Consider the following 71,746-nt stretch of genomic DNA (forward strand, 5'->3'; position numbering starts at 1 on the left):
ATAAGTTGGGGCATAAAAGAAGTGTTGTTAGAGCACTCACAATGGTTTATATAAATTTTTATGCAAAATGGCTAACCAAAACTCACTTTTGCTAACTTAGCTAACCACCTTTCAAGACCCTACTCAAACAGCTTATCTAAACTCATTCTCTATTTTATTTTTAGAATATTTTATTCATTTTAATTAAAAACTCATCTCTACAAAAAAAAAAACACCAAATAAAATTCTCATCTCTGGCAGTATAATCATCGCCCTATTTTCCATCATCAACAACACAATATCACCAAAAAAATCATCACAAGAAACTAAATAACGATCGTGAATCACATGATTTAAGAAGCATAGGTTATTTTTTAGGAGTAAAGAAGTTATTAGCCAAATATCACTCCAAACTGAAAAAACTCTGTAAAACAAGTTGTATTTTGCTTGATGAAATAAACCAGCAGTACATTGACTTTATATACAAGAGATGAACCCCTCCCTTTTTCCTTACAGTACATTGTATTTTTTTTACTGTCATTTTTTTCAAACATTCTTTTTTTTTTTTTTTTAATACAGACATTTTTCTTACGGTTATATTTTACAATGGTCGTTTCGTTAAAACAGTCATTTTTCTAATTGTCATTAAAGTTCACTAGTATTCTGCACCTTGCTATAGAAAGAATTACAATCTTTGAACTGTTTATACTGTAGTGACCAAGTTCCATTAAAACTAATATCATCAATGAAATTGAAGAAAGCTGTAAATGGTAATACGATTTTTTTTTTTTGGTGAAGAAGTACAAAATAACTACTAATTAATTATAATCACGAGCAATCGTGAAAAAAGAAAAAAAAAAAAAAGGAAAAAAAAAAGGATAAGAAGGGAAAGAGAGAGAAGGAGAGAAGCCCAAAAGAAATATTAAAAAAGAAGAAGATGCATTTGTGAATAGTGTTACACTATTCACAAATCCAAGAAAAATCTATTTTGCATTTGAATAGATAATGGGATGGAAGGCTATTTTATGATTTTGCTTAGCTATTCTAGCTAAAAGTGAGAGATGTATAATTCATTGTGAATGCTCTTAGCCACACATTTAGTAAGAAGGGAATTTTTTTTTTTTTAAAAAAAAAAAAACAAAAAATCATTTAGCCTTTAGTATCAAATAATCCACCATTTTTTGTAACATAAAATGCATTTAAAATTTTAATTTATCACATAACGGCCTTTATATGACTTGTCCACGTTTCAAATTATACAAATTGATAACGGAGAGATGCATTAACTTTCAAAAAGAGGAGAAAGAAAGGGTATAAGGAGAGGGATGGGTTGGGAAGGAAATGGCTGGGAGGGTACAAGGAGCACCACCTTCTCTTCTACAAAAAATAAAAATAAAATAAAATAATGACGCTCTCTCTCTCTCTCTCTCTCTCTCTCTCTCTCTCTCTCTCTCTCTCTCTCTCTCTCTCTCTCTCTCTCTCTCTCTCTCTCTCTCTCTCTCTCTCTCTCTCTCAATAGTTTAGTTACCTTTCTAATTTTCCCACACTTTTTCCCTTTCCAAACAAGAAACTAGTATTCTCCGAAAAATTACTTCTCTCTCACATGGTGTTTTACTCTCACATGTAGGGGTGGAGTCACCTTATGGCTTGCCCCATATTTTTCTTAAAATATATATATATATATATATATATATATATATATATATATATATATATATATATATATATATATATATATATATATATATATATATATATTAAAAATTAAAAAATTAAAATTTTATCTTTAAATTTTTTATTTTTTATAGTTTTGCCCCCCATTTTTTTTTTTCCAATTTTGTCCCTCCAAATCCCAAATATTGGCTCCGCCCCTGCTCACATGATGTGGTTTTTCTAAAAGAAAATCTGAAGAGGTGCGAGAAGCCCAAAAGATCAATGAAGATTTTGTTTTTTTAGTAGTAGATTTGATACGATTGTGCGTTTTGGTAGCATTTGTTTTTCTTGTACCTAATTGTTCCAAACTTAGGTGTCAATTTTGCATTAAAAGGCACAAAAGGGTGGGTTTGTGTCACAACCCACAAAAGGTATTATCAATATGATAATCCCATAATGGTGATATACAAAGATAGTTATTATATATTATCTACCAAACTTTTTTTTTTTTTATACTTGTACACACATAAAAGAAAAGGAAAGAAAAAAAGAAAAGAAAAGAAAAGAAAAAAGGCCTTTCTTGGCCTCTTATCTTACTGCTATTGGTTTCAATCCTTCAAACACCACTCTGCATCTCAGTAATAATAAATTATTCCTAAAAAAACGCTCATTATTTAGGGTATGTTTGAGTTTGCAAATTTAAAAATAATGATTTTAAAATGTACGATTTGGAAAAGTGATTTTTCAAAACGCAGTTAAGCGTTAGGCAAAATCGCAGTTTGACCTTTAAAATAGCAATTTAGCGTTTAAAATTATGTGTTTTCAAAAAAGCACCTCCTAGCCTGCGAGTTGAAAAAACAGTTTTTTTGCATTTTCAAATCTCAATTTCCAAACGATTTATTTTATATAATTTTATTTAAAATCACATTTTTTTTACTATGAAATCGTATTTCTAAATCGCACTCCCAAACGCACCCTTACTGTCGAAGGACTTAGGCCACAACAACGAATTTTATGTTGAGTGGCATAAATGAAAGTATTAGCAAACTATCAGGACATAAGAGTCAATTTACATTTGAATACTTAAGCGCCCATTTACAACTAGGTTCCTAGACACTCGCCGTAATGTAGGGTTTCAAAAGACCACAGGGCGAATACAAAAGCGCCACGTCATGCAATGTCTAAGGAGAAGGATATAAAAACCTAAAGGAGATTCTCTCACTCTCCACCACTTACTCTGTTTCTTTTTTTAATCAGCTCTTACTCTCTGTTTCTTGGTTTTCTTCCAAAAAGCGATAAGAGAACGCACCACTCCAAGTTTCACAATCTCACTCTTTGCTCTCACCAACAAAAGTCTTTCACTGCCATGTCTTCCAAGACCACGACTACGAGGTACCTTTTCTTTTCCTTTCTTTGAAATTTTTCTTTGTTGTTGTGGGTTGGTTTTTTTGGGGTTTTGCGGAAGAGTGGTGATTTTGTGAGTGATATTTTTGTGTATTTTTCTGGGGTTCTGGAAAATTTCATTTTTGTCTCTTGGATTTTTTGGTTTTTCCTTGATGTTGTTTCTTTTTTTCATTTTCCTCAGTTAATTTTACCTGGGCGCACATTTTTGCTTGATCTTTGGGTTGTTTCTTGTTTGATCTTTGGGTTTTCTTGTGCAATACTGTCAAACAGTATGTGTATAGAATTTTTCTAAGATGGCTACTTGTGAGCTAAATCTGTTCTTTTGTTTTTTCAGGAAGAGGAAGTCACGAGTTGGTGAGACTCTTGCCCAGTGGAAAGAGTATCAGACTCAACTTGAATCTTGCATAGTTGACACTAATCCAATTCGTAAAGTTCAAGCAATTGGGTCGAAGAAAGGATGCATGAAAGGAAAGGGAGGGCTTGAGAACTCACAGTACAATTAGAGAGGAGTTAAGACAGAGGGCATGGGGTAAGTGGGTTGCAAAAATTTGGTAGCCAAAGGGGAGAAAGAGGCTCTGGCTTGGTAATTTTTCTAACGCAATGGAAGTTGCCCTTGCTTATGATGAAGTTGTGAGGACTATGTACGATTCTTGTACTCGCCTCAACTTTCAAGATTCTTGTTCAGCTATAACTTCATTGAGCATTTGTCCAGTAGAAACTCCTGAAGGGTTTGATTCAACAACTACATCAAACAACTCTGAGGTCTTTGCAGTTGGGGATAGCACACTTGTTTCCCCCAACTTGAGGAATGAACATAGAGAAAGCGTTGCATTTGCTTACAATGAAGATGCAAGGGCTACATTTGTTGTTGAGGACATCATGCTTGTTTCTCCTAATGTGATGAATGAGGATGGGGAAGGTGAATTGAGAGCAAATACTCAGCGTTTTGTAGTTGCTGAAACTAACATGATATAGGAGGATCAGATATGTCCTTTCATGAATGAAATGTTTGATTTGGATAACATTCTTGAGCTTTTCAACGATGATTTCTTTAGCAACGTCAAATTGCTATTTGAATTAGATTTTGATGCTGGTCAACTAGGGTTTCTTGGTGTGGACCAATGCGGGAAGCCATTAGATCTTACACACAGTTGCAAAATCCAAATGACAAGTTGCTGGGGGTCTGAATCAATAGCTAGGCACCTTCCGGAGTTAATTAATGGAGTATATGAAAGATGAGTGGATACTTTTATTTGGGATTATTATATTTTAGATTTGAGAGTATGGTAATTTTGTCTGATATGCTGATTTGTACTCTATATTGTTGATTCTTTATATATATATAAGTGACTCTCTATAGGTTTTAGATTGGGGAATTTTAACTTCTTTTTTTATTGTTCTTTATAAGTGATTCTTTCTAGGTTTTAGATTGGGGATTTTAGGGTATATAACTTCACACGTTTTTGAATGAATGACCTTTATGGGTCGGGATAATAAACAAAGCTTTAGTTGTGTATTTTTCTTATTGCTTGTCTTGTATACTACACACTTTGTTCAAGAATGATCCATTTCTCTCTTCTCTTCCTACATTGTTCATGTTTTGGGTTTGAAGTTTAATGATCTCTAAGAAAAGGTTTTGTGGTCTATCTATTTGTTCAATGAGATACATAGTTATATTAATAGTCCTCTATTTAATTGCAATCTCTTCGTTTAGCGTGATCTCCATCCGGCACATACTTAAATCTAATTCTTTTTCTCCTATACCTTGTATAGATTCTTTAATGTTTGACCCCTTCACCAAAATCACTAACTTGCAGTACATAGCAACTGTTCCACAAAGACAAAACCTCAGTGTCACATAATCTACTGCCTGACACATAGTTTCTCCTTTTATTTAACGACTTCAGTGCAAATTTAGACGTAGGCCCATTGATTTGTGATTTTAAACTAATTTGTTTCACTTAACTATATTTTTTCAAAGATGAATTTGGATTTTACTAAACCAAAAAACTTATAACAGTACAAGTTGCACTATCTAGAAATCCTTCTACCTTGAAATGAATCTCTGAGATATCTGTTTGAGGACAACTTATCCTCAATCACTCCTCTACAGTTTGCAAAACGGTTTCATCAGTTCCAACAATTGAGGGATGATTTTGAGAATTTCTCTCCAGCCAAATATGACAATAGTAGCTTGAAGCCCATTTCGCATGAAAATGCCAGTCTTTAACCTGCCTATCAAGGAAGAGTGTCTTAAGCAGTTCCCTTCAAATTCTCTTACAGAAACCCCATTGATAAAAGATGTAATTTCTACATTCCATTAGTCCTTTTGCATTTCAAGTGGTGAGCAAATTAGAAAATTGAGTTCCATATTAGAGAAAAAAACACTATTTGAAGCCTTGGGCTTCTCTTACACTATGTTCCTATATGTTGTTGTGGTAATACCATTTAAATATATATTATCCAAAATGAGGTTTGAAGTTGGGTTATTCAAGACGATATTCCTATAGATGGGTCTTCAAATTTGCATTCAACAAGTATTTCTTATCTTGTTTGATTTGATTACTTTTTAATTTTTTGAAAAAGAAGTCTCATGGTGCTTATTGCAAAAAATTGGCAAGAACTATTCCAACAAATTAAGTGGAAGGGCATGAGGCCTGTGGTTGCATTAAAGCCTAGGATGCCCATTGAAGAAGTTTATCCTCTGGTATGCCATCCTTTAATTCACATGTTCTCAGATTGTTTAGCTAGGTTTTGTATTGTGTGGAATAAGCTTGATCATGATGATATTCAATATTACCAAAATGGCCTAAGGTTTATGGTATTCTGTGAATAATTGAGTATTGGTAAATACTTTTTCAGAGAATTATAAAGTGTGATAAGATGATAGTTCTTTCCCCTAATCCACAGATTGAAGGTGAAAGCCTTGTGGAAATGGTCCTTGTAATGACTGTCGAACCTGGATTTGGTGGATAAAAGTTCATGCCAGAGACGATTGAGAAGGTTCCAATACAGTTAGTTCTTCTTGTCTAGGTCCATGTGCAGAGAAATAAGTACCCAACAGTTGATATAGAGGTGAGTTAATATCTTGTTTGCGATTTGTAACTTTCTGCTAGCAAGTCATTCTAATTGATCGTCTTATGGGATTTATCAGCGATTTCTTTTTTCAAACAGTGTTTCATGGTTATTTGCATATTTTGTTGTCTATTTGTTATGCATGCTAATAGAATCTTGTTCTAATGAGGAATTTGAAGTGACAACTAATTGAAAAGCATGCTTTATTTTCCATGTTGATGGTGGTTTAGGGCCTTCAACCATTGATGTAGCAGCTTCAGCCAGAGCAAACTATATTGTTGTAGGAAATTTAGTGTTTGGAGCTTCTTAGCCAGCCCAAGTAATATCCCTTATGAGGAAGAGTGTAGAGGAATCTCAGCAAAAATAATTGACATGGTACAGGAAAAATACATGATGTTTGGATTGTTTTTGAAAAATAAAGTGACTTCTAATTTAACGTGCGTGTGTGTAACATGTAACAAAATATTGTAAAAGTGGAATTTAAATGATACAAATATTTTGTTAACAAAGTGGAAACTCAATTAAGAAAAAAAACCACTCCAAAGCAGCCAAACCTAGGATATCCACTATTCATAAGACAAAGCTAGTTACAAAGCAGTAGCACTCATATACCCTTATGCAGTGGTCGTACCTTGAACTCTAACACGTAACCCAACATGAACGCCTCCTAACCAAGTCACCCACTTGAAGGGGTCGTCAATAGAATCATTTACCTTAGGGCTCCTCCCTAAGATAGACTTCACATGAACATAGCAACAGCACTTCGGCAATGGCTTGAGAGCAACCGGATCAGCACAACAACTCCTAAAATATACTCTCTAAGCAATACAGAATTCAATACCGAATTCTTACAAATTTCATGCCTAGAGGCCTCTATTTATAGGCTACAGAAGACCTAAATCGAGTTTGAATCGATTTTCTCTAAGCGGCGTCTGGACGGTAGTTGAAAGCGTCCGGACAGCCAACAATGCAACCGACTTTCCAAATTTGCTGAAATTCTTTCTTGAATAGAGCCGTGTCCAGATAGTGTTGCCCTAGCGTCCGGACGGTTGCATTTTTGCTGCACCCAATTTCCATAATAAGGTCTGAGCGTCCGGACAGTGTAGACAGACGTCCGGATGGTTGCACATCTTCTGCACGTCTTGCCTTATCAAGGATAGCGTTTGTACAGAATAACTACATTGTCCAGACGGTTGTAGCTGTCTTCCCATATCTGTGTTTGAAAAGGAAATCCAATTACTTGTCGAACACTGAAAAGGTGTCCGAACGTGTTGTTGAGACGTTGGAACAGATGCAACCTAGAACAGTTTGAAGCTTATGGATACAGATGGGAGTCCGGACTGAAAGATCTCGTCGTCCGGACGGATGTTGCTTGACTGATGAGCGTCCGGACGAAATACCATGTCGTCTAGATGGATGCAAGGGATTCAAACTTCTTTGTCTTGAAATCCGTATAGAATCTTCTTGAAGCACATAGCTGAAATGTAGACTCTGAATATAAATAGCATCCCTGATAAAAAAGCATCATTACATAGAAGTGATTTTGTCTAACAGAATATAGCTAATCACAAACTAAAAACTCCCCATTTGGCCATTCTGGGACAAAAATCACTTGATCGATTAAAAATACAATCCCGGTCCAATTAACTCTAGCGTGAAGTTAATCTTATTGGAGAGCGTGTTGAACAGTGTCAGATTGACATCAGGGAGTGCCTGCAGCATCATCACCCCAAGCCTGATGATGATGACTGATTTTTTTTTTTTATTACTTATTATTTTTTTTAGAACAATTTTAATTTGTGATGACATTTTGTGTATTTCTTAAACATTTATGTTTTTATTAATACTCTGTTTACCCTTTATCATTGTGTGACAAAAAGGGGGAGTATTTTTTGGTTTTTAGACTGGGAATGTATTTCCAAACCGGTCAAGTGTTTTTGCCCCAGAATGGCCAAATTGGGAGTTTGTTAGTATTTTATGTTAGCTACATTCTGGATAACAAAAAACACTTTATGTAATGGTTGCAAGTTAACAGGATGATTAGTTTTTATTCAGAGTCTTCATTTATTCGGACAGTGCTCATGTGACTGATCACAAGCTTCTAGAAGATGTCCATGAAGAGTCCTTGCATATTCTAGGCCAAATCAACCGGTTCCTGTGCAACCGTCCGAACGAGCCTTTGAAGGCATCCGGATGCCCCGTAGTGTCTAGTAGATTACGTTGAAGACATCCGGACGCTGTCCAGCATTTCAGAATATTCCAGTGTTCCGTTCGAACGTAGAAAGGAGTTATAGCGAAGACCGTCCAGACGCTCGGCCAAGCCGTCCGGACGTGGACCTGATAAGGATAGAATTGCACTGTTTCTGAAAGGCAATCGCAGAAGACCGTCCGAACGTGGCTAACTTCCGTCCGGACGCTCGACAGCCAGAGTCCGAATCTCAGCAAATTTAGGTTTTCTGTAAGCCTATAAATAGAGGGCCCTAGGCTTATCAATTGTACAGAATTCGGTATTGAATTCTCTTAGCTTTGAGAGGCTGTTTAGGGAGAATCGAAGATCCGCTAGCTCTCAAGCCGTTGCCGGTGTGTGCTCAACAGTTCGTGTGAAGTTTATCTTAGGGGTCGGCCCTAAGGTAAAGGAATCCATAAAAAACCCGTTCAGGTAGGAGATCTGGTTGGGAAGCGTTCATGATAGGCTTCGTGTCAGAGTTAAAGGTATGATTACTGCATAAAGGTATGTGAGTACGAGTGTCTTGTAACTAGCTTTGTTTTTGGATAGTGGAGTTCCTGGGTTTGGCTGCCCCGGAGTGGTTTTTCTCTTCACAGAGTTTCCACTTCGTAACAAATATCTTGTCTTATTTAAATTCCGTATTTAAGATATTTTGTTGCACACAAACACACACACTTGGATAAATTAGAAGTCAATATTTATTTTCACATATTTATTGATTTTTTAAATGCTTTTTATCACTTGGTCTTGCAACTTAGAGAGAATGCTAGAATTTTTAGGTTTTAGGTTTTAGGTTCAACTAGCGTGTTGGTCAATTTGACCATCGTACATAAAAATCTCTCTCATTAGAATTTCCAGAAACAATAAGTCAAAGAGAAAAGAAAGTACCTTAGGGGAGTCTTGGATAGTGCACAGTTTCATCGCATGAGAAAAGTAACTATCTAGCATTTAGATGAAAATGAAAACTTGGCAGATATTAGGCATAAACTCTCAATCATATATAACCATAGTTAATTAATGCACAATGAACTAAGATATTAGGCAAAAACACATGCAATATTTGACGTGCCAAGAAAAGAAAAAAATAAAATTCCTGCATCTTCTCCCCTAATTTTTTTTTTTAAAAAATAAAAATAAAAACATGTTATAAAGGTAAAAAGACACTCATAACCCTAGCATGTGGTAAGATCAAACCTGTCTTCAAAGAGAAGGGATCAAAATTACCAATACAGAAAAACAGTTGCCCGACGTGTTTTTTTTTTGTCTTCCCTAAATAGTACCTGCAAATTTTTTTCAAGAACAACAAGAGAAATAGGGGGCAAATAACAATGGTTCCTAAATTGCAAAGCAAACAAAAATATGACATGTAGAGAATCATGCAATGCAATCAAACCTGATGCTATAGGATTAGAAACCAAATCCTAGGTGAGTCCATTCCCCCTCAAGGGGTGAATGTCTGCCTCCTTTTTTACCCAAGCCTGCCTTCCTTTTAGTGGTTGTTGACAGGACTTCATCTGATGATCCATTCACTGCATCATACTTTGCATCCAAATAGGCAGCTCCCTATAAAATTGATCATCCTCCATCTTCTGCGGCTTCTTTATGAAGTGCATTGATTTGTTAATCTTGAGTTTGCCATTCTGATTGGTAGGAACAAATCTTTGTTGATGCTGCTGATGTTGAGGAGCCTGACGCCGTGGGGCCTGGTGCCTTGGAACTTGATTCCATGGAGCTTGATACTGGAGGGCCTGATGTCGTGGAGCCCGATGCTGGGCTAGAGGTTTAGCGCCAAAATTTACTTGTCTTGGCACTTCTTTCTTGACCTTTGATCTTTGAGCCTTGATAAGAGAGCACTGGGGTCCGATGTGCCCGCTTAGGCTGTAGGGATGGCATATAGAAGGTTGTCTAATGGTGGAAGGCTTCTGAGCGATTGGAATATCTCCACCAATTACGTCATTTCCTTTGTCCATGATTGTGAGTGGAGGCTCAGGGACTGTGGGCTTGACAAAAATAGTCCCAGAAGTAGAGGGAATGTTAGAGGGAGGAGTTACATACCCAAGTCCAGTCTTGTCTGTTGGGCTCTTCTGAATTGACAGCATATGGGTCAGCTTCTCATCGGTGACCCTCTTTAACTAAAGTTGTATCTCCAGTAGCTTCTCCTCTAGATCTTGTATTTTGAGCAGCAATGAGCTCTTCTCATTCTGTAGGCTATTCAGCTCATGGATGTGCTGCTTACGAGTCTCCCTCATCTTCTCGAACTCTACATGGAGGATTTATATGCCTCATTGAGTTCTTCTCCGTCTTCATCACTGTGCTCAGAGTAGTAAGAATCCTCATCTTCTTCATGTAGAGCTACAAAGGCTAGAAACTTGTCTTGATTAGGAGATTCTTCTTCTTCGGACTCATCACTGAGAGTTGCATTATAAGCCTTCCATTTTCCCTGCTTGAGGTTTCCACAATCAGCCTGTATATGCCCAAAGCTTGAGCATTCAAAGCATTTGGGGCCTCTTGGGTCTTTTTTCTCAGCTTCCTCAGGTTCAGACTCTCTGGGAGCCTTCTTCAGTTTTTCGAAGAATTTCTTCTTAAATCGATCATTTCTCATTAATCTTCCGAAATTCTTGGCCAGCATTGCTACAACATCTTCTTCTTTCTCAGAGTCTTCTTCAGATAAGACTTTGGTTTTCTTTTTAGATGCCTTGAGGGCAATAGTCTTCACCTTCTTGACTGGGGACATGGACAGCTCATAGGTTTGAAGAGATCCCACAAACTCTTCAATCTTCATCTCTTTTAAGTCTTCCCTTTTTTCAATGGTAATCACCTTGATTCTGAAACGCTCATGCAAAGATCTTAAAATTTTTCGGATGAATTTTACATCCGAGACAGACTTCCCAAGACTCACTATCGAATTTCTTAGGTCGCTCATAAAAAAAATATCATTACTTATAAAAGAAAAACTTACAAGAAGGAAAAGGGCAAAAAGAACTCATAAACGGCTCTGCCAATCCTAGAAAAAACGTGAAAAGGAGAAGACGCGCGTCTTCTTTTTGGTGCTGCCAGTTCGGCTACAGGCCTCCATCCCCCCTCTCACTTGTTCATATAAGAAAGCAATATATATATATATATATATATATATATGCGTCCTAGGTCTAGAAAAAAAGATACTTGCGCCTCCACGTGTCCAGGAAAGACAAAGATATATATTACAAGTTTTAGGTTTCAGCGCCTCCAAAACTCTCATGTCACTACAGCTTTAGGTCTACGTATTCGTGTTTTTCTGCTGCTGGACTATCCTTGGAGGAAAAAAATAAAATAAAAAACGTGATGTGCTGCTAGTTCACGTGTAGAGCTGCTGGTCCTTTTTGGTCAATTTGGTGCTGCCCTGCTATGGAAAGACTTGGTGCTGCCAGGCTTTCCTAAAGAAAAATGCTGCACCTTCCTGTTCGGTAGTGGAGGATAACGTGCGTGTGGTTCAGTCCCTTGCACTATTATGGAAAGAAAAATCTGCTCTTCAAACAATGCCGCATGGACAAGTCTTAAATGGCCTTCAAATGGTGCCTTCCACATGCTGTCTTTATTTGGAAAGAAGAGTGTAAAAAAATAAAATTGGAGTTGCACGTACAGCTCTAGGTCTCAGTGTGTGCACTTTCCTTATTAAACAATGATGCATGGCTACACGTGTTTCTTCTTCTTCACCACCTTTTGTCATATATATATATATATTCTTTCTCCACATTTGGGAGTGAGATTTTTTGAAAGAAGATCAGACTTAGAGGTACATTTATGTGATCAGTTTTTCCACTTCTTTGCAATTTCACATAAATATCGTCATTTTTCCTTAATGACATGTAAAACATCAAAACTAATTAAAAACATTAGAAAATAACAAAACTAAAAGTTTAGCAAATACAAATTAAGGAGTTCAAATATACAATATTTGACACTCATCATATTTTACTGCGTACGTGTTGCCTCAATTCAAGGCAAATATTGTCTGAACTAAAGGTGCCACAAACTCAAAGATTGACTTTCTTAAATCGTACCTTAATTTCAAGATGGGTCATCAAATTTGCATTCAACAATCATTCAACTTAGACTTACTAATCCTGCTAGGCCTATTTGACAAGTTCATATTCTCTTTGGAATTGCATTGAAAAATAACGCTTTTAACTACAGAAAAAGTCTAAAAAAAAAAAAAAAAAATGCCCTAATTGATTTGCTTTATTGTATTGCTTGCCGAGGCACAACTAAGCTTTTCAAAGCTTGGGTTCAATAGTGTTCAACTAGCTTGAATGGGCCACATTTACTTTACTGATTTGATCAAGTAAAACAAATATTAGAACATTGGGTCATTCTATTTGAAGGGGCTGCCCTTCTAGTGATTCTAGCCTTGACTTAACTCCATCTTCTTTTTTCTTTTCATTTTTTTTTTTCTTGGCATTTAGCTCCCTTTATTTCTGATATTAGACTAGGTCTCTCTTCCTTTCAAATGTCACGCCCCGGGTTTGGAAAATAAGGGAAACGTGAACTTAAGCTATTAATTAAACAAAGTAAAGATAAAACATCCACACATTCCCCTGAAATAACATAAGATAGAAAATTTTAACTTTTAATATATATTCTTTATAATATCATATCATTCTTATAGTTAAGTGATAATAGCTTAAAAGTGCATATTTTATCTATTAAAGTAAACATTATTATACTTTATTATGATTTAATTCTTGTATTTTATATTTAATTGTGGAATATTGTTCAATTATTATCTTAAGCTTAACTGATATATTAATGCAAGAGATTTTGTTACGTAGGAATTACAAAAGAAAGTAAAGAGTAAAAGCTAAGAAGTGGGTCAAAAGAAGAAGTCCATCTTATGCCCAAGTTAGAGTCCAACGCGTAACACAAGAAGAGGTGAAACTAAATTGCTGAACCCACGAATTGGAGAAACATTCTAATATTACTACATGACAAAACAAGGAAAAGAAAAAAGGAAGATTGAAATCTAGTCTATCACTAAGACTATGGGTAATACAAAACCAATAAGAAAAAGGTCTCTTTGGCCCTTATGAAAAGAAGGAGCAGAGTTTTGTTTCAAGTGAAAAGGAGAGACGTGGAACAAATACAAGACTGAGATTCCTATAGTTGTATGAATCTCAAAAGAAGAATAACTCTTATCTCTATAAGAGAAGACGCACGACACAAGAAAAAAGGAGGAGATTTTGGAGTTCTTTCCCGACAACAATAGAGGATTAGTTTTCGGCAGTCTTTCTTTCTCTTCAACTCAGTGACAAAGTGGATTTTTAGAAGGCTTCTGGAGATTTTTGACTGGCTCTAGTTATTTGTTATTTTCAATTTATTTTCTTTTAGTTGTTTATGTTTGATGTTTAGTACTTTAGTTATTGAATTTATTTATGTAGTTATGAGTGGCTAAATCTCTAGCTAAGGCAAGAGGTGAAACCTAGTATTTTTTGTTATGTGTTCTCGAGACTATTTAATTTGTTCTTCATAGATTAATGATTGAATGTTGGTAATGATTTTTATTTGAGAGTAATTTAATGTTACAAGTTTATTTTAATTCGTTATGATTTTTGTTTATATCAAATGCTTACTTTGTTTGATTTGTTATGATTCGGAAATATATTGAATGCTTAATTTATTGTAACATGTTTTTGAACTCAAATTCTCAACTAACCCATGTTTAATTTATTTTATATTTACTTTGCGCTTAATTGTTTTATTTTCTGATTGGGAGAGTTGATTCTCTACCTAGTTGAGTTAAAAATATATATCTCAGGAATACGTAATATAATGCTAGGTGGATCTTTGAAACCTTAGTGTTTCCCAATAATTTTCTCTAATTCACTTTTTATTAATTTAGTTTAGTTAATTAAATTTTAATTTACCATCTCTCAATTGTTTTACATTTTAGTGGAAAAATCAATTCAATTTACTTTTCTGCACAATAATATGAATTTTACTTAGTATCTACCATTTCCTGTGGATTGACCTCGTACTTATTGAGAATGTATTACTTGCGAAAGCTTGCACTTGAGTTTGCAATCTTTTTGACACCGCATTAAGCCAGTACAATAAAATGCCAGAGGTTAAGAAAAGGAAAACATTGTATGATGCTATATAAAAGTAAGTTTGGGTCTATAAAGAACTATTATGCTGGAAAGGTCATGGACATCCTACTTCTATGATCCAATCACACAGTGTTTACCAAAAATTATACATAGTCAAAAAGGTCATTGGCTATAAAATACTACTACTCAAAACAAACATAGGCTCGTTTATCCTCATAATTGGGCAATACTCTGGGTCATCAAATATAACGACCTCAAATGGTATCCCTACTAGTAGAAGTGTCATTTGAAAAAGCTTATAGGGATAAGGGGTGAGTTTGATTAATTTCGCACACAAGTCAAAAGAGCCCCTGACTAAACAGTAGAAGTATGAAATTAAATAAACTCAACCCTTTCCCCTATAAGCTTTTTCGGATGGCACTTTTCATTGTCATCCTACTAGCAATAAAACCCTTGGGGTCGCTATGTTTGATGACCCAGAGTATTAGTAATGATGAGGGTAAATGGGTCTATATTTGTTTTGACCAATAGTATGTTATAGCCAAGAGCCCTTTTGACTATGTATAGTTTTTGGTAAATACAATGTGATCAGATCATAGAAGTGGGGTGGCGATGGCCTCCCTACCACAACAGTTCTTCACAAACTTACTTTTGATATAGCATTGTACAGTTTTTTCTTTTTGTTAACCCCTAGCATTTTATTGTACTAGCTTAATTAAAAAAAATGTTAAAAATGATATAATATTATAAAGAACATATATTAAAAGTTAAAGATTTCTATCTTATGTTATTTTATGGGAATGTGTAAGTGTTTCATTTTACTTTGTTTAATTAATAACTTAAGTTCACGTTTCTCTTATTTCTCCAAATGGAGTGTGCGAGAGTATGTAGTGGTATCCGAGTTGTAGTCGTTTTGTAAAGCTTCCTATCATATGGGCATCAAGGCAAAATCAAATAAAACACTCAAATTCTGCAAGAGTTACAATGAAAGCATGCTGGAAGAAAAAAAATGAAACAACAACCATAACCCAAGTTGTTCAACTTAAACAGTACTTAATGGGTATGCTCAAAAGATGCTATAAAGTATAAATAATGTGGGTATCATAAAGAAAATCAAATCTAGAACAACCCAAACTATATAGAACCGTACGGTGTACACAAGGAAGAGAATACAAATTTTACAATACATGTTCTAAAATAGGTAGTACGTAAGGAAAACTCTACAAATGTGAGTCTTGGTGCCTTGAAACAACTCCAATCAAAGTGATTATCATGCAAGGAGCTAAAGAGAACCATAAATCACGTGGGCATAAACCAAAAGAAATTAGAACAACCCACCATGTTGGGTACACGTGATATAGGCCAGGGAAGGAAATTTTTTTTAATTTTTTCTTCACAAAACTCACAAACCAAAGCAAACAGATTTTTATACAAAAGCTAGGTTTAATGGGTATACCTGAAAGGCATCATAAATCATATGGTTATCAAAAGAAAAACGAATTTAGAACTAAAAATTAGCACTTTCACGCGATTTTTGCAAAGAAGAGGTATTACTGTGTTTCTTCAAAATTTTCATAACATAAAAGGTTTAATAGAATGGGTATGTTTAAAACAGGTTATTATTATAGTTAAAGAAAAATCTTACCGAATGGATGAAATTAAAAAATATTGAAAGATGGGTACAACAAATTGAAATTTTTTAAAATTTATGGAGTTATTACAAATATGGTAAAAATTTAAGGGTTAAAAGTGAAGGTTGGGTCTTTGGAAAATGAAATACAAACCGAGGAAAAGACCAAAATTGTTGGTTAGGAGCACCCCAAGTGTCCCAATTTTTGGGCTCCAACGGTCAGAAAAGGGGAGTGGAAGAAGCAAAAGTTCGAGCGCATCCATCAAAGACTGTGGAGGGCAGTACTGTCTTTTAGAATAAATCTCCGAACACTCAGTACTGTGTTTAAGAATGTTATTTGAAGCCAAAATTTTCCCTCTTGCCTGCGCTGCACATCTTTCCCAAGTTAAACCCTCGAAACGAAATCTTAACTGGGTTCTCAATTCGTCCCAAGTTTTTTTTACAGGTTTGGATCTCTCTCTCTCTCTCTCTCTCTCTCTCTCTCTCTCTTGGCGTCTGTGTGTTTTCTGATTTAGGTTTGGAATGAACTTTTGGGTGAATCAGGTTGGCGATTAATTTTGCAGGTTTTTACTTATAACTTTATCGGGTACGTTTTGGTGGGTTTTGAAGAAAATTTAACCCCTTTTGGTTAGAAAGAATTCTATTAGGGTTTAATTTGTGTATTCTTATCCTTTTCTGGGTGAGTTTGAGTCGCTGTCTGTGATAAAAGACAATGAACTGCTTAATACAATTTCGTCTGCTGGTACTGGCTTGAGAATGCAGCAAATTGCAAGATCCACATTTTATAAATTGGTATATCGGTATACGTTAAGCATTCATGTTGGCCTCTTTGCTATAATCGATGCAATGGGTTCTTTATAAGTTCAAATCAGGTTGAATTATATGTTGATATGAGATGATTTTGTACTACAGGGATTCTATATTATTGCTTCTTCCTGAACTGTAATACCGTTAAAGAATGGAGCAAAGGATATGTGAGAAAGACAGGCAATTGGATTTTAATTGTAAAACAATCCTTCCTGGAGTTGAGAAATCAACTGCTGCGCCTCCTGCTCATGTGCAAAAACCAGGAATTGTGGCAAACCAGAATTTGGAACTTAAGATTGCATGTCAGACACCAGAGAAGACCAATGAGCCTTTACACACCAAATTCAAGGATGGGGATGTAAATCTTCCAGACAAGTGGGTTCCTCAATGGATGCATCTGTTTATTTATTTACTTTTTTTTTTTTCTTTTCTTTTTTTAATTCTAATATTGGGCATCTTTCTTCGACTTTCAGATTTAAGATTATATCAGAGTTCTTTGATGGTATGAACTGTTCATTTAGGTTGCTTAGTCTATGTAAAAGGTTACCTACCTTCCAAAACATCTCTACTCAGGTGGAAGTTCTGACAAAAAGGTAATTGCCCACCTTGCTGCAATTTTGTTTTGGTTAATTTACATTTCTTTCTTTCCTTTTTTTTTTTTTTTGGGGGGGGGGGGGGGGGGGGGGGGGGGGGTTGGGGATGCAGTTTCTTATAAAATAAAGGACTACTCTGCAGAGGAGCAGTGTCAATATAGATAGGACCAATACAATTCATGGACCATTTACATGCACATGATAAATAATCAATAAAGATAAACATGTAAATTGGTTATATGCCATATGCTCAACTAAATAAATTAGGGAATAACAACTTTATTCACTATAAACTAAAATGTCTGACAAAAACATTGGAGTTTAGGGCACTATCCCTAGCCCCCCCCCCCCCCCCCCCCCCCCCCCCCCCCCCCCACCCACCCACCAAAAGGAAAAAAAAAAAAACAAAGAAAACTTATGGTTATTTGATCCCCCCAAAAAAGTAATATAAAAAATGCCTCAAACATTATTCTTGAAATAAAAAGGTTTATGATTTTTTTAATCCCAAATCCAAACGATAGACTAGCCACCAAAATTTCCAAAAAAAAAAAATTCCATACGATGGCCCAACCCCCTGAAAAAATAAAACTATACAGAATGGCCTCTCAGAACATAAGATGACACGTTTTCACACTTTTTCCGCCTACCTATTACTGTTCTTCAAAGCTTTCTTCTCTGTGGCAATTCGGCTCTTCCTTTTCATTTCCATTTTCTCTCCTCATGCCCCCACTTCCTTTCTCTCTCTCTCTCTACAAACAAAGAATGCAAAAGTGTAGAAGATGCACATTACAGAGGACTAAAGCCTGGAAGAGGTTCAGTATTTGTTAAATCCTCTTTCTCTTTTAGTTTTACTCTTCTTCTTCACTTTACTAATCTCATTGTATTGTGTTATTTTGACTGGGTTTTAGATATAGCCATAGAGATAACTACTTTAGCTGTTAGGCCCCTACATAGGCCACACCCACATTAACAGGCAACACAAAATTGCTAAATTGCTAAGTTCTTCTATTTATTTATTTATTTTCATGTGGGCAATATGATGATGATTTTTTATTTTATTTTTATTTTTATAAGTACATTATGTTAATTGTTGATGCAATGGCTTTGTTGGTTTTCTTTTTCCTTTTCTATTTACTTTTTTTTTTTTTTCCGGCAAAACAAAATTGAGGATCGGTTATTTGTTAAGTTGTTTGTCAAAGAAAAAATTATGGCGTCTAAGTTAACTTGTGTACAAATTCAGTCAGCTTAAGACAATTTACTAAGTTTTATCACTTGCATAAGATAAAACAATTTACTGAGAAAAAAAAGATTATTTATTTTATTAATTTGGCTCCCCAAGAGAAATATCCTGGCTCAGCCATGTGTAAACAGCCCCCCTCATGTTTGTCTGATGGTATTAAGCCCTGAAGTGTGGAATATATCTTAGATTTTCTCCTACGAAACTGTACATAGATTTTGTCCCAAGTAAAATGGTTGACATTTCTGGTCTTGAGGTATCTGATTCCTTGTTTCTGCTAAAACAAGTTGAGGGAAGATTTATAACTTAAAGGATCATTTATGTTATTGGTCTAGATCAAATATGTGTTCCCACCAACTTCAGTTTAATGGGTGAATCCCTAATAGGCCAGGGGGATCCTATTACTGATTCTCCCTACTTTAAAATGTTTCATATTTCTGGGTTTGAGCATCTTAAACGATGATGACCAATATTGTAAGGGTCATTCATTGTTTGATACATTTATTCCATGTTTATGTATCTGCATTTATTGTGTAATTGAGAACAGATGATGACCCTGAACTCTTATTTCCATGGAGCCCTATTTTGTATAACCAATGCAGATATCATAAAAAATGAGATTCTCTTATCCGGAAGAGACTGCTATTTATTGTGAAGTGAGAATTATATCTTGTCTGTTAGGAAAATATATCATTTGATCTTTTTTTTCATTTTTCTTTCTCTGCACATAAACCATATGTATGCAACCCTTTCCAAGGAACTTTCTCAGCTTTTGTTGGCAAAGGAGAATGTTATGCTTGCCAATTAAACTGATTTGTCATCTGGACTTGCCAACGTAAAGACATTAGTCCAAGCTTAGAAGAAAGATGTTTAGGTCTACCTGAATGTTTCTTTCTATGCATGATAAAGGTATTCAAATAAGCCCCAACAACCAGAACTATTAATACCTTTTTACTTTCTCTTTCTGTTATTGGGAGTAGGCACAACGTGATAAACTTAGGAGTATTGTATATGCTCCTGCGATGCAAATATAACCCTTAGAATTACACTTTTTAAGGGAAATATTTGTAGCAACTAGTTTGTGGATCTCATTTAATGTTTCCGTTGTTTAGCGTATACTTTATTTGATGAATAAAAGCGTCACTGTTTCTTTTTTCAGAAAATTTACGTACAGCCATCTTGCTCAGATAAAATATATTCTTCCTGAAGCCATTCAGATAGAAAAGATTCTTGTGCATGACAAGAAAACTTTATGCATGAAGCCAGACATGAAGATTGGTTTGCTATTTGATGTTGTAAAAGGTCATTGTGAACAATCTGACTTTTTAGCTCTGCTGCAACTTTTTGCTTCTAGGCTTCTTAGTTTTTTAACCAAGCATCCTCAGGTATTCCTCTATCTCTGTATCAGTTTGATGTTTGTTAAGTTGATAATAAGACAAGACCATCACATTACCACTAAAGAGAGGTTTGCACTAAAATTGAAGATTGTAGAGTTTTTAATTTTTTTTAAAAGGAAATCATTTTGGTTTAAATGGTTAGAATATAAGAACAAGTCGACAGATTGCCACTACTACTTTGTTGGGACTGGCACATGTATTTGGAGAATTTTAGGTTAGTTGATATGATCTTACTTTATGTGATTATACAAATGGAAGATGAGGAAATGCACTGGTCCATAGGTGAGAGGCTAACAGGGCTAGGAAATAAATAATCTAGTTGTAAACATATCTTTCATGGTTGAGTAATGATTAATGATAGTACTATTGTAAATCATATTCTGTTCAAGGGGTCAGGCTTACCTCTTTGCATCTATGCTTTTAATTAGCTTAGCCAATATATTTGAGTGTGAATAATTTAGGTGTCGAATACACTAGAAATAAACTTATCTTTCATGGTTGAGTAATGATAAATGGTAATGCTGTCATATTATCAAACATTTGAAATCAATTAGCTAGATTGACCTTACTATTGTGGTTCTTTCTTTTTCTGTTTTGGTGTCTCTTTTGTATTCTTCTTTTTATAAAATTTCTGAGTACCTATATAAAAAAAAAATAACTATTGTGGTTCTGTTCAATGGCTCAGGCTATGCTCTCTGCATGTTTGTTTTTGATTAGTTTAGCCTGTATATTGGAGTGTGTGGCAGTTCATCTTGCTGAACATTTAAATAATTAAACTCATGTTTTTCTGTTTTTCTGGGGAAGAAGGCTTGTGATGTTCCAGAGGCCTTGTTGCCAGAACCGTTTAGCCAACGAAGTCAGATCCTTGGTCCAGAGCAATTGAATGCAGATTCTTTAATAGAATCTCAATCAACTTCCAGTGAATGTGATGCCTTGTCAGAAAAATTCCATCTATATCCATCTTTAACTAGACACTTCTCTCAGAAGGCTGTTGGTGCTGAACCAGAAAAAACCCAGCCCTTGGCATCTCCAGTACCTCTGTTGTCTGTCAGCTCTAATAGTTTGACTAACCAAGAGAGTATAATTGGGCAGCAGATGGGAATTACTGGTGTATGTTCCAAATTTGATGGTGTAACTAACCAAAATATCGGGAGTGGGCAACACAAAGAATCTCCTGCTTCATGTTCAGTATCCACCATTGTTAACTCCCCTATACAACAGATCAAGTCTTCAAGTACTCCTCTTGTCAAGATTGGCTCATCTGTTGATTGTTTAATGCTGAAAACGCCTGCACAGTTGACACCAAGGAGATCAATGCCTAGTTGTGAGGACAAGCTTAAGACCCTGACCAGCCAAAAGTTGACGTCATGTGATAAGCCTGCAAAAAGGACTCTAGACTTTTCAGACTTGGAACATGATACGAGTGCATTTGATTCCACTGTGAATGAGTCAGGGTGCAAGAATGTTGTACATGATGACATTCTTCATACTACAGAAGGAATTTTCAAGGATGGGAATGTCACTGGTTCTCTGCCACTACTCCAAGAGGTATGCTGTTCTCCAACACTGCCTGCCACATGCTTTAACCCAGTCATATATGTGGCCATTTATTCAAAACTCTTCTATTTACCATCTTCTTGACCGTCAATATCATAATCTCAGTCAGTTTGTTTGTATCATACCTCAAGGGTGTTATTGCCATATCTTCTACTTGAGCGATATTTAATCTGTTGATAGAAAATCACTATATCTAGGCTCAGGATAAATGGCTGCGTGATGTAATGAGTGACTTCACTAAGTTTTTCTAGTTGGGATAGTAAGTGGTGTGTTTTCCCTAACATAATGGCTATATCTGGACATGGAAAATCATGATCTCTTACAATGTGCCTGGTGGTAACTAATTATGTTGAATGACACTAGTATTTATAATGGCTTATCAATTGGCTGCAAGTTAAAAATTTTCTGAAATAGTGCGGTGCTATATGCTCATTTACATAGTAATAACTATGAATTATATTCCCTAATATAGTTTTGTATTTAAGGTTATTTTTATTTAGTTAAAAATGGTCCGAAGCTAATCGGGTGTTTTAGATATGTGCCGAGTTGATTTTGAGCTTAGATAATTAAATTTTATGATTGATGAAAAAATGGGTTTATCTAAATTTATACTCGATTTTTTTCTCTTCATGGATGGACTTGGGAATTTTGGTAGGAAGAACTTTTACTTTATGGTTTTCAGAAGCTTTAAGCTATAAGTCTGGAGTAGATTTCACTCTGCCTTGCTGTTTGCATTTCATGCTTCTAGCTATGATACTGAATAATTCAAACTCTTCTACTGTTACCTCATATTCTTGACTAAAGAGTTTACTATTATAGGTAAAAGAGGGACTTTGTTGTTTTGATGATGTTTGCCAGAAGAGTCAAACAGATGTAACAATGAGCCAGCCGATGTCTTCTTGCTTGCCTCACCTAGTTGCTCTGATCCACCATATATTCAAGTCTGTCAACTGCTCGTCAGTAACAAAAGAGGAGCTTGTGCACAAGATAATTATCAACAGTTTCGATATCGTTGAGAGGAGTATGTACCAATGGTGCTCCAGTAGTATAGGTTTTAATTGTATTTACAATTTTTTAGTCTTATTGAATTTTCCTTGTCTTCTTTGCAGGAGAAGTTGAAGAACAGATTGAGCTTCTTGAAAAGCTGGTTCCAGATTGGATCTACAGGAAGTTAACAAGTGGTGGAGACATTATGTACAGGTGGGTTATCATATTTCTTTTATTAATCTGTCATGCAAAGTATTGCAAACCTTTGTTTGTGATGAGAACTGTAGTACATGAATGTTGGTGGGACATAGGCTTTAGGACATGAGAAGACGAATAAGTACTTTTCACTGGATTGGCAAAGCAACTCGAGACCCATAATTTAACTTCAGACTGTCAATTGGTGGAATCATATTAGTAATTTAAAATTTGATTTGGCTATAAATTAGCTTCTTCGGTGCAAATCTGCTTCCCATTTATGGAGTTTGGTTCTAATCATATTCCCTTTTCGAATGATTTGATTCCAATTAAATTAATCAAACACACATAAATCATGGAGAGCTGAAAAAGATTATGTTCAACTTCCCCCCCCTTCACACATGGATAGCAGCACAAAATAGCTTTTTTTTTTTCCTCTAGTTTTTCTGATTTTTTCAACTTTTGTTCTTTCTCTCTTGAATAGGGTTCTCTTGTATATGTCCTGTGTAATAAGCCCTTGTGCGCTTTTCTAATGAGATTGGTGTTCTTGTTTGAACTTGGATTGATTCTGGGAGTTCAGACTTATAGTTGAATTCACAATTCATTATGCTCATTTAAGATTTGGCGGATCTTATTATGTATCATCAAACATGGACTTTGCTATATTTGCAGCTAATTTGCCCCATTTACTCTGTGGCAGGTATTAATAAGGGTCTAGAAAAAGTTTTATGCGAGGATAGTTTTTTTCTGGGTTTGTAGAAAATTTATTCAGGTAGTGTTGGTGGACAGTCTTTTTCTAGCAGCAAATAGTATACGAGGATCCTCTGCAAGCACTTTCCCAGATTTGTTTGGGAGGGGTGAAGCATTGGAACCTAGGATATATGAAGGTTCTTTAGGATTGGAAGTTTAGATGCTCTCTTTTGGATTTTAGATGCTCTCTTTTGGATTTTATATGATGTGTTGTGTCCTTCTGCGCTTTCTATTGAGATTGAATTACTTAAAAAAAAAAAAAAAAACTGGGCTTTTTCTTTTTCATAATTATCAAACTCATAAGAGTGATTATTTCATTGGTAATCTCATTAGTGATGATGTGCTTTTTTAACTCTAGAAGGATTCTAGTTGATAAGAGGTTATACGATAATAAGCTTTCCATTGTAATGAAAACTCTTGTAGGGAGTCAATTGCAATCTACGCTTAATTTAGTTATAAGTTGGCCTTCTGCTGTTTTTAATAGCATGGTGCTTGTGCAGCATCAAGAAAGTGCCAGATCTGGATTCAGTTCGGGCAAGGCTTATTATTAGCACATGAAGAGTGTCAAGAGGTACACATCAAATACAATTTTCTTGTGGCATTTATGCAACATCATGCAATGTCGATGCAAGCTGCTAGACTTTCAAACTGTTTGCCTTTATTGAAGTTGTGGATGGTGAGAAGAGCAGGGCATATATGGGGCCATTTACTACTGGATGATTCTAATGTCAAGAAGATTTTTGCTCCAGTTCTTCTTATTTATATTCTCTGGTGCAATTAATGATTTACAGAGTTACACTGGTTTTTGGCTGTTGCCCAGAAGGCTTGAATCTCCTTGAAAAAAACCAGATGTATATGCGTTAGTCTGCCCTAGCTCTATTCCATTTCTTTTTTTCTTTTTTTTTGGGTCGTAATTCTGATATTCAATTATTGTCAATTTCACCAATTAGGGCTCATTCTTTTATGGGAAAATTAGGGAGCAAACCAACTCTCAACGGTACAAAAAATTATATTGACAGTAAAGGAAGGTGATTGATACTTTCCAAAGTTTCTAGAGTAATGTGAACTCCTTCAGATTAAGACCAGTAGACGTTTTCAGCGATCCAAGAAGATAAAAGGTGGAATGATAGTTCTATTGATTGGAACAGTAGAAAAAGTTCATGCCTTCCCCCAACCCCTGTAAATGTTGCTAAATAAGCCTGATCTTTTGGAATTCTTTACACATAAATATGGTCATTTGAAAGCCTTAGTTATAAACAGTGTAAATATAATTTGCAACAAATAATTGTATACTTAAGTAAAAAATAAATTTAAATATAAACTTTAGAATAATTGAACTTGACACGACCGTGATAGCAATCAGAACTCGTAACTACGATCAATTAATATTAACGGTGTACAATAAGATGGATAAAATATAAAATATAAAATATGAGAGAAACAAAGAATAATAGGACGCTGTTTGGGTGTTGAATTTTTTTGAATCATTATATTATTTTAATTTATGTGCGAATTACAAAGTTTGATTTTGTAAGATATAATTTAAAAAAAATTAAAAAAACTGAACAAAATATAATTTATTTTTTTTAAAAAAAGTAAAATATTATTCTACATTTTATTAAACCAAACACACTAACAAGAGGCAAAAAAGTAGAAATGACTGAAAGAAAAGGAAAGAAAAATAAGTACAAAAAGAAAGTGGCGTGCGCTTCAGTTGAACATAAAGTCAAATCCGTCCTCCGTCGCTTAAGCCTACCCTGTTGAAGGCTGGAAATGTTGACTGAAATTGGGGATAAGACCAGGACTTGATTTGTATGACTTTTGACTGTACACAATCTTTCATTTTTAATTAATTTATGAACTTTTTTATGGACAGACTGAGATGCTTGAGTTGCAGAGATTTGGAGGTGGGTAAGATTGTGGATCTTTATATCGTTCAATTTTGTTATGTTAGTATATATTAATGATAAGTTTGTTTCGACGTAAAATGATTTTTGTCGTAAAATATTTTCGGCGAAAATTATTTTCAGAAAAAATTATTTCATAGAAAATATTTTTCAGTGTTTAGCTCGAATGAAAAAATTACAAAAGGTAAAAATCAAAGTCTGGTGACTGTGACCGAAATACGGACGTTGCTGGATTAACATTCGGATTCCAGCGAGCAGGTCTAGCCGGATCCTGCCAAAATGGCCAGATTCCAGCCGGATCCGTCCAGATCTGGACGGATCCTGGTCATTTTGGTCGGATCCCAACCATTTTGGCTAGATCTGACCCGCTTCTGACCATGACCGGATTTCGGCCGAAATCTGGTTCGTCGGCTCCGATAACGATGACCGGATGTCGTCGGATTCCGGAGTTGGCAAGTTTCCGGTGGTCGAATGTTGCTGGATTCCGGCAATCAGATATTAAACGTGCGTGCAAAGACGAAGAATTAAATTTCTGAAAATGATTTACAGTTTTCGTTTTCCAAAAATTAAATAAGCTTTTATGGTCAAACTGAAAATGATTTCCGTTGACCATTATTCTCGTCCTTACCAAACACTGTAAAATGCCGAAATTATTTTCTAGAAATCATTTTACGCCGAAACAAACGGAGCATAAGTGTCAATCAAGTGTTCATAAAAAAATGAGGTGGTTTTTAAAATCACCATTGAGTGTGTGATTGATCAAATAATGATTTTGATTAAATGGTGATTTTAAAAGTTACCTCATTTTTTTATGGACACTTGATGAATATTTAATGTACTAATAGAATTACTCCTAACTATGACAAGAGAAAGAGCTGTCGAGGATTCTGTGCAAAGAAAGACTTGGGAACATTTCATGCCGGTGGGGAGGACGGAAAATACTACATATTGCTATTAGAACTCAAGTTTTTAGGATTAAATTGAGCAAATAAAAAAAAATGATCAAGTTAAAACAGGATACCACTTATAAGACCCACTTACGGATTATGATCTTCTCAAATTATTTGTTTAAATTTGAGAGAATTTAGAAAGATGATTGTAAGATATCATTTATGGGATCTACCTGACCGGATAAATTGTTGGACAACCATTTTTTATTTGGTCAAGTGAGTTCTCTAAATGGTCTCTCACAATCACATGTTGGAATTCTCTCAAATTCGGATAAATAATTTGAGAAGATCCTAATCAATAAAAAGATTATTATAATTTTTTATTTATTTTTTTTTTTTGACTTTGAGATGGTTAGTGTGGAATTAGGATCTTTTCAAATTATTTGCTTATTCAGTAAGATGAATCTTATAAGTGGTCTTTGAGAAGATACTAATCCGTTAAAAGGAATGCTAGAGTTCTTTCTAATGTCCTTCTGGGATCCTTTTATACGGACATAACACCCTATATTTTTTAATAAAAACAGGAGAGAGAAATTAAGGTGTAGTTTTTCTTTATTAAAAATAAAGTATCAGTACAAAAGGATTTTAAAAAGACACTAGAATGAGTTCTAGCATTTCTGTCGATCCTTTAGTGTGTCGGTCGGATGATGGAAAGTTGGTCAAACATTGACTTTGAACCCACGATAGCTCTATAAATACTGCTTCTTCGGTGCTCAGTTATGCAAAACAGACATAATGGCCGCGAAGACTGTATTGCTACTCCTAGCCGTCTTTCTCTTCGCCATGGCTGCCGGCGCTTCACCTGATCCAGTGCTTGACATAGCCGGCGAGAAGCTCCGAGCAGGTGTCGATTATTATATATTGCCAGTTTTCCGTGGGAGAGGCGGTGGGCTCACCCTTGCCAGCACTAGGAACAAGACCTGCCCGCTTGATGTCGTTCAAGAGCTACATGAGGTATCCAACGGTCTCCCATTGACACTTTCCCCTGTGAACCGGACGAAAGGTGTTGTACGATTGTCCACAGATCTGAACTTCAAGTTCTCTGCCGCGACGATTTGTGTTCAGTCAACCGTGTGGAAGCTTGGCAAGTTTGACGAATCAACGAGTCAGTGGTTCGTGACGAGTGGAGGGGTTGAAGGCAACCCGGGTCGTGAAACAACGAGCAATTGGTTTAAGATTGAGAAACATAATGGTGATTACAAGCTTGTTTTCTGTCCTACGGTGTGCAATTTCTGCAAGGTTTTGTGTAGAGATGTTGGCATTTACATTGAAGATGGCAGGAGGCGTTTGGCTCTGAGCGATGTGCCATTTGTGGTTATGTTCAAGAAGGCTTAAGAGATCCTTGTGAAACTTGTTTTCTTTGAGCAACTACACTAGTATGAATGTATGGTCCTTCTCTATTTCAATCTAATAAAAGAGGTGGGTTGCCAATAAAATTCGGACATTGTCAAACTTATAAAAATGGTTTACTTCTAGATCGTGATGCTGCTATTAGTTAAGTGTACGAGATTTAACGGTGAAATTGCAAATGTTAGGCCAGCGGGACTGCCGACCTAAATACTTGGCCCAATGAACAATAGACCCGGATATAGCCACTCAATTTGACACGGGATTTCATCTCTAAAGAAGTTAGCATCGGTTCCCACAATCCAAGCATGAAGTGACGTGTTTACCGAGCCCACGTGACCTAGGGAACACCATGACAAGACAACCTCCAACTGATGCGTGCCACATGGCGAGTGGCTATAGCATCGTTGGTGGGTTTTCCTCCACCGGATTGGACTGGTGTGCCTCCTCCCGTTCATGGCCGTGGATCCCCCGGTATTTTGAAGTTCTTAGATCTGAGGTTTTTCACCTGAGATCTACTAACTTCAGAAAGCCTCTCCACCAAGCGATCCACTCCATCGGGACCACGGCTCTTCCCCCTTCATCCCACTGTCAGCCGTTTCATCGCCCAGCACTCTGGCGTTGGAGCGTGCAGCATACGCGCTAGATCTGGACATTGAGCCCACTGATTTACATCGCTATTTGCTGCCAACAACGATTTCCGGCAGGTTTTCTTCATCTCCGATGCTTTGTGATAGGTTTATGCTTTATGTTTTTCCTTATCTGTATTTTTCTTTACTGGGTTATGGTCTCTTTTGGAGATCCGTTCACTGGAAGTTTTGTTCTGTTGTTTGTGGTGCCAATCTTCTTCCATATCCAGATTAGTGGCCACCCAACTCTCTCAAAGGGTTTGTTTTGGATCGAGTTGAAGTCCTCTACATGGGTCATGCCCCTGTTCATCACTGATTTGGTCTTTAATTCACCTTGTGCGAACCAAGCCTTGGCTTTGTTCAAAGTAAATAGGGCCGAAACATTTTCAGTTCCTCTGGGAACTGAAAACTCACCATTCCCTCCTTAGTTACCATGTTACTCTTCACGTTGATACTACTTTTTTCAGATTTGGATTTATTGTTGGGGAACCCACTCCTCTGCTTTAATGTTTGTATCCTTTCCGGTTGAATGAGAATTCGTACTTACAAAAAAAAAAAAAAAACTTCTCTAATAAACTAGGTAAAATGCCAATTTAGTTAATGTTGCCTAATTTTCAACTCTAGCAGATTAGCTAGAGGTGAGCTAAAATACATCTGGTAGAACGGTGAATAACAACTTCTTGCTATTCAAGTTGTTATTCACTGTAGCACAATGTCCAAATAAAAAATTGTTTCTCACCATCATTCTTTCTGCCAAATGAAAATATAAGAAATAAAATATAATTAAAAAAGATTGAGAAATAATATATAAAAGCAAGTAGAGAATAAAATATAAAATCTGTTGAAGTGTGTATGTAGCTAAAATAGATAGTTGTACTTTTTCACTAGGTATTTTAGCTACTATTGTTGGAGATGCTCTTAGGCATCGGAGCTATCCTCGTCGGCCCATTCAACAAACTCTTATACTCATCTCTCCCCTTTCCTTGTAGGTACCTTGGACCACTACAATAGCCTACAGTTAACTTTTGCAACAACGCGCCGACCCATGGTAAATTGTTCTAACAAAATATTTAGTTATTTAAGCATTGTTCTACTACAAGAGAAGTGATCCCGGCCTCAGAGGGGTCATTTGAAAGGTTTTCTATGTCCATTGTTTAAGGAGAAGTTCGCTATAAAACGATAATGGCTTACAAGTGGAAAAGATAAAGCGTAAGTCCACAATTTAGTGAGTTAGCACATGGGAAACATGTTATCATGTAATGAACTCAACAAGTTTATAAAAGATTTATAAATCAGATGCAACATTATGCAATAGGGTTCACAATATTTATACAAAATATTTCATGTGAATATAATCATGTACGTTGATAATAAAATAGACATGCTAGAAAGCTTGATAAAAGTTTCAACATGAGTTTTACTCACCTTGGTCGCAAATGTCATTTTGGTAAAAGTCCTCGAATCCTCCAAAACCATCGCATTTGAAAGGTTCTACGATTAGTTGGATGTCTAGGCAAAAACACATCGAAAGACCTAAAATTTGGAGTTTTAAAGATTCTTGTAATAACTCACCCCTAACGACACAATATTGTCCGCTTTTGGCTCCCCTGAACCAAACTTTCCAGAAGGTCATCCATCTTAGTACTACTCTCACAGAAGAATGCTTAATTGCGGAGTTTTGATAGGTTCATGACCATCACGGATTTAAAACGCATTATATCAAGAAGGATGAGAATATACATATAAGCTCATCCTCATTCCCATACCCAGGGATATGGGATGTCACAATCACAACCTCTTGGGACCCAGCGTCTCCGCTGGCGACCCTCATAGGATCAGCCCATTCTTGGCATCCTAGCGGGTGCCCACTGACGACATTCATGGGCTTGTGCGCACTCCCCTCATCTCAGGTTGGGCAATGGCTTTAATACCATTTGTAACGACCCACCCTCAGCAACACAATATTGTCCACTTTTGGCTCCTCTAAACCAGACTTCTCAGGAAGTCAGCCATTCTAGTACTACTATTGCAGAAGCACGCTTAACTGCGGAGTTATGAAAGGTTCATGGACATGACGGCTTTAAAACGTGTTATGTAAAGAAGGGTGCGAATATACATATAAGCACATCCTCATTCCCATACCTTGGCGATGGAAGACGTTACAATTATGCAAGCTAAACATTTGATCGTTACTAGGAACATTCGATGTTCTGAGCGTTCAATCATTCCTAGGAACGTTCTATCGTTACTCGGGCTGTTCAATCGTTCTCCGGTAGAAACTTTGAAATTACAAAAGGCCCTTCATTAAACCTATCTATCACTTTCCAAGGCCTAAACATACCTCTTCAAACCATTCTAAATACAAACCAAACCTTAAGACAGGAACTTAACTACAAGGTTCAAACATTTTTTTTTTTTCCAAAAATCCAACATTTCTTCCAAGAACTCAAAGCTTCTTTAAAATCAAACTCCGAAACACAAGGATTTGTAAGTTAACACCTTAAACAGTAAGAGATACATATCAAGGCAAACAAAATGGACCAAGCCTCCCCAAAGCCTCCGTCTTTCTAACCCTAGAATTATCAAACCATCAAAAATCACTAAAATACTCTATTGCAACGACTACACACACACACACACACACACACACACACACGAAAAAACACACTCTAACAAAAACTAAATAAAGGTTAATCAAGCATATAACATGAAAAAAAAAACCAAGCTTTGGCTATAGGGTTTACTTCTCTTGAAGGTAGAGACCCAAAACCCTCCAAAGATCATTCACTCTCCTTCTCTCTCTATGTATCTCTCTTTCTCTCTAGGGTTTGGAGGCTGAAGAATGATCGAGTCCTGAATGCCATCTTCAGGATGTCCTCATGCTTGACTCTTACTTAGTGATATCTCGATCGCAAGTCTATCTTTGGGAAGACTCACACACCCTGCAACTAGTCAACCAAATTATCAATCTTCAGTAGCGGATATTGGTTCTTCACTTTAACCTTGTTTAGCTCTCTATAGGTAATGCACGTCCTCACCGATCTGTCCTTCTTCTTAACGACCAAGACTAGTGCTCCCCATGGTGATAGGCTAAGACAAATGAAACTTTTGTCTGCCAGTTCCTGCATCTAGACCTTCAGTTCGCTCAACTCTACAAGTACCATTCTATACGGTGCTTTAGATATTGGTGTTGCACCCGGGATACAATCGATTTTGAACTCGATTTCCCACTTCTAAGGCAACCTTGAGAACTTCGTTGGAAAAACGTTGAGGAACTTTTGTACAACAGGGATCTTATGCAGCTCATTCCCCTCCTTCAATGGTTCCACAATGAAGGTAACAAACGGTTGACCTCTATATCTTATAAGTATTCTATCCTAAATGGCCGACAAGACTAGAGGAAAGGAATGTGTTTCGATGAAAGTAACCTCCTCAGTCTCGGGTGGTCTAAAAGTCACTTCAGTCTGCGCACAATCAACACTAGCGTAATGCTTAGCTAACCAATCCATCCCCAAAATCATGTCAAACCTTTGCATCAAGAGCACACTTAGTTTTCTGAGAGGCTCATATATCTAATGTTGACGAGATAGCCCCCTACACTCTTATAGAATACTATTTTCCTTATTGGTATGGCCACTTCCAACCCAACATCTAGGGGTCCTACTATCACTATACACAATCGAGTGTAAGTACTTGACATTAAAAGAATGAGTGGCCCCGGAATCAAATGATATTGTAACCTTATATCCAAGAATAAAGATTTTACTTGTCACCATGTTTGTGCCTATCTCAGCCTCTCCCGGTGTTAATACGTAAACGCGCGTTGAAGAAAGCGATTTCTGCGCATTCCCTTGTTGTTGCTCAATGCCCTTTACTATGGAATCCTGTTGAAATCTCCTAGCTGTCCACAATGGTAACACATACCGGTGTCCATCCTACATTGTCCTCAATGAACTTTGTTCCATTGTTGGCATGACGCTAGTGGCTGGTGCCGCTAATGCTGCTGCTACTACCGCTATTACTGGGGTGTTGCTAGAGTGGGCATTGGTCACCCCTGGGCTAGTCTCTAGGTTGCTTAATTATCCATGAGACGCTACTTCTACATCCTTAAAATGATTAAGGCAGCGGAAAAACCTGTAATAATTTTTGCCTTAGAACTGACGAAATAAACATATCAAATAAACTAGCCAGAGCTTCTAAATCATAACTCAATATCAATACATCTCAATTTACTATTACAAGGTATGAGTCATAAGAACATAACGTTTAGTAAACATGTAGAACTCACTACAACATAAGTCAGTGCCTCACCAGACAACATCACGTAGGAGTCCCTTCGATGACACACTAAACTCGCACACAATCTACCGAACATGATGCCTAAACTTGCAATAAAAAAAATAATAAATCTAAGCGATCGTGGTGTTAGCCACGTTTGCATAGGTGAAATAATGAGTCCATGGTCTTAGCAATACAAATTCACTAAGTTTTTGTAACTAGCCGACATTTCTTTCTTTCTACCATACGTTTACAATAACAGCTACCATTGGTATAATACTTCATTTTGAAACATTTCGTAGCTGATAAAGTAATTACTAGCGTTTTATAAAAAAGTGAAATCATACTACGTAGCTGTGAATATATATACATGTTCCAATCTCCCGCTTGAAAGCATATATATATAAATCCATTTTCAACACACACACACACACACACATATATCATGTGACTCAGTTATACTCGTATACAAGCCTTTCCAACCTTTGACAAATACAATCATACCGATACATCTAAGCAAGAAACACATTTAAATCATTATATGCAATCCAGCCATATTGATATACATATGTTATGTCCCATTCATCGTCTAGCATGAAAACCATAATAAATCATGTTATAAATCATTATCATGTCATGCTTGCTTTTCATTTGTTTTAATCGTTTCATAGTGTCGGTAGGACTCTAATCCCCGATCTTAAGTTCAGCGTTCATGAATTTGTTCCTTGCTCATGCTTTCGTGCCATCTATTCATTGTGTCCATGCTTTCACATACTTATGCGTCATTTAACATCATATGTTTTTCACATGCTCATACATAATTTAACATCTCATATACTTTTTACACTATTTGCAAACTTTAACATGAAATCTTTAACTCATTATAAAACTTCATAAAACATACCTCAATTCTCATTTTCATAAACATACTTTGAAACTCTTAAACCATCATCAAATCATATCTCCACATAATTCAAAGTATCGAAAGCATTTTTAACACACATATTATCACAAAATATTATCGGCTCGAATTAAAACAACTATAGCATTTTGTAACATCATAAAACCACACAACTTAGTATATTTTCTCAGTGAATTAAATACTCAACTATTCTTGCTTTGTTGCAATAAACTCCTAACTCGAACATTGATTGCACTAAAACAACACTAACCCCCTATTAGGCAACACACACACACACACACCCAATAATACTCAAGTATCATGAGTATTATCTCTTCTTGATAACCCATAGCAAAACCCATAGCAAAACCCATAGGTAAAACTAGGGTTTACAACTCTACCCATTAACTAGACCCAACATGTAGACAAATAACTAGGGTTAACGCTAAAACCCTAAACTAATCTTTCCAATAAGGAATTCTAAGGCTCAATAAAAACCCTCAATTTATAATACTTAGAAACATTTACAATAATCACTCTAATCGTAATATGACATATTAGTACCTCGACCCCATAAGCACAATTTCCATGGAATGCATTGGAAACTTATGGTTAATTAACACTCTAAATGGACTTAACCCATCCAAATCTAATTCATACTACAAAAATTAGGGTTTATAACCATAACTTGAACAATCACAAAATTGAAGTTTCAACTTGACTAATCAACCCGAAGCTTGAATGTTGTTTAGAACTCCTCTAAACACAAGCTGTAACAACCTAGAGAAAAACGCTAATCATATCTGCGCTATCATCTCAAAAAAACTAGTTAATTTGGACATTTTCTAGAATCCCTTGTAAAGCTCAGTTTCACCTAGTAACTAGGCAATGTGGGACTTAGTACCTATGAGTATCTTTATAAACCACTCACTCTGTGTGAGCTATTCATCTCTTCTCAATATAGGATTGGGTGTTACACAAATGACCTAAAGGAATTTGAGGGATTAAGCTTAAACCCAAAAATCAACAAAAATACAAGAAAAGTTAGGCTTTGTGGATTTGCCTCAAACCAATCGGTGAAAACAACAATCTTCCATAAAGAATCACTTTTCTAGAGTCAGATTTGGCTTTGAACATCTCTACAAACCAAGATCTAGAGTTTGGGTGCAAAACCTAGGAGAGAGAAGATGGGAAATAGTGTGGAAGGGGGAGAAAAGGAAGGAAAATGAGCTGAAAAATGTGTTCAACCTATTTTACCTCGTCTTGTCCGGATAGGTTAGTAGGTTGTTTGAACGCCCCATTCCTAGAACATCTTAAAAATTTGTTGTTTGCAACTTGTCTGCACCCTTGATAAGTGCTGAATGTTACACATTCAAGCCCCTTAATTTACATATGTTATGCTCTTAGTTTTGTTATAATTTGATGTTTTGTGTTGTTTTTGTGTTTTCTTATATTTTACAGGTTTTAGAAGAAAAACCAATCAAATTCCAAGATTATAATGAAGTCAGCAAACTCACTTTTGGATAGATTCAAACTCCAAATCAATTTTGAATTTAAGGAAAGAGAAGTTGGCAAAAATTCGTTATCTTTGGAAAGAATCCAGAATGAGCACGTCACAGTAATGTAATCATAACTTTCGGCTCAAGTATCAGATTGCAACAAAATTGATGGCGTTGGAAAGCTAATAATAAATACAACAAGTTTTTGGCGCCGTTGCCAGGGATTGTGTTAATTGTGTTTTAAAAGTCTTTCCTTTTATTTTCGTATTTTTGTTTCTGTTCGTTAAAAAATTTTTAAAAAAAAAAAAATTAAAATTAAAAATTAAAAAAATTCTCATCCGTTTCTGAGTTCTTTTCTGCAGAATTTCGAATTTGGTATTGTGGACGAGCGCACAAGCCATATACGCTCGAGCACAGTTCTTCCAAACAGCAGTACTGAAGCTGCTATCCACGGTTACAGAATTTTCTGTCTGTGCAAGGTCGTCGATCTCAGAATTCAGACGTTATTCCATACGATCCAGAGATCGAACGCACTATTCGACAGCCAAGAGACACCTCAAAATCAGAAAATATATTCAAAGTTGAGGAAGAGATGGCAGAAGAACTTGTAGAGAATCCACCGGAGCGGAAGCCCATGAAGAGTTCTTTCATACCACATAATCTAGATCAGCCCTCTTGCATTGCTTTCCAGCCGAATGTCCAAAGCAATTTCAATTTATCCCCCCACCTGCTCAGCATGGTTCCACATTACAGAGGCACACCTACAGAGGATCCTTATCTTCATATTCGAGACTTCTTTGATCTTTGCAAGACACAAAACATCCATGGCTTAAACGCGGAAGGAATCAGGTTAATTCTTTTTCCGTTTTCCTTGAAAGATAATGCTAAGTTATGGTTAAACTCTTTGGCTGCAGGGTCTATTCAAAATTGGGATGAGTTGGCCACAAAGTTCTTGAAAAAGTTCTTTCCAGCCCAACGGACTAGGCAATTGAGGAGGGAAATTCAAACCTTTCAACAAAAAGATGGAGACCTATTCTTTGAGGCATGGGAACACTTCAAGGAGCTACTTCTAAAATGCCCACATCACAATCTATCTCAGGACGATCAGGTACAAGCTTTCTATGAAGGTTTAAATGATTCTAACAAAAGTCTTGTAGATTCAGCTTGTGGAGGCGTGCTAATGGAGAAAAATAGCGAAGAGGCCATCGAACTCTTTGAGACTCTAAGCGAAAACTCCCAACAGTTTTCATCCCGAGAAAGACAAGGACTCAAAGGAAAGGGCGTCTATGAAGTAAATGTCAATAATGGCGTTCAAACTCAAATGGCTACCATGGAGAGGAAACTGGACATGCTAGTAAAAGCCATGACTACTCATCACATCTCTCCCATTCAACAGATTGCTCAAATTGAGGTATGTGCCATATGTTCTCACTCTGACCACACCACTGAGACTTGCCCCATGTCTTCTTTTACAGATCAAGAGCAAGCAAACTATGTGGGACAGAATAACTATCCTCCAAAGAACAATCCATACTCCAATACTTACAATGCAGGGTGGCGAAACCACCCCAATTTTTCATGGAGTTACAATCAGAATGTGCAGAATCCACAAGGGCAGCAAAGAAATTTCCAGCAAGGAAATAACTATCAAGCTCCACCACAAGTAGTCCAACCGAATCCAGAACCAAAGAAGAATGACCTCGACAGTGTTCTATGCCAATTTATAACTTCACAACAGCAAACCAATACTCAGACCAATCAAGCTATTCAAAGGTTGGAAACACAAGTGGGGCAATTGGCCAAAGAGCTGAGCGAGAGAAAGAGGGGTGAATTTCCATCCCAAACACTACCCAATCCAGGAGGTCATGAGCAACTCAAGGCTGTATCAACCCTCAGAAGTGGGAAGACCATTGATAACAAGGTGGGAACTGAGGAGACAATACCAGCATCTCCAACTGCAGCCACAACCTCCAAGGTAAGGGAAAAAGAGAAGGTGAGTGCACCACCCTTCCCTCAGAGGTTAGTAAAACCAAAGAAAGAAAAGCAACTCCTAGATATTTTTGAGACTTTGAGAAAAGTTGAAATCAATATTCCTTTACTAGATGCAATTAAGCAAATTCCCTCTTATGCTAAATTTTTAAAGGATTGCTGCACTAATAAAAGGAAGTTTCAGGCTCATGAAAAAGTTGCTTTAACAGAAGAGGTCAGTGCAGTGCTATTGAGAAAGTTGCCACCAAAATTGAAAGATCCAGGTAGTTTCACTATTCCTTGCAGGATTGGTGACCAACTTTTTGATCGTGCATTACTGGATTTGGGAGCAAGTATCAATCTATTGCCATACACTATATATGAGAAATTGGGTCTGGGGGAGCTCCAACCAACCTCAATCACCTTACAATTGGCAGATAGAAGCATTAAAAGGCCGAGAGGTATTTTGGAAGATGTCCTCGTAAAGGTAGATCAATTTATTTTACCTGCTGATTTTATTGTGCTTGATATGGAAGAATCTCCTATGCTATTGCCTTTACCTATTATTTTGGGAAGACCCTTTATGAGAACTGCAGATACAAAAATTTGTGTGAAAAAGGGCATTGTAAGTATGAAAGTAAATGGGGTGAAAATAGAGTTCAAAGTTTTTGATGCATTAAAATTACCCCAGGATCATCTTGATTGTTTTAATGTTTGTGAAGTTCAAATTGTTGTGGAGAAAGCTTTTCAGGTCCATCATATTGATCCATTGGAGGCCACTCTCACTCACAGTTTCATGATACAAGACATTGAGCCCGATTCTGAGGATTTTTCTAATGACATCATTGAAGCTGTGCAATTCCTTGATGCATCTCCACCACATTCAAGTAAGTATGCACCTCCCTTTGAAATGCTTGAGCCAACTAATACTACTCTTGTTCCATCTATTGTCCAAGCCCCAGTTTTAGAGTTGAAGCAGCTTCCGACCCATTTGAAATATGCCTATCTGGGAGACAATGAGACACTACCAATAATAATTGCTACAGAGTTAAGTTTCGGGGAAGAGGAGAAGCTTTTAAGGGTTCTTAGAGATCATCAAACTGCAATAGGATGGACTATTGCCGACATTAAAGGCATAAGCCCCTCCAAATGCATGCACAAAATTCTCCTTAAGGATGAAGCAAGGCCAACCAGGGACGTACAAAGACGACTTAACCCACACATGAAGCAGGTGGTTAGAGATGAAGTTCTCAAATTGCTAGATGTTGGCATTATCTATCCCATCTCAGATAGCAAATGGGTAAGTCCAGTTCAAGTAGTGCCGAAAAAGAGTGGAATTACAGTGGTGAAGAATGAAGAAGATGAGCTGGTACCTACAAGAATTACCACCGGATGGAGGGTATGTATTGACTATCGAAGGCTAAACAAGGAGACCCGAAAAGATCACTTTCCTCTACCTTTCATTGATCAAATGTTAGAAAGGTTAGCTGGTCACAACTACTATTGTTTCTTGGATGGGTACAGTGGGTACAATCAGATTGCCATAGCTCCGGAGGATCAAGAAAAAACCACATTCACATGTCCTTTTGGCACATTTGCCTACCGGAGGATGCCATTTGGATTATGCAATGCACCCGCTACATTCCAAAGATGCATGATGAGCATTTTTTCAGACATGGTGGAAAAATTCATTGAGGTATTTATGGATGATTTTAGTGTTTTTGGCTCTAACTTTGATGAATGCCTCCATCATCTACAGATTGTTCTCAAAAGGTGTGAAGACTGCAATCTAGTGCTTAATTGGGAAAAGTGCCATTTCATGGTACAACAAGGCATCGTGCTGGGTCATGGTATTTCTAGCAAAGGTATTGAGGTTGATAAGGCAAAGATTGACATCATCTCCAAACTCCCTCCGCCTATGACGGTAAAGGGTATAAGAAGTTTTCTGGGGCATGCCGGATTTTATAGAAGATTCATCAAGGATTTCTCCAAGATTTCTAGACCCCTTTGCGCACTGTTGGCCAAAGATGCAAAGTTTGTATGGACTGACGAGTGCATGGATGCTTTCAATTTATTGAAAAAACTACTTACATCTACACCAATCATGATGGCACCAGATTGGAACCTCCCGTTCGAACTTATGTGTGATGCCAGCGATTTTGCCTTGGGAGCTGTTTTAGGCCAGCGAGTTGATAAGGTACCTCATGCTATTTATTATGCTTCTAGAACCTTAAATGATGCTCAGCTAAATTATTCCACCACTGAAAAAGAGCTGTTAGCAGTCATCTTTGCATTGGAAAAGTTTAGATCATATCTGATTGGATCTAAAGTCATCATCTTCACTGATCATGCTGCTCTCAGATACTTGTTTGCAAAGAAGGATGCAAAACCTAGATTGATTCGATGGGTCTTACTACTGCAAGAATTTGATCTAGAAATAAGGGATAAAAAAGGAAGTGAAAATGTGGTTGCAGATCATTTGTCCAGGTTGCTTCATGAAGAAGAAGGGAGTGAGCTCCCCTTAGGCGAACAATTTCCGGACGAGCAATTATTTGCCGTCAATGTCCACCCTCCTTGGTATGCAGACATTGTGAACTACATCACTACAAAGGTTTTTCCCCCAAGTATGTCTAGTCAAGCAAGGAAGAGATTAATATCTATATCTAGACAATACCATTGGGATGAACCTTATCTATTCAAATTCTGTCCTGATCAAATCATTCGGAGATGTGTACCCGAGGAAGAGCATACCAGCATTTTACAGCATTGCCATCAGCTTGCTTGTGGAGGACACTTCGGAGCAAAGAAGACAGCACTGAAGGTATTCCAAGCAGGTTTCTTTTGGCCTACTATATTTAAAGATGCTTTTGAGTTTTGCAGTGCTTGTGATAGATGCCAAAGAACAGGGAACATCTCTTCCCGAAATCAAATGCCATTACAGAATATTCAAGAGGTCGAACTCTTTGACGTATGGGGTATTGATTTCATGGGCCCTTTCCCTAACTCTTGTGGATTTTTATATATTCTAATAGGGGTTGATTATGTGTCTAAATGGGTCGAGGCTGTCCCCTCTAAAACTAATGATCATCGAGTTGTTGTGAAGTTCTTGCAGGATTATATTTTCACTCGATTTGGGACCCCAAGAGCGATCATTAGTGATGGAGGAAGCCATTTTAACAATCACCCTTTTGCTTCTTTGCTAAAGAAGTACGGGATCACACATAAGGTAGGTACTCCATATCATCCCCAGACCAGTGGACAGGTGGAGATTAGCAATCGAGAAATCAAGAGCATCCTAGAGAAGACGGTGAACACAAACAGAAAGGATTGGTCTTTGTGCTTAAATGATGCACTATGGGCTTATCGAACTGCTTACAAGACTCCAATTGGTATGTCACCATATCGGTTAGTCTTTGGGAAGGCCTGCCATTTACCTGTGGAGTTGGAGCATCGAGCATACTGGGCTATAAAGCAACTCAATTTCAATATGAAGCAAGCAGGTGAAAAGAGAAAATTGCAACTGGTTGAGCTTGAAGAATTGAGACATGATGCCTATGAAAATGCAAGGATCTACAAGGAACGAACTAAGGCATATCATGACAAGAAACTTGTTCGAAAAGAGTTTCATGTAGGCCAAAAGGTATTGCTATACAATTCCAGATTACGACTTTTTCCAGGTAAGCTTAAATCTCGGTGGTATGGCCCTTACACTGTTACTAAGATTTTCTCTCATGGAGCACTAGAAGTTCATAACAAAGAAAAAAATCACACTTTCATGGTGAATGGGCATAGAGTGAAACCTTACTTTGAGACCGACTTTCAGCCTCAAGAAGAAGATCTAGAATTACATCCAGTTCTGAACACTGCCTATCCTACTCTCGAGCGAAATTCAGACTAGGCTCGAGCGCATCTACCTCGATCAGTGATACTAAGGCCACATCATGCACTGACACTGCCATATCCTTTAAACTTTTTGTTTGTTTGGATTTTTGTTTATTCTTTTTGGTTTTCCTTTGTCTGGCTGAAGACGTTAAACTTAGCGCTCATGGGAGGCAACCCATCTTGTCATAATTTTTTTTCCCTTCCTAGTTTTGTTTTTCAGGAAAAGTGTTTCTGCATTCAAGTTTGGGGGTGTGCTACGAGCCATACCTAGTCCAACCAATTTTCTCATCTCCCGAGTATGATCTTTCCATTCTATCTACACATTGAGGACAATGTGTAATTTAAGTTTGGGGGTATGGGACACACACACACTTTCTGTTAAAAAAAATAAAAAATAAAAAAAAATAAAAAAAATGAAATTGCATGTTCATGTTATTTTTAAGACTTTGGTTGATCTAAAAATTGTGATTTGAATTTCATTGATGAGCTTAGAATGTTGAACACATGATCATTTGAAATTGATTCTAAAGTCCTACTACTTACTTTTGGCATCTAAGGATTCATTTGTTTCAATCTAAACTATCACAAGCACATTAGCATATAATTTGTGAGGTATGATATATGAACCTAATTGTGTATTTTTTTTCAATGTCCTGAGTGAAGCTGGGTGACTTGTTGGATGGATACCTTGGCAATATAGATAATAATAAAATAAAATAAAATAAAAAATTAAAAAAAAAAGAAAAAAGAAAACCATTTTTTGAAGCTTTCACCGAGTAACTGGACTTCTTGCCTCAGTAAGCATTGAATGTTCACGTCAAAAAGTGAGAAATTCAGATTGGTTGAAGTTATGACTAGTTTAGTTCTGTAGCCTTTTTGACTCGAGTTAGTAAGCTCTTAGAGGTGTCTCCACACCTAGTGCCCTAAAGCCATCTGGTTTGGGTGCATTAGCCTAACACTCGTTACATGGGTCAATTAGAAAGCTTAAGAGAACTAAGCATTGCACAGTCTGAAAAAAATAATAAATAAAAAATAATAATAAAAAATAAATAAATAAATAAAGCTCTTGCTATTATGCCTTGGTTATTCAATTTGATGGGGATCCCAGTGAATTTTGTGATATTGAATCATTGCACATTGGAATTAATTTGAAGCCTCATGATTATGTGTTAGTTCACCTTACACTGAATTGAACTTATGATGCCTGAGCTTGTAGTTTGTAAGTGGTTAGACTTTGGAATTCTATTTTATATTGAAGATGGAGTTTATCTTTCTGAGCTTGCTAATGAATGAAAATCATAATTTTGGTGACACTTAACTCTTTGGAATAAACATGAATTTTGGCATAATGTTTGTGGGTATCATTCATGGCAAACCCTCACGAGACTTCACTCGTCCACTAGGGAGTCCTAGGGGTTTAAAAGGCTTATTGCATATGCTAAATGCAATCGTGTTTCCCGCGACAAAGGAGGTAGAGTAGTTATTGTTTTAGTTTTCATTTTATTTTCAATTCTGCATTGCTAAGGGACTAGCAATATGTAAGTTTGGGAGTGTGATAAGTGCTGAATGTTACACATTCAAGCCCCTTAATTTACATATGTTATGCTCTTAGTTTTGTTATAATTTGATGTTTTGTGTTGTTTTTGTGTTTTCTTATATTTTACAGGTTTTAGAAGAAAAACCAATCAAATTCCAAGATTATAATGAAGTCAGCAAACTCACTTTTGGATAGATTCAAACTCCAAATCAATTTTGAATTTAAGGAAAGAGAAGTTGGCAAAAATTCGTTATCTTTGGAAAGAATCCAGAATGAGCACGTCACAGTAATGTAATCATAACTTTCGGCTCAAGTATCAGATTGCAACAAAATTGATGGCGTTGGAAAGCTAATAATAAATACAACAACCCTATCCAGACATGAAGGAAACCTCATTTGGACATCTAAATGTCCCGTCCAATCACACATCTAAATCAGAGCCTACTATCCAACCCGCCCACTTCTCGTCCAGACACAAAATGTGCCGTTTGGACACTAGCCTGAAATTCAAACTTAACCAAATTTCGAAGTGTTCTTTCTCATTCTTTACTTAATTACTTACTTAATTAGTCTAAATTGTGTTTTAAACTCTTAATTAATATCTTAGGTGTTAAACTTTTTCCTCCTAATGATGCCCTTTGAATAACAGTTATCTTCTTTTGTTACGCTATTGCTAACGTAGACTCCTTGAGGCTTTCCTCAAACAAGGAAGCCCAGTTCACCAGTTGTGAGAAAATCTTGATCTCAAAGCATGTCTTATGAGTTCTAATGCGAGGATTCAAACCTCTCAAACTTCTTTGCCTTCTCCTCATCCGGGATGATGTAAAACGCAAACCGTGACAATTGGGTGAACTTAGTGGCATACTCTGCCATAGTCATAACACCCAACACTAGGTCCATGAACTCTCTGACCTTAACCTCTTACACCATCTTAGGAAAAAACTGGTTTTTAAACTCCTCCTTGAATGAGGCCCAAGGAATGGCTTGTCCAATTCTCAACTCCATCGAAAGTAGTACCTTCGTTGCGTGCCCTATTAGCTTCCTAAGGAGTTTATAGTGGTGTAGGTTACCATTTGTTCCTCTGTGCAGCTGGTAGTCTCCAAAATTTCCTCAATATCATTGAGCTAATTCTTTTCCCTTAGGTATCCTCCAGTACCATAAAAAGAAGGGAAGTGATGGTTGCAGAATTCTCGGAATGAGCAACCCTGCTTCCTATCATGCGGTTTAGGCATGCATACATTAGACATAGCTTCCACTAAACGGACAGCTGCCCAAGAGCTGAGCCGTATCAAGGTTGACTACCTCATTGACTGTGATCTCCAACCAATCTTCCTCGTGTGAGTGGATGTCCTCACCACCTCCCATCTCGCACGCATTAGCACTGATTGCCATGTTTCTGCAGGGTGGCATAATTCTGTAATACAACAGTGTCAATACCAACTCGAAAAACTTAGACTAAAACAAACTGACTCGCCCTAACAAAGTTTCTACCTCTAAATAATACTATCCTATGCTCCGGTATAATGTTCCTCCTAAGGCTATCTTGGCTAAATCCAATTGTCCGCAGAGCCAAAATCTCTGATATATATTGTAACTCCTCGGAATTAATTAATTTGAAATTAACTTGGAGTGTCTCCCCGAACTTATTTGCTACGAAAAATAAGTCGAAAGGATTTTAGGACTCCCTAACCAGAGGGTTAATAGTGGAAGAAAAAGTCACTTACATCAAAAGATAGCCATCACTAAATCTCAACACATAGTAGCCAGACCAAAAACTAAAGCATCATATCATAACTTAACAAAAATAACGATAATATCGAGTATCTTGGTAGACGACTAGTCTTCAAGCCAAATATCAAATATTATATCCCAAGTCTAGAAGTCATAAACTCATCAAATAAAAAAGATTACTAAAACCTCCAATTGAACTTGAGGCAACAAAACACTTTGTAATGATCCCACATAAACCCTAAGAACGCATCATGGAGAGGGTTATAATGATCATGCCACAAATCGCCATTCAAAAGCGGGTCTAATTCCACGAAAACCAACCTAACGAGGTTGTCTAACGACCTCTTCTTGTTCTAGTCCCCCGTTTCCATCGTCTCGAGAAATTTTATTGTTAAACAAAATTGTTTTACAAGTAGACAATATAAAGTGTAAGTCCACGACTTAGTGAGTTAGCACACGGAAAACATGTCATCATGTAGTGAACTCAAGAATTTTATAAAAGATTTATGAATCACATTTAGCATTATGTGATAAGGTTCTTGCCAGAATAACAAGACAAAAAATCATGTTGATGCATAATAATAATAATAATAATAATAATAATATTATAACATGTGAACAAGTCATAGCAATTCTCATATGGTCTAGTCGTACTATTTATAATCTTACGGTGAGGTTTGTGCATTCTATTGGACCTCTGATACAACATTAGTGCCTTGATGAAGTACAATAGCTAGCCACCACTAGTGGCCTGACTGGGTCTGACCCGGGTGTTGCACACCACTACTGATGCCACAGGGTGTTACGCCATCTGTGGATGGTTGTGTTGGTTACTCTGGCCAATGGATTTAATGCATCCTAAATCTACTAACTATAGACCATAGGATCAAGCTCATATATTTATATCCACATGCTCTAGGTGGTAGCCATGTCATATGTTGTAATTAACTATTTCATTTCACATGTATGCACTTATAAAACTCACATGATACATCATTAATTTCTCAAATCCTAGTTTTACACCAAAGATAGAGTTCGAGTAGGAAGCATGCACGTTGGTAATAAAATAAACATGCAAGAAAGCTTGATCAAAGTTCCACGTGAGTTTCACTCACCTTAGTCTCAAAGTTTCTCTTGGGAAAAATCTTTGAATCCTCCAATACCGTCGCATGCGAAAGGTTCTACTATTAGTCCCACATCTAGGCTAAAACGCACCTAAAGATTTAAAATTTGGACTTTTAGTGTAACGCCCCGCCTTTTATAAAAAGACTTAAGTGAAAATTTCGATTTTCACTTGACATTACGACATCATCAGAGTTATAAATTGGCAGCGGAATATATTTTTTTCTTAACATTAACACATCAGAGTTTCTAACAAAATACTTCAAAATATATATAAAGAGTGTAATTGAATAATTACACATTAAAATAGTATTTGTGCCATGTATGACACATATAATTTACAAACATTATATTCATAGAATCATTAATACATACCAACAAAAATATAAATATTGTTCATTGAATATAATAATAATGGACTAGACATAGTAGTCCACAAAAATGAGAGGCATCCTAGCCTCAGACACTGCTACCAAGAACACCTAAAGGTCTGGACAATCCTGATACTCCTCTTCTTCATAGCCTGTATTAATATATAATATAGAGAGAAATAATAATACAAAAATACCTAGTGAGTCCACTGTTTTCAATAATTATATGATTGTTGATTTATTAGAAATAAAGAACACAATGCAATGACATAATAAAATGACAGTTTTATATGCAGAGTCTTATTTATTTAAATAACCATTTTCTTCTTGCCTTCATCATATGGAGACGTAACTCCAGCATGTAAAATTTAGGAAACGTAATTCATGTCTAACGTGTTATAGGAGACGTCACTCCTCTAATAATTCATTATCTTTTTGGCACAGGCAGACGTCACTCCCTGGTCCGTAGGCAGACGTCACTCCCAACTTTGCTATAATTAAATTCATTAATTAAAATAACAAAATATGCAAATTCCACATGCGCAACCAATTAAATAAAGCAGAAATCATAACATTATGAAAATTCAACATCACTCTCAGTGAGTAAGAAATACTCACAGATCTCTACTACAAAGAGAGATCTACAGGAGTAATGACTGCACAGTTATATACATTTGATAATATATTAGTATAAAATACTAAGAATCTATTTTAATATTTTATCACTTTAGACTAATAATCACTTATCCCAATTTCTAATGTTGCTAAGATATTATAACGGCATAAAATAGGTTAATTATATTGCCACGTATTTCGTGTGGGCATTATTACGGCATTAACATTAAAAGCTTACATATATTTTTGTACCAAATCGACATAGTGACTCCATTAATATAATTAATGGGTTTTATATTTTGAAAGTACACAAACGGTACAATATAAATAATTCTTATTTTAATCTTATTATAAAATTTGGGTGGAATAACGGCATTAGTAACACTAATGCCTAAAAATACTTTAAGAATTTTTTGGCAGCATAACAGCACTTTTGTAAAATATTACTTTTTACTCGGGCATCACAATGACTGATTTATTATAAATTGTTCGCACCACTTAAAAAGCCCCGTTTAAAATACAACACAAAATATTATATAAATAAAGCTCATGAAATTACCAATATTAAAATAACATTTTACATAAAACTAAATATCCCCCCCTTTTTTTTTTGTATCTTTTCTTCCTTTTTTTTTTTTTTGTTCTTTTTCATTTCTTTGTTCCTTTTATTTTACCCACCGACACACACACAAAGAGAAATATATGTATAAATATATACATTAGCTAAGTCCCTTACTTCTAGAAGGAAATACTTAAAACCAAACAAAAGGAGTACCAAATCGACATAGTGACTCCATTAATATAATTAATGGGTTTTATATTTTAAAAGTACACAAACGGTACAATATAAATAATTCTTATTTTAATCTTATTATAAAATTTGGGTGGAATAACGGCATTAGTAACACTAATGCCTAAAAATACTTTAAGAATTTTTTGGCAGCATAACAGCACTTTTGTAAAATATTACTTTTTTCTCGGGCATCACAATGACTGATTTATTATAAATTGTTCGCACCACTTAAAAAGCCCCGTTTAAAATACAACACAAAATATTATATAAATAAAGCTCATGAAATTACCAATATTAAAATAACATTTTACATAAAACTAAATATCCCCCCCCTTTTTTTTTTGTATCTTTTCTTCCTTTTTTTTTTTTTTTTGTTCTTTTTCATTTCTTTGTTCCTTTTATTTTACCCACCGACACACACACAAAGAGAAATATATGTATAAATATATACATTAGCTAAGTCCCTTACTTCTAGAAGGAAATACTTAAAACCAAACAAAAGGAGAAAAAAAAGACTTACGGGAGAGAGGGAGAGAGAGAAGTGGGTCCTTATTCTTTTGTCTTTTATTTCTTTATCTTTTCCTCTTCTACTCTTTTCTTTCTTTCCTGTTTCTTTCTTCTTCTATTCTTTTATTCACCAAGACACACACACAGAGCAGGTGCCCGAGAGAGACAGCGAATAGAAAGGGAGAGAAAGAAAGTCCGAGAGAGAGAGACTACCTTTTGTCTTCTGATTTTCAACTTGCTGCTGGACCCAAAACCGAGTGAGCTAGAGAGTTCAAATAGAGAGAGAGAAAGAAAAGAGTTGCAGAAAAATAATCAAGGAAGAAGGAGAGAGCTTTGGAGAGAATTTTCTAGTTTTCCGCTTTGTTTTCTTTTCTATTTTTCTGGGCTACAAACCGTGAGCACGAGAGGGAGAATTGCTGCTAGAACTAATGCTCCGTTTGTTTCGGCGTAAAATGATTTATAGAAAATGATTTCAGCATTTTCCGGTGTTTGGTAGGGGCGAAAATAATAGTCAACTGGAAAATGATTTATGTTTGACCGAAAACCATTAATAAATTTCGGAAAATTATTTACGCTTTTTAAAAGTGTAAATCATTTTCCGAAGACGCCATACGTATTCGACTCCTATTAAACGATACAGTCGACCTTCACTTCAGCAGTCGACCATCACCGAAATCTTGCCGGTACCGAAATCCGATAGCATCTGGTCTATGTCGTCGGAATTTGGCGACGGAATCCGGTCAGACCGAATTCCGGCCATCTAGCTAGAATCTGGCCAGAACGGCCGGCTGGTCGGATCTGACCATAAAGGTCGTATTCCGGCCGGCTGGCCGGATTTGACCATAACAGCAGGATTCCGGACGGCCGGATTCCGGCGATTCTGGCAGATTCCGGCCAGTATGCCGAAGTCCGGCCGTTCTGTGCCGAAATCCGGCAGTTTTGGTCGGAATCCGGCCAACCCAGATTTTGACTAAACTGTTCGGATTCCGGCCTTTATCTTGGATTCTGGCTATAGTAGCCGGAATGGCAGAATCCGATAAAAGTGGTCGGAATCCTGTCGGTCAGTGACGGAATCTCGTCTTCGGTAATTTTTATATTATTTTACATTAATATTTATATGTTTGGAATAAAAATTGATTTTTATAGTTTAATATGATTGAATAAAAACATTAAAAAAAATTTGTGATTTTCTATACGCGCCAAACACCGAAAAATGCTTTCAGTGAAAAATATTTTCCAGAAAAATGACTTCCCTGAAATCATTTTACGACGGAAACCATTTTACGTCGAAACAAACGGAGCATAAAAGAAAAACTAAGAGAAACAGAGAATGGGGAAGAAGGGAAGAGAGCTTCGGCTTTGTGTGTGCAAGAGCCATTGCCCATGCTCTCTTTATATAGAAGACCTGAAAGGTGAGGATCATCCCAGCACAATTTCAATCTATGAACAGGAGCCTTGCAGGTGTTCAATGGCAGATTCAAAGAATCAAAATCGACCAATATCACTTATCTCTAACGAACGAGAAGTTCAAATTCAACTAATCTAACTTATTCTATTAACTAAGCTACAGTTGTTTGTTTTTAGTTTTCTAATGACTTAAAAATGGACTGGGCTTAAACGTGACGCCAGATGTGGGTTGGGCTGGGCTGTACGCGTGGGCTGGGCTTATAAAGAATTAAAATGGGCCCACATATTACTAATATCCAATTTTCGCCCAAATCAGGAGTGGTATATTTCACAAGTATTTTCGCACCCTAAATGGAATCTAAAAATTATGAAATTCGGAGGGTAGCTAGAAAACTTTGAGACGAGCGTTTTGAACTTTGAATCAACCAAAACGGAATTTGTTTGACCCTGATTCCATCATTCCAAAGTTTAAGGTCCGATTGAGTTTTTTTCAAATTAAAAATATAAATGCTTCTAAATGAATATTTATTTTCGTAAATATTCATATTTATTCTTCTACATTATTATTAGTCCATAAATCATATTTTAAGATATTTTATTCAATATCTTAAAATACAGGGTATTACATCTAGACATTTTGTCAGCTGAACATTGATTGTTGCTCGGGCCGTTCGATCGTTCTCTAGGTAGAAACTTTGAAATTCTAAAAGGTCCTACTTTTAACCTATCTAGCACGTTCAAAGGCCCAAACATACCTCATAACACCATTCTAAGCACAAACCAAACCTCATACCTCATAACACCATTCTAAGCACAAACCAAACCTCAAGACAGGAACCTAACACCAAGGTTCCAATATTTTCCCCAAAAATCCAACATATCTTTCAAGAGCACAAAGCTTCTTTAAAAACGAACTCTAAAACACAAGAATCTACAAGTTGACACCTTAAACAATAAAAGATACATAGCAAAGTAAACGAAATGGTCCAAATCTCTCTAAAGACTCCAACTTTCAAACCCTAGAATCACAATCAAACCATCAAAAATCACTATAAGACTCTCTAGCAATAACTTCACACACACACACACACACGAAAACACACTCTAACAGAATTTAAACAAGGGTTAAACAAGTATATAACATGAAAAGAACCAAGCTTTGGGCGGCAGGGTTTATCTCTCTTGAAGGTAGAGACTCAAAACCCTCCAAAGGTTATTCATTCTCCTTCTCTCTCTCTCTCTCTCTCTCTCTATAGTTTGGTGGCTGAAGAGTGACAAAATGGGGTCTAAGGTTTGACATAATTTGTTAAATAGACTCCCTTCCACATGCTCATCTTGAAATGGTCAATTCTTATTCACATGTAGACTATCACACCATTCGATCGTTAAAAGCACCGATCAATCGTTTTGTACTTGTCAGCATCGTTTGATCATTAAAAGCTACGATCGATCGTTCATCACCGTTCGACTGTTCATCCCTACAATCCATTGTTCTGCACTGAGAATTCTCCCAAGTGTCCAAAAATCTCATTTTCTCCCCCTTTTCAGACTTAGGACTGACCCAATCACACTTAGGCAAGATTATGGTGTCCTTAACCCTAATATTTAAGCAGGGTATTACACAACCACAACACTACAATAATGAAACTACTAGAACAAAAGATACCCACATACAAGCCGATTTTGAGCATAGTCGGGGGGAGAGGGAACAATCCTAGAATAGGCTAAGCGAGTGCTAAAGTCACTCAACCATAATCCCATACTGTATCCCATAGGGAACCAATCTACTTGAGAGAGAGAGAGAGAGAGAGAGAGAGAGAGAGAGAGAGAGAGAGAGAGAGAGAGAAATCACCCTTCCAAAAGTGAAGTGTTGAGGAGGTACGAGATTCACCCATTTTCTAGCAGTAGGTAAGTCATATTGCTGCTAAACTAAGGAAAAGCTATCCTATTGCGTAACCACTGGGGCACATCTTCTCTCCCTTACCTAGTCCTTACTTTCATCATTTTGGATATACTTCTTGTGAACATTTTTTTAGATATTGTAATATCTGATGACATATGCCATTGTGATTATGCAATTATTCTCTCTTGCCATTAATACTCTTGTTGAACTACACTATTATTGTCATTGGAATTATCATTAGGAGCATTGTTGACTTCACTAATAAAATGCTAGACTGTTCAAGCCTTCTTGTACATCTTGTGAGCTTTTGTGACCGATTGATTCAATTGAAAGTCTTTAGTGCTCTGGTAGCCGTTAATTTGCTAGGTTGACTCCCTCCAACTCATAACAAACCCTGGACCAAGTCTGTTGGCCACCCGACATCTAGACAACATCCAAAAATTGGCCCAACATTCTCTGGCAACTCCACTAGAGTCATGTTCCAATAATCAACCTCACAATGTCGCCAAAGTCTCGCAATTCAAGCCGAGAAGGAAATGTACCTTCTCAAGGTCCCTTGGGACATGTGTTTGAAGATACTGGCTCTCAACATAAACAACTAGAAGTTAACTAAGAAACTTTAGTCCCAAATGGCTATATACTCTTTGCCAAAGTCTCGAAATTCCAGTCGAGAAGGAAATGTACCTTCTTAGGGTTTCTCGGGACGTGTTTGAAGGTACTGGCTCTCAACATCAACAACCAGAAGTTAACCAAGAAACTTCAGTCCCAAATGGCTATACTCTTTGACATGTTGTAGGACACATCAAGCTCAATCCAAGCTAGCTGAAGTGGTAAAAAATGAAGGGCCTCATTCAATGTATATTGTGATTTAAGTTCTATTTTACACTAACTTTCATTTCCTAAAACAACAAAGGCTACACATCAGGGGCCAAGTACTCTCCTAGCTATTAAAAATACAAGCTAACAATATTATACATGCAACTAGACAGCTTTGTCAACACGATTTGCCTGATCAAATTTTCTCTCCTTCATGGACTCAGCAAGCGCTTCTTATATTTGGTTGGCCATGGAAATGGCCTTTTGAAGATTACATAGAGCTTTCTCATACCGTAAGAATCCCATAAACCAAAATTCAAAATTATCCTCAGTAATTATTTCTATGTACTTCTGGGCAGGGTTGTTCACATTTGCACTTTGGTTGGCTCTTTGAATCTTCTTTATTGGTATCAGAACCTGCCATATTAAATATAACTTTGTGGATTAGTAGAACTATTAAAAAAAGAAAAAAAAAACTATTTTAGATATAATTTTCTTATAATATACATCTTCTTCACCAGCCCTTTAGATAATTCTCCGAAGGGAAGAACCTATATATATATATCCTAGCATGAATGATAATAATAATAATAATAATAATAATAATAATAATAATAATAATAATAATAATAATAATAATGATGATAACAACAACGACACAAAGGCATAAATTTAACAATACTCTTGAAGGAAAACAAATTGAAATTTGAAAATAGTTACAAAAGCACTAGTAAATAAATTTTGGAAAAAAAATGTTCATCACGGGCACGTTCATACATGATTCTTTCACAATAATGCTGCCATATTTTTCTCCCCTTTAAATTATCTTTTTCTAGCATGTTACGGGAATGACTCATTTAATTAAATGGGTCGGATTAAGATTAACTTATATAGTATTATTTAAATTATCTTTTTTTTTTTTTTTGGAAAAAGTACGCATAACCCCCTTAAACTACCATTTCATTGATATTATCAATGTCTTCCCCCCTCCAAAATTATCAATTGTGTCAATCTCCCCCATAAACTACCGAAAATGTCAATGTCTCCCTAATGACAAAAATACCCTTAATAAAACTATTAATTTTTTTTTATATAATAAAAAGTTATACAAAAACTATAAAATAAAAAAAAATGGAAAAACCTGTTTTTCCTTCTTTTTTTTTTTTTTTTTTTTTTTTTTTTTTCCTTTTTTTTAGTTTTTTAATTTTGTAATTTTCAGTTATTTTTTTGTTTTCTGTTTTTTCAATTTTCCGTTCTTTATTTGTTTTTTTCCCTTAATTTTTTATTAAAATTTTTAAATTTTATTTTTAAAAAGTTATTTTTTTAGTTTTTTTTTTTTATTTTTAGTTTTTAGTTTTAGTTTTAGTTTTTTTTCAAATGTATGAGGATATTTTTGTCTTATTGAAAAAAATTGAAGATATTTTTGTCTTTTTGGTCTTAGGAGAACAATGACATATTTTGGTAGTTTCTGAAAATATTGAGCTTGTTTGGCAAAGAACAGAACAGAACAGAATAGTGTGTTGTTAATTTTGAAATTAATAAAAAGTGATGATGTGATATAAAATAAAAAGAATTTGTATAAAAAAGTGAAAAAATTTTGTATTGTAGTGAATTTTTTTTATTTGAATAGTAATAAAAAATTATTGATGTGATATAAAAAGTGAGAAAAATAAGAATATTTTGATGTTGATTGTTATTAAAAATTTGAAAAAAAAAAATTAAAAAAAAAAAAAGAAAAAGAAAAAAGAAAAAGTACATCTACAGTAGTGTTCACTATTGATACCATGAATAGTTTAGAAAGACCATAACAATTAACAAATAAGTAGTAGTTTAAAAATAATATGTGTATTTTAATTTTTATTTTCATTGCTACGTGAGCGACTTGACATTCACATCTAGTGGTCATGGTTACCTTGGCAAGACAGGTCACAGCCTTATCATTAATTGGTAAACGGGAAGAAAAGTCTGTCTACCTTCCCCCATTCCATTCACACTTCGAATTCCGCGTGGATTAAGAAAAGTGCGTGGGCAGATTCCAACTGTTCGGACAGGTGCCCCAAACAGCTCCGGACAGGTGGAACCTGCCCAGATACTCACATACTCCTCCTACCCATTCCTATTCAAACAGAGAGTTACGTACCTTGTAAGGTATAGAAATCAAATGGCCGTCAGGCGAAGGAATGGTGATGGATCTTTCACTGCAGAAGGCAACCTTCTCAGTGGAAACAAAGAGGAGGCCTGCAATAGGACCGGCCGTTGTTGATAAGTAGCACTGCGAGGCTTTCAACATCTGCTCTCCTTCTCCCATTCCAAACACCTGTCTGAAGATGTTCCCCCTCCCGCCTTCTCGAATAACTCTTGCCCCCAAGCTTATCTTTCCCTTTACAGTTTCAGACAACTTGGGCCCCAGTTTCACTACAATTTCAAATCAAAACAAACATCACTCATACTATTACATATCGATTTTGATGTTTTTTTTTAAGCATCAAGTTTAAAGTTCGACCCTTCCAAGTGTAAATAATTCTTTAATTAAAGCTATATATGCTCACGAGCGAAAGTTCGAGCTTTACCGAACCCGTATGAAGTGGGAGCGCATTTGTATGGCGTCCTAAGATTAGAAATTGAGTAAAACATGTTTTCCATATGAAATTGAGTAGAAATTAAGATCCTTACCATGCTCGCGAATCCTGTGTGCAAGACTGCTACTTTTCCTCCCAAGTTTTTTCTTGTTTCCCATCTGTGAATCCCATGTATGATCTGTACTTTTCAAGACCAGTAATTAGAGAGAGAGAGAGAGAGAGAGAGAAGTCATTAATTGCTTACTGGTTTTGAAGGAGGGGGAGTCATCTGAGGAAGGTGGACTATGAAATAAGCTGCGAGGCTCAGAAACAGAAGAGTGCCTGGCTGGAGTTGTGCCATATGAGCTCATCAACGGACTCCCAATGAACTGATCCGCATATTGTTCCTTCATATTCACTTTTTCAGGAAATTCCATTGAGAATCTTTGGCTTTAACAGTCTTTGATCAGCGGAGAAACAAGTTATATATTTAAAAGCTGGGATCTGTGGCGGCTTAAATCCCCTTCTTTCTACATCGAACAGTTTATCTGCATAATTTTCTATGGCTGCAGAAAAATGAAATTTTCTATGATTCTTCTTTGTTTTGCAGGTCAAAGTTCAAACCCTTTTTTTCTTATATTTGTTCTCTTGTGGGTGGAGAATTTCAAGACCATGTCGCAGTTTCTTGGCAATTGACAAAGCTTGGAAAGCAGGTTCACTTTTGCTTATCGACGCCAAAATTTCTAAGTCAAAATAATATGGCCAAACGGACCCCATACATACTTATTTTATAAGAGACACCAAATAAGAAAGGAATCATAAATTAAAGATTGCGTTGTTTGAGTTGCTCCATGGTGAAAGTACTTTTTCTTTCTTTTTTTCTTAAACAATATATATATATATATATATGAAATAAAATATTTATTAATTCCACAACAGTCATGTTCTAGAATTAACTAATCTCGCATGGTGTGGATGGGATTCGATCAACCGCTTCTAGCATGGTCCTCAATTAAAGAATATGGTCTTTTGCGTGCCTAAAAAAATAAATAATTATGGTAGATAGTAAGCTTATTACTTATTAATTAATTAATTTCTTTATAATTTTTATGAACAAATTCAAATCTAACACGCATAAGAATGGAAAAACATTTATAAATTTAATGAATCCAATAAGTGTTGCTTTCAGTTAGCTAGTTCTCGTAATTGAAGATTTAAACACACAATCTCATAGCTAATTCTATTCTTTCTTTTACATTTATTTATTTATTTTTGTGTTATTCTCTTAATTTATAAAGACTTTCTGTTCTACATTAACATTTGGACTTTATTGTATCCTGAGAAATACTTTATCAAATCTCTTAACACTTGAAAAAGAGACAAAATACGTTTTAAAAATATTATCGTTATGATCAAGCCTTGAAACCCTTATCTTTTTTTGCCTTAATATTTTTCCCTTATCTTGCGATTTGCTGTTGCGTTTTTGTTGTCAAAATTCACGTACGTTTTAACAGAAAATAGGCTACCTTAATTTGAAAGTAATTTGTGATTAGTATACTCTTTCACTTTAAATGATTTAGCTTCCTCTTGATTTTATTTATTTATTTATTTTTTTTTTTTGACAGTCGTAGATTCCCTTGATTTTTTGAATATGTTTTTGCTCTAGGATTTTTCTAATTGATTATGGTTGCAATGTAAATATATAGTAAATAATTGATTGTTGATCAGTTAATTGTTATTAATGAGTTCGGTATTAGGTTGCAAATTAATTGTGGTTAACGTGTGAAGAAGTCATGTCCTGGCCTCCTCCTAATTTGGTTGCAAATAATTGTACGTGATATATAACGTGCATGTGAAGAAGTCATGAGAAACTTAATGACACATTAATGTCTGATCAGCACACTCTAAGTCCTACTATATGTATATAACAAAAAGAGTACGTTGGAAATGAAAAGACAAGAAAGCTAGACCAAATCATCACCTATCAACCTCCAACCAAAGCCAGAAACAAAGTTTCAATATTAATGAAAGAATTAATCAAGATTTATTTTTGTTTGCCAAATTCCATGATAGATATATTGTGTAATTTCTTCTTTTCAAGGCATACCCATTTTCTCCTTTCCAAGGTTTTAGTAGATTCTAATTAAATAAATAAATTTTGCAATATTAAATCCATATTGGATTAGGTCCTTTAATGTTTGATTAATTGATTTCTACCCAAGCACAACACATAAGGAAATGCTTCTAAAAGATTCTAAGAGTAGCGATATATATATTAAATCAAGAGACTAACTTCTATAATTATAAAGACCTTGCATAAATAAGATGTTTTGTGTCCTCCAATAAAAGATAGACACCTATAGAAGCATGGAATACCATAAGAATCAACAAAATCCCCCATTTGAATCCAATGTGATTTCAATACAAAAACATTTTTGTTTTCCAATAGTTTCATGTTGGGTTTTACCGATGTCTTACAAGTTTTCATAATTTTCTATTCAATGGATGTTGGAGATTTTTGTATGCATATATGATGGGGTTTTCTCCTTTTATCATGTTGATAGAGCCACGGGCGACGGAGGAGCGATGGAACAGTGTTCGGTGGAGGAATGGAGGCGGTGGCATTGATCCTCTTGAAAGGGGGATGGGACTTTAGTCCATGGTTATACATATGGGTTTCTCTTAAGAGAATAGAAGAGATCATCTGGTGTTTCCGTCCTAATGAGTTTTGGTGTTACAAGTTCATTTAACTAATTGTTATTCGAGGACACAAAAGACCTAATTTATGCTTGATTCTTATAGAAGTTATTCTCTTAAATCAAACATATTCTCTTATTCATAATTTTTCAATGAGTAATGCTATCTCATTGTAGCACTGCCAAAATATATATTATATATAAGGGGTATGCGGATGCAGTTAAGGGATGCAGATGATTAATATCTAAGCTTAAGTTAATAGGAAGATGTAAATTTAATTACTTAATCAATACTTTAACACTCACTCTCACGTGTGGGAGGATATTTAATTGAAATGTGAAGTAAATGACGGAGTTAAGGTTCGAACTCAGGACCTTTGGCTCTGATATTATGTTAAATCACCACTTGTTTTAAAAGCTTAAGCTAATAGGAAGAGGTAAATTTAATTACTTAATCAATATTTTAACATCATGTAATGTAACGACCCACCCTCAATGACACAATATTCTCAGTAGTTATACTTACTGAGAATTGATACTGTTTTACTTATTGAAGTATTTGATAAAAGTTTTGAGATATGATTATTTAATTTACATGAGCCTGAGTATTTTATGAATAACATGATTACATATTTTTAATTATTTTTACATGTATTGAAATAATTTGTGAAATGAAAGATAATGATTATGAAAATAAAAGAATGACTTTAAGAGAGACATGTTATTGCACATCTTTGATTAATGAGAATAAAAGAAATTAGAAGGTTTCCTATGTTAACTGTGGAAGCCGAAGGGGCCTTCCAAGTTAAATAAAAAACTAAGAGGTTTTCCTATGTTAACTGTGGAAGCCGAAGGGGACTTCCAGGTTAAATAAGAAGCCAAAAGCGGACAATATTGTGTCATTGGGGGTGAGTCGTTACAAATGGTATCAGAGCCATTGCCCAGCATGAGATGGTGGGAGCGTGCACAAGCCCAATGAGGGACGCCAGCGGGGACTCTGGGTCCAAAGAGGAGGAGATTGTGACGTCCCATATCGCATGGGAATGATGATGTACTTATATGTATAACCATTTATGACACAACGCATTTTAAAGCCGTGATGGTCATGAACCTATCAGAACTCTGCAGTTAAGCGTGCTTCTGCGAGAGTAATCCTAGGATGGGTGACCTCCTGGGAAGTCTGATTTGGGAAGCCAAAAGCGGACAATATTGTGTCATTTGGGATAAGTCGTTACATGTAACTTCTCCCCATCCCTCCTCCCTACGGACCAACCAAACCCTGATCTTGAACAGCTCATCTCGTAGACAAAAGCCCTAGGTTGAGAATCCCTTTCTCCTCAACTAGAGGTTGCATGCTGCATAATGACACTCACTTATCCAAAAACCATACCCATATAATAAAAATTATTAAAAACAAAAATCAATGCAAAGCCTACAAAAAGATGGGCTATACAAACAGTGTTGTACAATAATGATATTTAATTTTGAAGCACACAAACTTAATTTCACTGTTTAATTTAACATTGAATTTTGACGGGAGGGTTGACATTACAAATTTTTTAAAGATGGTTATTTTAAATTGATATTTTTTAAAATTTAAGGGTATGATTATAAAAATGATGAAAAATAAATGATGATAAGTGAAGTTTTTCCTTTCATTTTTATTATTATATTTTTTTTCTTTCTAAAAGTCAGAAGCTAAATGTACTGCCGCTTGTATATCTTCGTTGCCCACGCCCCCCTATACTAGTCTCCAAGCCCCTTATCCACCACAAGCCAACTACCATCGAGCCTCTCCACCAGGGAAACGGATTCTCTCCATTTTAATTGAAATGGAGAGAAGCCGGTCCCTTATAAAATAAATGGGCAAAATTGTTATTTTAATTTTTTGGACAATTTTATCCCTTGTTTTACAAGAGACCAACACCTCTCCATTTCCGTTGAAATGGTGAGGATCTGTTTGCCTCCACCAGTGTATGAGGCCTACGCATTACCCCTATTGGTTGTGTCCAGATCAAGCTCATCCCTCTTATAGCCCATTCTCACATCTTTCAATAAAGTAGGGTGGTTCTTTCTTTTATTTAGAGCTGCCAAATAGCTAGTGACGGAGAGAAGGGGGGAGGAATAGGGGCCATGGTCCCCCCTCAATTTTTAAGAAGAAAACAAATTTAAGGTAAAATTAAAAAAAAAAAAATTATAATAATTATAAGGTTTTTTGCCTATTGGCCCTTAGCACGGAATTTTTTTGACTCATTTCCTTTTATCATTTTTTAACTGGTTTCATCTCATTTGGAACAATAGCTTCATTGTCAAAACTTTTTCCTTTAATATTTCACGGCTAACAACGGACATGTTTGAGAAAAGTAACAATGTAATGAACTTTACAAAGTTACATATGTTTTGTTTAAAGTAAATGAAATGGGTTTAATAAAGTAGTGCATTAGAAGAAAACAGGTGTGGACTCGAGGAGTCACACACCTAAAGCTCGATTTTCCTAAGAATGTGTGGCAAAGATAACGTAAAATGAGGATTCATCTCAATATAGCTAGATGGCATTAGAAAAATCTAGAAGATATGCGTTTCATTTGTTTTGTGTTGCGTTTAGTAGAATGTGTTTTGTATAGAATATAATGTATTTTGTATAACAGTTAGTGAGCTACTGTATTTGTTAGAGTGAACTGTTCTAACAAAATGAGCAAGAGAATGTTAGCTTCAAGAACCATGTCATCCAGGTAAAGCCTTATGAGAACACTGAGAAGCACAAAATTGATCCAACTGAAATTTCTCAATTTCAGTACAGAAATTGCTCAATTTCAGTACAGAAATTGAGACATTCTCTTTTTTCTTTTTCTTCTCTCTTTTTTTTTTTTTTTTTCAAAAAACTTTCTTTTCAAATTTGCTTATTGATTTTTAATTTGAAAGAAATAATAAAAATATAAAAATTGGGTTATGTTTAATTTACTATAAATATAAATATATATATATATATATATATATATATATATATATATATATATATATATATATATATATATATATATATATACACACTTTAACCCCTACCTAAAAAATAAAAAATAAAAAATAAAAAAATTATTTAGCCCCATTCTATTAAAATGTCTGGCTCTGTCCCTGATAGCATGTTCTTTTATTTAAGGTTGGGGAAATGGGATCTTCATTGACTGTCTCAAGACAATTATCATTATTGCACACTTATTTTTAACAATCCTATTATCATACTGCATCACATTCAACGATCCGATCTCATAGTTTCTTGATCAATAGGCTGAATAAATGGTCATTTTGATATTTTTTTTTTTTTTTTTTTTTTGGAGCTTCTTGGGTGTTTCGGCCACCGCATATCGACCGATCTAGGATAGCTAATCCCACCTCCATTTTGCTCTTTAAGGGTGTGCCGGATCAACCCCTTGGGTCACGAGGTGATTTAGCAACCTTCAAATCGGTCATGCTGGTGACTTAGTCGCATTTTTTTTTTTTTTGTTTTTAGTGTTTTTTAATTTTTAATTATACATAAGGACACGTGTCACGTTGTTAAAATATGTGGAATAAACTTTCGTTAATTTTTAAATGGATGTATCATCTCTATCTTTAGCCCCGAAACATTACTTACTACACGAAATCAACCATGTTGACAAAAAATAAAGTGGGCAAAAAAGTATTGAGCAATTATTCTTATACAACTTTTACACAATTTTTATACAATTTTATATATATATTTCTTTTTTTTTTTATCGACCATTAAATTTATTTTTTTATATATGAACTTTAAATATTTAATATTTAATTTTAAAAAAAAAATTGTACTATAATTATGCAATAAAACATTACTCAAAAGTATTATCTTTTCGTGTTGGGAATTCGCGTTTATTAAGTTCCCAGTTTGCTTTCACCAAAGCATATGGGTCACCGTGTAGTGAGGATGGGAAGAGAGATGGGATTGAGGAAGCTTTTGGATATGGGTTTTGCCCATCCGCCATGATCCAATAATTTACTGTCTTCCTCTGTTTGCCTTCTGCTCTTGGTGATATGTAACTCACAAGAGTACCTCCTCATCCTACAGATGTGAGCGGATTTACCCAGAAGAAAAAAGAGAGGAGTAAGAGGGAATGGGAGAGACAAGTGCAGGAAGTTTTCGGTATGGGAGGCTAGGAAAGAAGGATTCTTTTTCTCAATAGGAAGTTCTTCCCCAGACCTCCCATTCCAATGATTTCCTGCCATTCCTCCCTTTCCCTGCTTGATCCGTTTTCTGCTCGGATGATTTGGTATGTTTCTATTGGCGTTCTTTATTTTATCTCTTACAGTAATTTTTTTATTTTATTTTTAATTTTTTAAAAAATGCTTTATTATTTCGAATTTCTCAATTGTGGAGATCGTTTATTGAAGTGGTTAATTGTTTATATTTTATGAATATTTTTTCTTGCTTTTGAAAGCATAGATATGGGTTATTATATTTAAGATCTAATCCAGCCAAAGCCATACTTATTACTTGGGGAAATTGAGTAAAGACTTCCATACGATTGGGATGGCAGTGAAAAATTAGAATTTTTTTTTTTTTTTTTTTTTTTTTTTTTTTTCTTTCTAGTGTTGACTGAAGGGCTAATTTTCATTTACAGATCATCACAGTATATAACAGTCTACTAAATGAATTACTATTATGTGGCATCTACACAAAATTATCTGAAATTCTCAAACGTTTCCAGTGGAATCGTTTTCAGGGGACAACGAGTCTTCTCATTTAACATTTCATTTGCACATAATCAAGCTTGGCTGATCTCAAACTTGTATTCTTTCAGCTTGAAAAAAAGGGAAAAAGAAAATCTAAAAGAAAGATATGAATCAAGAACACAGAAAAAAGTAGAAGTACCTCGGTGGTGGCTGGGTAACTTAAACAAGTGTTCTTTATAGGAGTTGGTGAGAATTCAGATGCCTTCATTTTCTTCTTCTTCATTTTCAAAAGATTAAGATTGACTTTGAAGGCAGTGGTGCTGATATTCTTCTTAATGTTGGAAGCGACTTTCTTGAGCTTTTTTTTTTTTTTTGCCGAAATTCAAGTCCAAATCCACCCCAAATGAGAGCTTATTTGGTGTTATGAAATCCAAATCAAAGTCCAAGTCCATGGGACTGTAAGCCCGTGTGACCTGCTGAAAATCTTTTATAGAGAATGCGCTTTATCTGTAATATTGTTGTTATTTGTGTGATGACAAGTTGTTTAAGTGTGGGTTCAGATTTGTGTCGCGAGTGTGGGATCGGATTTGTGTCTCAAACTTGTTCTTGAGCACCTCAAAGCTCACCCTTCCCATTACACTAAATATGCCACATCACACAGAGGCAGTGCCTTATGGGCAATAAATACTGCACCTTCCCTTCCCAACCCAACCGCCCCCACGCCAACAATCCATAAAGTAGACCACCTCTGATCACTGTTTTCACAAGTTGACCTCAACCTCAAGTTGCTTTGCTATATTCTTAACCTTATAGTTAGATCTAAAATATTTTTTATATAGACGAACGTTTCAAACACACAATCCCCTCGTGTGTGCCCCAGATCATCCATAGCTAGTCAACCAGGTGATGTATTATGTGTGGTATCATTCGTATTCTCGTTATAAGTTTCCAAATTATGAACCCCAACGGGTTGACTCAAGTGGTAAGGGCTTTGGTCTTGGTGGAAGGTCTAAAGGTTCGAATCCCCTTGAGTGAAACAATTTCTAAAAGTCAGTCCGCTGGCGAAGCCAGAATATTACGTGATCTGTGTGGAGGGGGCGCTTTACACGAGTCCGATGTTTACCTGACAGGAGTGGGTACACGAAGTGTCCTGCCTTGTATGGGTTCCTCGTCATCAAAAAAAGTTTCCGAATTGCGTGTATCAATAGAATTCCATTTATTTAATATGAACATGTGTTATGATGTTTTGCAAGTGACAATGATATTGCAGATGATGAAGCTGCTCATGAGGAAGATGCGGATGTGGATTGAGAAACAAGGTGTCTTTTCTAACACACCTTTTAGAATTTCATTTATCTGTTTACACTAAATGCATCAGATAGTTTTAGTAGAATAGCTTCTTTAGATATTCTATTTTCACATACAAGATGTACATGTAAATGATGTCATTCCCTTGGTATCTGTTCATCATCCAATGCTGCGTTACCAATCTGCATTCAGTTTGTGTGTAGCTAGAGCATATTACAATTGAGTACTTATTTACACAAGAAAATGTTATCTTGTACATAATTTGATGAATATGCTAAATCTAAACTAGTATGGCAATATCTATGTAGCCATTCAATTTTACAGGTCTGCGTCCCTCTTCGTGGAGGATCTTTTTATTTTTTTTTTGGCTATCATTAGTGTATGTCATCTTCTTGTGGTCATGTATATGATTTTCTTTTAGATTGCAGTTCTTAAGCAGACTACATTATCCAATGTGCTTTCTTTTTGGGCAAGTAATGATGAATTTATGGGATTTTCTGTGTTCTTTAACTTCTTGATAATGATTTCAAATGCAGCTTGGAATTGTTTTTTATACAAGCCATCGTGTTACTTCATGATAACTGGTTTCCACAGGATCTGCAGCTGGCTTTTAATTACTGTACTTGGTGCGTTCTTTATTGTCAGTTTTCTACATTCTTGCAAGAATATTATATATATATATATATATACATTGGATGATATCATGTTGTCTTGTGGTTTACACAAAGCCCAACTCCTCCAAAGATAGTAAACTACTGACTACATGATTTGGAATTTGCTTACTGTTTTAGTTTCCTAAGCTGGATCCTTTGTGTGCCTTTAGTTCATTATATTGTCAAGATATTGAAGCTCTAGTTTTCTGAAGTTTTCTCTGCATACTCTCATAGGGTCTAACATTCTATCTTCATTGTCTCTTTTCCTTGGGGTGCTTAGCAAACGAAGATGGGGAGGTTATGCCAGCGATGAACTCATTGAGGCCCTTTTCTTGTGGACTTCCATGGATCTTGTTTCAGGTCTATGCATGACCTTGTTGTTGCAATAGAGTGAACCAGAGCACTGCATTTTCTTGAATTTCTTGTCATTCTCCTCCATGGCTTGCTCATTTTGTTACTTTTGATGCTCTTTCTGTTGCTGCTGCTGCTTTTGTTGTTGGTGTTATTGTTTTTGTTGGGTTTGGAGATCTTTATAGGTCATTAGGCCTCTAATAACAGACCAAGAGGGTGCTTTCTTAGATTTTAGGGACTGCTGGTTTTGGTCTTGGTGGGTTTGCTTGGTAGGTTTTGTTTGGTTTTTGGGTTTAGCCATTGAAAATGAGATCTAACAAAGGGTGTGTGAGCTTATGTAATTGTGGATTTATGAAATTGATGTATGCGTGACCAAGACTTTAGAAAGTCTAGAAGTCTAGTCCGAGTAATGCTAGAAGTCCTGCTTATATATCTTCTTGTGTCCCTTTAAAACTTACGTGGCTTTAAAATTACTATTGAATTTGTGATAGATCACTATTGAATATTGATCGATTTATATTTTTAAAATCCACAAGAATTTTGAAGGGACAAAAAAAAGACACGGAAGAACTTCTAACGTTACTCATGTACCTTCTCATTGGTGTTGGTGTAACATTAGCTTGTCTCTATAAAAGTTTTGCTCTGAAATGCTCAAACAGGTCATTGAAGGGGGGACAATCCCCTAATATGTATGCATTGATCGGATATTATGTATTACAGCATCTTCTAAATTACCTATTATAACATAATGATTGTCTATTTGTCTTAGCCAATCAACAAAAAAAAAGGGGGACAGCTTGAAAGTTCACTTTTACCATATTCAATCAAATATTTAAAAAGTAAAAGAATGTTAAGTATGAAGCTTCTTAGGTCCACGTGGAATGATACATAGGCATTGATATACGGATAGTGAGCTTAATTACTAATTAATTAATTAGTATAGAGATTCTTAATTAGATCCATAGAGAGAATGATAAATTAATTAAGATAGACATCACCTGCCTGGGTTGGCCATGTGGTATGATATATATAGACATTGATCTCAATGAGAAGCGTAACGAGAAGAAACGTGATAAAAGGGTAAGGAGAAAAAACATGATAAAAGGCTCGAGGAAGATGTTAGAAAATTTCAAGCCATTTATTTAAACATGAAAAGTCATACAAACATAAAGCGTACCACTTGTAAGTACTTTAAGAAATCAAAAGGGCAACCCACATAAAACCTAGATCAAGGATATCAGACATCCCTGTTTCTGCTCTCAAAAAGTGTTACTTTGATTTTTTTAAGCTTCACAAGCACATCTTTGATATCGATTCTTTCATTTGGTAACTCTTTAGAACACTTTAAGCCTAGTTCCATGATGGATGAAAGAACACTTTGCATGACAGTTACATCTCTTCCATTTTCTGTTCTCAATAAACCGTCATCCACAACTTCAATCATTCTATCAGGAAATGATGCATTTATCCATTGCCTCAAGGTCAATTCTCCTACAAACATGTCGTCAGTAGGTTTCTTCCTTGTGATCATCTCCAACAATATTATACTGTAGCTATAAACGTCGCCTTTGATGGACACTTTTCCTTCAAAACCATATTCTATCCGATGCTCGCAATTGTGCAAAACATCTTTAAGTTAGTAATTCATTTTAAAAAAATAAATAAAAAAATAAAAAAATAAAAGAAAAGAACTTGTCCACGTATCTCAGCCAAAAAGTAAAAAATATGAAATTATGTGTGTGCTTAGAATAATAGTTTGGAAATAATGCAAAAGCAGTCCTTGTAGTTGGCTTAATTTATAAATCGCTCCATGAAGTCAAATTCTGTTAGGTGTCATGTGAGCGTCAATAAGATGACGACACTTGACATTCTTAATAAAAAAATATAAATATATAAAATATTAAAATATTAAAAACAAAACAATTATTTTTTTAAAAAAAATCCAGCAGCCACCCCTGGTCCCTAGGGATAGCCATGCGATTTGTAAATTAAGCCAATTACAGGGATTTCTGAATTTACTTTGATATTATAGAGAGCAATTTGTAAATTATGCCAATCACATAAACTGATTTTGCATTTTTTCCCAAAATTATACGTAATATAAGACAAGATAAACGTTCGTTATTTTGTGTGTGACCTTTGTTGTGTGGAATAATAGTTACGCTTAGTATATGACAAGATCGATGTTCATTATTTTTGGGTAATTATTTTCACAAATAAATGAAGCTTTTACATGGTCAAAATAGCTAGGTTGTATCAACCCAGACATATATAGAATTTTCATACGAGCATGTACATTTGTCTGTTTGTTTGTGTTGTTTGTTTGTGTTGAGAATAAGGTTGTATATTGAATCACATATTAACACTTTAACAGTTTGAGTCGTTTGACTTTGAATTAAATTGGTATGGCTTAGGAGACTGATCAACAAAACTAAACTTTTGTTGTCAATTTTGAAGGACCTGTTCCAATACATTGTGTATACTCAGTGACCATAAAATGGGTATGGAGTGGGCATAAGACAAGGCTAGGCCAACCATAATCGTGATTGCATTTTAGAATTACTTCATTTTAACTTATAAAGCAATCATAGTTTGTATAATTTTTACTGTTAGTGCATATTCATATAAATCTAAGGCCTTCAAATTGAATTATGGAAAATTGACACGTACATTGGCATTCTTGAAACTAGCGACTGTTATTGTTCTTGATATTAGCCAATGTTAGATAGCCTCTTAGCAATAAAATAAATAGAGGTGAATTCATGTACCTGGTGCGATGTAACCAAGTGTACCAAGAGTTTTGGTTTGTGTAGCATCCTTGTTTTCAACTAAAATCTTTGCAATGCCAAAGTCACCCAAGTGTGCAACCATGTCCTCATCTAAAAGGATATTAGTAGGCTTCAAATCACAGTGCACCACAGATTCTGATAAGCCGTGGTGGAGATAGTCCAATGCCGATGCAACATCAACCATAATGTTTACTCTTTGAAGAAGATTTAAGCAGTAATTATAAGAGTATAACCACCTTTCAAGGTTGCCGTTCAACATGTATTGCAGTACTAAAGCTCTGAACTCGGGGTTGGAGCTTGTACTTATTACTTTAAGAAGATTCCTATGTCGGATTGTTCGCAAAACCTTGCATTCTGCATCAAAACTTTTGAAAGCACCAACAAATTGCAAATTTAGAACTTTAATAGCAACTATTGTCCCGTCAAGCAGCACCCCTTTGTACACAGAACCAAAACCTCCAGCTCCAAGCAAGTTGCTTTCACAAAAATTGTTTGTCCCTTGGCAAAGCTCTTGATATGATATCATTCTATGCTTCAATACAGGTAGTGTATTAAATAAACTTGGAACCTGTAATTTACCTTCTCGATGTCTTCTCAACATATAGACCAATGTTAGACATATTACAACTGAAGCAATGGCAGGAAGAAAATATTTGAGCAGACTTTGTTTCACCTCTAATCCTTTTGAGCTTGGTTTTGGACATGGTGGGACTTCAAAAATTGGATTCCCACAAAGCGCTTTGTTTCCTAAAAACGATTTAGCTGTGAAGTTTGCAAAAGGCCCACTAGATAGTATTTCTCCTGATAGCTTGTTGAAAGACACATTCAAATACTTGAGATATGAAAGTGTTTCAAGGGATTTAGGAATTACACCAGAGATATTATTATATGAGAGATTTAATACATCTAATCCTTTCAAGCCTCCAAACGATTGTGGACTGTCTCCTTGAAATGAGTTCCTTGACAAATCAAGATAACTTAGGCTTTCAAAAGCTCCAATGATTTTCGGAATATTTCCAGTAATTTGGTTCCGAGATAAATCCATTCGTTCAATCGCATCCAATTTTTTCATGTTTGGTGACAAATATCCACCAAGAAAATTCGATGATAGGTCTAAAAACAATAGATTCTCAAGGCTCCATATATTTAATGGTATTGGTGATTCCAGCCTATTAGAACTCAGGTATAGCTTTTGCAGAAGACTGAGGTTTGAAATGCAATTTGGGATGGATCCAGAGATTTTGTTATATGAGAGATTTAACTCGCCTAAATTCTTCAGTAGACATATGTTTTTTGGAATGAATCCTTCAATTTTATTATCACCAAAATATAATCTTTGTAACCCCTCTAATTCCCCAATTGTGGATGGTATGTTTCCAATCAAATTGTTAGTGCCCAGATCAAGAAAGGTCAAGCTTTTTAAGGAACCTATACTCATAGGAATATGACCCTTTATTTTGTTTTGGGATAGACCAATGTAGTTAAGGGTCGTTGAAAAGTTGCCAATAGAATCCGGAAGAGTAATATCCAAGGGATTGTCGGATATCTCCAGTTGTTCCAAAAATCTGCAATTTGATAAGGATGAAAGGAAATTAAACTCTAGATTTTTAGGCTCTCCTGTTAGCTGATTGCCACTCAGATAAAGTCGTTGGAGGTATTTTAAGTGTCCAAGACTTTTTGGTATTGGTCCAGAGAGTATGTTTGAAGCAAAATCTACTTGGGTCAGCTTGGAACAATTTGAAAGATACGATGGAATGGGGCCACTAAATTTGTTTTTGCCAAATAGCAAAGTTTCAAGATTAAGGCAGGAAAACCCAGCATCTGATGGAAGATTGCCAGATAGGGAATTAAACTGTAAGCCGAAATCTTTTAGAGAAGACATGTTGAAGATGTTTTGAGGGATTGCCTCTGTGAGATTATTGAATCCAAATTGCAAATCTTCCACGTTTAGAAGACGCGATAAATCACTGGGAATGCTTCCTCTAATATTGTTAAATGTAATGTCGAACAGATGTAGCCTCGACAAGTTACTTATGGTAGGAGGTATATGACCGATTAAGTTGTTAGCTCCAAGAGCTAGCGATTCAAGCTTCTCCAAACTCCCAAAACCATCTGGAATACTCCCCTCAAATTTATTGTATGATAGGGATAAGACAACAAGCTCTCTACAATAATTCATGTGCGAAGGGAGCCGACCGTTGAACTCGTTGAAGGAAAGATAAAGCCCTTGAAGATTAGGACAATGGCTGCAAAGATCCATTGGAATAGTTCCTGAGATTTGATTATAAGTAAGAGCAATCATGGTTAAAGAGGATATGCTAAAGATGACAAAAGGAAATGGACCAGTGAGAATGTTCTCTTCCAAATTCAAGTACTCTAATGATGAAATATTGCCGAGGGACGATGGAATTGTACCCGTAAGATTGTTACCCTCTAGACGCATAACTCGAAGATGCCGACAATTATGCAAAGTTGGAGGGATACTACCCTCCAATAGGTTGTATGACAGTAGGAGTCTCCTCAAACGATGTAGGCGACTGAGCTCATGGGGCAGAGAGCCAAAGAAGCTATTGTTGCATAGATTAAGATAAGTCAAGAAAGAGAGGTTACCGATATGAGGAGAAATGGTGCCCCGGAGCCCCATGTGGAGAAGGTTCAAAGCAGTGACTCGTTGCCTGCGTCGGCTACATGAGATTCCAATCCAACTGCAAAAGTTTGTAGTTGTGGACCAGTTAGCAGCCAAGATAGTTTGGTTTGGACTGGAAGTTATTTTAGAATTGATGGCAATGAGAGCTGATTGGTCGGTAAAGTTGGTGGAAGATTGGGCCAACTGAAACATGCGTGACAGAACTAACAGAAAACCCAAGAGCAGGAGAATGGCCGAGGGCCTTTTTATTATAAGCATCATGACTGAGCACGAGAGAGAGAGAGAGAGAGAGAGAGAGAGAGAGAGAGAGAGAGAGAGAGAGAGAGAGAGAGGGAGAGAGGGAGAAGGGCGAGAGTTTATAAAAAAAAGAAGGCGTGGAGATGATAGCGGGTGTTAAGCGGTTTTTATAGCGGAAGTGAATTATTGCATGCATCTTCAATGACCACTCCCTCTTGAATAATTGAAGTCATCAGGGAGTCTAAAGCTCGCTATGACAAGAGATTTTTACGAAACATAACATGGAAAAAGAGGCCAAGTTTTTTAAGGAAGAAAAATGGACTCTGGAGCTTCACTGGGTTCTGCTTGTATGTTCCCAAATTTCTCTCCTGTCAACATAAGCGAAGAAAATGACTCGTTATGACGATCGAGATAATATTTCTCCAAGACAAGACAAGGAAAAAATGGGCAAGATGTTGGGTGGAGATGCATAATGGACCTCTGGAGCTTCAATAACATCGATTGTAATTTGGACTGTGTTCGGAAAGTTATCATTCCCAAAGCCAACAGGGCCAACAGGGCCCACAGTCGAATCAAGGGCCCAACTAATCGGACCAACCTGGCCAGATCAGCTCAGTCACCAACATCTCGGGTACTTATTATAGTGTTATGTGGCAGAAGCATCTCGGACTACAAGGACCTCGATCACCAACGTCTCGAGCACTTACTGCAGATTTATGTGGCAAAAGCACCTTAGGGTGCAAAACATCATGGGATCTCCAGACCTAGCTCAGAGGAAAAACATCTCGGGATCACCGTACCTTGGATATACTGTCAAAACGTGTCAATCGACTTGGGAAGAACTCCTCAGAATATACAAGAAGGTGTTTGAATATCTTTTGTGAACTATGTATGGGATTTACGGGCTAAGGATTAAATCCAGGACTTTCCATTATCGTCAAAAGACCTCTATCCCGAATATCTCGAGATAGACTCATATCCCCAAAATCATGGGATAAGGTGCCTATTAGCATGAAATCAGCTGAAGAATTAGTGTTCTACCCAAACTGGACGCTATGAAGATAAGTCTAAAGCTTGTGCAATTTGGAATTCAAACTCCTAATCCGATTGCACTCTATTACTCCAGTAATTTTAGAACCGTGTGCCTATAAATAGACTGCTACCCCAGGTATAAATAGAGACTCTAATCTCTGAGTTTACTGTGCTCTCAATACTCTCAAAATTGTTGGCATTAGAGTGGGGATGGTCGGCACCCTCGACGATTGAAGAAGAAGGTGAATTACAAGGCGACATGTCACCGTACCAGAAATGAAACCTATGGCTTGGCTGTGCCGTGATGGCAGGAATTGACTGAAACCTACGGCCTTTTTTTTTCTTCTCGTGGTCATAATTCATTCATATTTGTCATGTTTTACATTTTTCTAAATGGTAAATACGCTGTCCAACTTTAGTTAGTGCGCACAAGAAGTTGTGGGTTTTTCCCTCTTAAACAGTTGGCAATCTCACTTCCTCTTCAACAATTGGCTTTGTGATTGGAAAGTCTAAGCACGCCTGCTTCAAGTGACCAAGTAATTCTGCCAAGGGAGATGATGATGATTGATGACAAAGAAGAAATAAAGGTATAGCGGATACTTCCATCTTGGTGCTTGACTAAGAAATAAAGCTGTTTAATTAATTAGATCAAAGTTGATTTGATCTTACAATTTATTTTAGTGACAATCTAGTAAATCAAACTATTGAATCTACCAAAGAATCATCCTATGGTCAAGATCAAACCACAATATCGAATGATTTTGATTGTACATCCAAGTGCGCCATCAAGGCACTACTACTGCCCTACAACCCATTGCCACACACATGTACGTGTATGTTTGGTGTTTCACACCGTACTTAAGTATACACATAAGTGCATATACCAAAGCACTTAAATTGTGTTTAGCCTTATAAATGCCAACTATATTTTTTCTTTTTCGGAAACGGATCCTCTTCATTTCATTTGAAATGGAGAGGAACCGATTAGTGTTAAAAGATGGGCAAAATTGTCTCAACATGAAAATTGCCTAAATGGGTTCTCTCCATTTCAA

At 36.0% G+C, this 71,746-nt stretch overlaps 5 protein-coding genes and 1 non-coding gene across 10 annotated transcripts; 3 read left to right on the forward strand and 3 right to left on the reverse strand.

Moving 5' to 3' along the window:
• The first annotated feature begins 16,361 nt into the window (after window positions 1-16,361).
• LOC133867416 (CDT1-like protein b) lies at window positions 16,362-24,475 on the forward strand. Of its 5 annotated transcripts, XM_062304176.1 has the most exons (9): window positions 16,397-16,496; window positions 16,595-16,637; window positions 16,964-17,233; window positions 17,332-17,451; window positions 19,848-20,073; window positions 20,890-21,633; window positions 22,462-22,663; window positions 22,752-22,842; window positions 24,075-24,475. In XM_062304176.1, the coding sequence occupies exons 3-9, from the start codon at window positions 17,010-17,012 to the stop codon at window positions 24,130-24,132; spliced, it is 1,665 nt and encodes a 554-aa protein (XP_062160160.1). In that variant the 5' UTR covers window positions 16,397-16,496; window positions 16,595-16,637; window positions 16,964-17,009; the 3' UTR covers window positions 24,133-24,475. The 5 variants fall into 5 exon arrangements, with proteins under 5 accessions (XP_062160158.1, XP_062160162.1, XP_062160161.1 ...); XM_062304174.1 differs by lacking the exon at window positions 16,595-16,637 and having other exon boundaries at window positions 16,362-16,496; XM_062304178.1 differs by lacking the exon at window positions 16,595-16,637 and having other exon boundaries at window positions 16,362-16,496; window positions 22,501-22,663.
• LOC133866169 (kunitz trypsin inhibitor 5-like) lies at window positions 24,194-27,867 on the forward strand. Its single transcript, XM_062302717.1, has 2 exons — window positions 24,194-24,322; window positions 27,149-27,867. The coding sequence occupies exons 1-2, from the start codon at window positions 24,194-24,196 to the stop codon at window positions 27,764-27,766; spliced, it is 747 nt and encodes a 248-aa protein (XP_062158701.1). The 3' UTR covers window positions 27,767-27,867.
• An 8,203-nt stretch (window positions 27,868-36,070) lies between these two features.
• On the reverse strand, window positions 36,071-36,177 carry LOC133867521 (small nucleolar RNA R71). Its single transcript, XR_009900080.1, has one exon. It is a non-coding gene; the product is annotated as a small nucleolar RNA R71 (small nucleolar RNA).
• A 15,572-nt stretch (window positions 36,178-51,749) lies between these two features.
• On the reverse strand, window positions 51,750-54,980 carry LOC133867352 (GEM-like protein 4). Its single transcript, XM_062304090.1, has 4 exons — window positions 54,561-54,980; window positions 54,411-54,494; window positions 53,878-54,152; window positions 51,750-52,154 (listed from the first exon to the last, which is right to left on the reverse strand). Exons 1-4 carry the CDS (start codon window positions 54,730-54,732, stop codon window positions 51,972-51,974), a joined length of 714 nt encoding a protein of 237 aa, XP_062160074.1. The 5' UTR covers window positions 54,733-54,980; the 3' UTR covers window positions 51,750-51,971.
• A 5,914-nt stretch (window positions 54,981-60,894) lies between these two features.
• LOC133866996 (uncharacterized) lies at window positions 60,895-64,748 on the forward strand. The gene is made up of 3 exons (XM_062303668.1): window positions 60,895-62,996; window positions 63,522-63,611; window positions 63,919-64,748. The coding sequence occupies exons 1-3, from the start codon at window positions 62,591-62,593 to the stop codon at window positions 64,008-64,010; spliced, it is 588 nt and encodes a 195-aa protein (XP_062159652.1). The 5' UTR covers window positions 60,895-62,590; the 3' UTR covers window positions 64,011-64,748.
• Window positions 64,749-65,226: 478 nt separating this feature from the next.
• On the reverse strand, window positions 65,227-69,617 carry LOC133866170 (LRR receptor-like serine/threonine-protein kinase EFR). The gene is made up of 2 exons (XM_062302718.1): window positions 66,758-69,617; window positions 65,227-65,618 (listed from the first exon to the last, which is right to left on the reverse strand). The coding sequence occupies exons 1-2, from the start codon at window positions 69,615-69,617 to the stop codon at window positions 65,227-65,229; spliced, it is 3,252 nt and encodes a 1,083-aa protein (XP_062158702.1).
• Between the last annotated feature and the right edge of the window lie 2,129 nt (window positions 69,618-71,746).

This window comes from Alnus glutinosa, chromosome 4 (assembly GCF_958979055.1).
Source record: "Alnus glutinosa chromosome 4, dhAlnGlut1.1, whole genome shotgun sequence".
NCBI lineage: Eukaryota > Viridiplantae > Streptophyta > Magnoliopsida > Fagales > Betulaceae > Alnus > Alnus glutinosa.

Bases quoted from the DNA above. Each gene is read 5' to 3' on its own strand.
- LOC133867416 (XM_062304174.1), top strand. From the start codon at position 17,010: ATGGAGCAAAGGATATGTGAGAAAGACAGGCAATTGGATTTTAATTGT. The intron at 17,234-17,331 runs GTGGGTTCCTCA...TTCGACTTTCAG, and splicing joins GATGTAAATCTTCCAGACAA to ATTTAAGATTATATCAGAGT. The intron at 22,664-22,751 runs GTATGTACCAAT...TCTTCTTTGCAG, and splicing joins TTTCGATATCGTTGAGAGGA to GAGAAGTTGAAGAACAGATT.
- LOC133866169 (XM_062302717.1), top strand. From the start codon at position 24,194: ATGTCGATGCAAGCTGCTAGACTTTCAAACTGTTTGCCTTTATTGAAG. The intron at 24,323-27,148 runs GTTCTTCTTATT...TTCGGTGCTCAG, and splicing joins TCAAGAAGATTTTTGCTCCA to TTATGCAAAACAGACATAAT.
- LOC133867352 (XM_062304090.1), bottom strand. From the start codon at position 54,732: ATGGAATTTCCTGAAAAAGTGAATATGAAGGAACAATATGCGGATCAG. The intron at 54,495-54,560 runs GTAAGCAATTAA...TGAAAAGTACAG, and splicing joins CTCCCCCTCCTTCAAAACCA to ATCATACATGGGATTCACAG. The intron at 52,155-53,877 runs GTACGTAACTCT...TTAATATGGCAG, and splicing joins TGATTTCTATACCTTACAAG to GTTCTGATACCAATAAAGAA.
- LOC133866996 (XM_062303668.1), top strand. From the start codon at position 62,591: ATGTGTGGTATCATTCGTATTCTCGTTATAAGTTTCCAAATTATGAAC. The intron at 62,997-63,521 runs GTGTCTTTTCTA...TTTCAAATGCAG, and splicing joins GATGTGGATTGAGAAACAAG to CTTGGAATTGTTTTTTATAC. The intron at 63,612-63,918 runs GTGCGTTCTTTA...TGGGGTGCTTAG, and splicing joins GCTTTTAATTACTGTACTTG to CAAACGAAGATGGGGAGGTT.
- LOC133866170 (XM_062302718.1), bottom strand. From the start codon at position 69,617: ATGTTTCAGTTGGCCCAATCTTCCACCAACTTTACCGACCAATCAGCT. The intron at 65,619-66,757 runs GTACATGAATTC...ACTAACTTAAAG, and splicing joins ACTTGGTTACATCGCACCAG to ATGTTTTGCACAATTGCGAG.